Source organism: Callospermophilus lateralis, chromosome 4, assembly GCF_048772815.1.
Source record: "Callospermophilus lateralis isolate mCalLat2 chromosome 4, mCalLat2.hap1, whole genome shotgun sequence".
Taxonomy (NCBI): Eukaryota; Metazoa; Chordata; class Mammalia; order Rodentia; family Sciuridae; genus Callospermophilus; species Callospermophilus lateralis.
Genome location: NC_135308.1, coordinates 96,966,180 through 97,038,268, shown reverse-complemented (window position 1 = coordinate 97,038,268; position 72,089 = coordinate 96,966,180). Strand labels below are relative to the sequence as shown.

The window sequence follows — 72,089 nt, the reverse complement described above, 5'->3', positions numbered from 1 at the left end:
TTCAACTCTTTTTCTTTTCTCTGTGTGTATGTGTTACTGGGGATTGAATCCAGGGGTGTTCTACATCCCTGGCTCTCTCTCTCTCTCTCTCTTTTCTTTTTTTGGTTCTCCTTAGTTGTACATGACAGCAGAATGCATTTCAACTCATCGTACACAAATGGAGTGCAACATTTCATTTCTCTGGTTTCACAAGGTGTAGAGACACACCATTCGCACAATCATACATGTATCTAGGGAAATGATGTCCCTCTCATTCCACCATCTTTCCTAACCCCGTAATACCTCTTCACCCTCCCCTTTGCCCAATCCAAAATTCCTCCATTCTTCCCATGCCCACCCCCATCATAGATCAGCATCCACTAATCATAGAAAACATTCGGCTTTTAGTTTTGGGGCATTGGCTAACTTCACTTAGCATAATATTCTATAACTCCATCCATCTACCTGCAAATGTCATGATTTTAATTCTCTTTTAATGCTGAGTAATATTCCATTGTGTATATATGCCACAGTTTCCTTATCCATTCATCTATTGCATCTAGGTTACTTCCACAGTTTAGCTATGGTGAATTCATCTGCTATAAACATTGGTGTGGCTATATCACTATAGTATGCTGATTTTAAGCCCTGTTCCCCAGCTTTTTGATTTTGAGACAGGGTCTTGCTAAATCACTGAGGCTGGCCTCAAACTCGCAATCCTCCTACTTAGCCTCCCGAGTTGCTGGAATTTCAGGTGTATACCACCACTGTGCCTGGTTGTTTATTCATTTCCTAGGTAACATACTATTCTCTCTATGCTAACATACAGGAGGACCTGGGTTCAATCCCCAGTACCACAAAAATTTTTAAAAAGTTCTCTGTATAACAGCCAGCCATGGCAACACTTTCATTGGGATTATTTTTACCCAAAGTATTGCAGCTATACGGTCAAGGTCGTTGATGACCCTTTTGCAGACATGGCTACCCAGTGTATATCCATAACCCCAACTAGGTGTTAGAAATGTGTGCAATTAGCAAAGCACATTGGTGCTTGCCTATAATCCAAGCAACTTGGGAGTCTGAGACAGGAGGAATGTAGATTTGAGGCCAGCCTCAGCAAGTTAGTGAGACCCTGTTGTTATATTGTGTGCATGTATGAATATGTAACAACAAATCCCATCAATTTATATAACTATAATGCACCAATTTTTAAAATGCAGAGAAAATAAATAAATAAATAGAAATTGGGAGAGGAAAATAAGATTAAAAAGGGCTGAAGGGGCAGTGTAACCCAGTGGTAGAAAGTCTCTGAGTTCAATCTCCAGTACCACAAAACATTTAAAATAGTATGCAATTGTGAAGCATAGGACAGAGCAAGAGTGGGGATGTATAATTGCAAAATGTTGCCTCCAAACCTAAAACCTTGAACTTCCTTTTTTTCTTTTTACTTCAACAGATGAATGGATAAAGAAAATGTGGTATATGTACAGAATGGAATATTACTCAGCCTTAAAGAAGAATGAAATTATGGCATTTGCAGGTAAATGGATGGAGCTGGAGAACATCCTGCTAAGCAAAATAAGCCAATCCCCAAAAAACAAAAGCTGAATTTTTCTCTGATATGCCAATGTTAATTCACAATAAGTGAGGAGGGTGCTAGGGAAGAATAGATGTACATGGGGTTAGACAGAGGGGAGTGAGGGCAGTGGAGGGAATATGGGGTAGGAAAGATAGTAGAATGAATCGGACATTATTACCATATGTGCATATATAATTATGACCAGTGTGATTCTACATCATGTACAACTAGAAGAGTAAGAAGTAGTATTCCATTTATATATGATGTGTCAATGCATTCTACTGTCATGTATCACTAATTAGAATAAACTAAAAAATAAAGAAGAGTGAGGATGGGTAATTGCAAAATGTTGCCTCCAAACCTAAAACCTTGAACTTCCTTTTTTCTTTTTTCCTCATTTCTAGCCAGCCACTGAATCCTGAAGTGTCCTTAATTTGTGTGTGTGTGTGTGTGTGTGTGTGTGTGTGTGTGTGGTTTCAGGGCTTTGTATATCTTTCCTTTCCCTCAGGTGATGGTTAGTTCTACATGTCAGTTAAACTACCCTGTAGTGCCATCTTTAATCAAACTAGGTGTTGATGTGAAGGTATTTTGTAGATATAGTTAACTTCTATACTCTGTTGATCTTTGATAACCAGTTGAAAGTGTAGGAGAGGAAAAAATTTCCTCTGTCTTCTTGGATTCTTAAACACAGAAGCACGCGCACGCACACACACACACACTCAGATTAATGGGAGGGGGAAAACAGTTTATTTACATGCATACACATGAGTGAACTCAGTGGTGACTCAAAGGGATGGTTATGATTTGGGGCTCCCATACCCTCTACTAGGCGGAGGGGATGGAGAGGAAGGTACTTATAGGAAACCAAATGCCCGTGTGGGAAGAGAAATTGGTTTTCAGGAGAACAAACAGGACATAGGAAAGTCTGTGACAGTGTCTGTGCAGGTATGAGTGGCCTTTCTGTTTCCTTCAGGACGGCAGCTCCCCTGGAGAACATTTTCCCCTCTGGGAGTAGAGCTGCCCCCAAGAAGAATTTATGGCAGCCTTAGCTCCAAGAAGTCCTTGTTTTTAGTCAGATAAGGGAAGTTCTGAGAAGGTTTTCTTCCTCCAGCATCTGTTGATTCTCAAAAAATCTTCAGCTTAAAATAATCTTTATGCCAACTCTGAGCTTCAAGTGGGTCCCCAGAAGACTTCTCTGAAGGTACAGAAAGAAAAACCAACTTGAACTCAAACTTGGTTTCTTCTACACTCTCACAGCACTGGCCACTTCTGACACAGATATTTGGGGTTTTCATGAAACATAAAGGAAGCAATCAGTTCTGCAGAGAACTCAGCTGAGTGTCCCCCATTTTATGTATGCATGTATGTATAATATATATATATGTATTTTTTTTTTTTTTTGTGGTGGTTCTTGGGATTAAACCCAGTGTTGTATGCACTCTAGGCAAGTGTTCTACCAGTGAGTCACACCCCTAAACCCTCATCACCTAATTTAATTCAACTCTGCCACGGTCTACCAAAAAATAGTGTCAGATTCCACAGGTTGAGGGCTCAGTCCCCAAGACTGTTCCTCCTTCAGTTGAAGGACCCAGGTTGTTTCAACTGTGCTTCTGACCCAGTGACTACAAATCAGGGTTCCCACAATTCCTCCCTGGGTTCTATTTCGCCATGTGGATGAGAACTCAGGGAAATGTGTTTACCAGTTTATTATGAAGCATGTTAAGGTCAGGCATGTGGTACACTCCTGTAATCCCAACTGTTTAGGAAGCTGAGGCAGGAGGATCAAAGCTCAAGGTCAGCCTCAGCAACTTCATGAGGTCCTAAGCAGCTTAGTGAGACCCAGTCTCAAAATAAAAAAATTAAAAAGGGCTAGGGATGTAGCTCAGTGGAAAAGCACCCCTGGGTTAAATACTCAGTATCAAAAAATTTTAAAAATAAAATTTAAATTTAAAAAAGTTCCAGGCCAGGGGCTGGGGTTGTGGCTCAGCTGTAGAGCGTTCATCTAGCACATGTGAGGCCCTGGGTTCGATCCTTGGCAACACATAAAAATAGATAAATAAAATAAAGTATTGTGTGCAACTACAACTAAAAAAAATATTTAAAGAAAAAAAAAAAGTTCCAGGCCAGTCTCAGCAACTCACCAAGACCTGCAGCAACTTAGCAAGATCCTATCTCAAAAATTTAAAAGGACGGGACGTGTAGCTAGATGCCATGGTGAATACCTGTAATGGCAGTGACTAGGAAGCCTGAGGCAGGAGGATCCCAAATTCAAGGCCAGCCTCAACAATTTAGCAAGGCCCTAAACAACTTAGTGAGACCCTGTCTCAAAATAAAAATAAAAAGGGTTGGGGATATGGCTCAGTGGTAATGCACCCCTGGGTTCAATCCCCAGTACCAGAAAAATAAATAAATTAATTAATAATATAAAGGACAAAAGTTATAGACAAAAAGATGCCTAGGACAAAATTTGTGGGAAGGGGTAAGGTACTTTCATGCCCTCTAGGGGCATACTACCCTTCATTATCTGAAAGTTATCCAAACCTTGTCCTTTTGGGTTTTTATGGAGATTCACCACATCACATGGCTGAAATATGGACAACAGTATTGAAATATGATTAGACAAAAGAAATTTGACCTAATGCTAACAGACTAGGCAGGAAAACCCAGCCAGGCCTGTCTGTTCAGATTCTTCAACATTCCTTCCTTGTAGCTACATAGCAGGACCCTTTGTGAAATGGGGTCTTATCTTCTACTATCAGACAGAGTAGGTCAGAGAATTTCTTTCTGACCAACTTCAAGGTAGGAGAATAGTAAGAGATTCTATGACCTGCCTTGGGGAGGAAAAGGAGCAGGTGAAGGGAGGGCAGGAGGGCAGAGAGCCATACTTTGCTTTCTTTTTTTTTTTTTAAAAAAAGAGAGATAATTTTTTAATATTTATTTTTTAGTTTTTGGTGGACACAACATTTGTTTGTATGTGGTGCTGAGGATCGAACCCGCGCTGCTGCTTGAGCCACACCCCCCAGGCCCCCATACTTTGCTTTCTAAGGCCTAAAACACCCTGATAATCTAATCACTTTTGTAATAACGAGGGTGTTATAGTTTGGATCTTAAATGTTCCAAACACATGGGTTAAAAATGTGATCCCCAGTGCATCAGTGTTCAGAGTTGGGTCCTTTGGGAAGAGACTGGATGGCTCATGAGGGCTCTGACTTCATGAATACATCTATTGATTGATCCTTAATGGGCTATTGGGAGGTGGAGGAAACTTGAGGGTGGCACCTCACTAGAGGAAGTAGGTCATGGGGTGCACATATGAAGGTTATCAGCCCCTTCCCCTTTTCCTTTCTTTTTTTGACCTGAGCACCATCAAAGCTCCATCAAAGTGACAGGTCCAAGTGACCTAGGACTGGAACCTCTGACACTATGAACCAAAATAAATCTTTTCTCCTTTACATTGATTTGCTCAGATATCTTGTCACAGCAACAGGAAGCTGACTAATACAAAGAAGTGTGGAAGTAATGAGCCAAGAACTGTAAGAGAAAACCAAAAAGTATACATCATAATATCACTTTCTTTTTTTTTTTTTTTTTTTGTACTGGAGTACTGGGGATTGAGCCCAGGGCCACTGAGCCACATCCCCAGCCCTTTTTTTGTATTTTATTTAGATACAAGATCTTGCTGAATTGCTTAGGGCCTCATTAAGTTGCTGAGGCTGGCTCTGAACTCATGATCCTATGGACTCAGCCTCCCAAGTTGCTGGGATTACAGGCTTTCACCACTGTGCCCGCTATATCACAAATTTAAGAGCAAAAACTGAGGTTTCCTGGAGAAGTGATTCTGCTATAAGCCTGCAGGGTCAACTCCTAAGTTCTGAACTTCGAGCCTACTGGCCCACCCTATAAATTTTGACTTGTCTGCCTCTACAAGTGACAAAGCCAATGCCTTAAATCTTTTTTTTTTTTTTTAATACCTTCATTTTATTTATTTATTTTTCGGTGGTGCTGAGGATTGAACCCAGGGCTGCACACATGCGAGTCGAACACTCTGCCGCTGAGCCACAACCCCAGTCCTAAATCTTTTATTATACGTGTATAATCTTAGCTGCATGCACTCGTGCACACCTATAACCCAGCAACTAGGGAGACTGGGGCAGGAGGATGACAGCTCAAGGCCAGCCTCTGCAACTTAGTAAGGCCCTGTCTCAAAATAAAGAGCAAAAAGGATTGGAGACATAGCTCGTGGTAAAGTGCCCCTGGGTTCAATCCCCAGTACAAAAAAAAAAAAAAAATGTTTACTCTCTCTATATGTATAATCTCCTATTGGTTCTGAAAATCAAACAAACAAATACAAAACAACAACAACAACAAAACCTGAAAGAAGCCAGAAATGGGGCTGGGGATGTGGGTCAGTGGTTAAGCCCTTCTGGGTTTAATCCCAGATACCCAAAAAAAGAAAAAAAAAAAAAGAAGAAGAAGAAGCAGCAGCGGCAGCAGCCAGATGTGATGGTACATACCTGCTGTAATCCCAGTGACTCTAGAGGTTGAGACAGGAGAATCACAATTTGAAAATGGCTGGAGGTGTAGCTCAGTGGTAGAATAAAATGCCCTGGGTTTGATACTCAGTACCGCAAAAAAAGCCCCTGAAGATACAACTTGTCCATGATCTCATCATTTTTCATTTGTGCTATCAATAACTTAATTGACCTTTCTCTTTTAAGTATTTTCTGTTCCACAAAATTTTACAGATCAACAATAAATTTATCTTCTTGTAGTTATTTCCCCAGAACTTGCAGGACATAGCCCAGCGCATCAAGGGAGTGTATGCCCTCAGCAGGTTGGCTGGTTCCCAGTGCAACCTCCTTTTCCACAACTGTCTTTGTTCTCACAGTCTGCTCTCCTAGCTCCTACAGGAAATAGGAAGCATTGACATCTTTTCCTAACTGGATTTCACTTTTCTTTCTTTCTCTTTTTGGGGGGGCAGGGATACCGGGGATTGAACTCAGGGGCACTGGACCATTCAGCCACATTCCCAGCTGTATTTTATTTAGAGACGAGGTCATTGAGTAGCTTAGAACCTTGCTTTTGCTGAAGCTGGCTTTGAACTCGCAGTCCTCCTGCCTCAGCCTCCCAAGCTGCTGTGATTCCAGGCATGTGCCATTGCACCTGGCCCTATCTGAATTGCTTATTACCCCATTTTCTCATCCACTTATTCTTGGTTGTCCATGCCCTTCCTTTCCTCCAAAGTCCAGTTTTTCTGACAGTTTTTCTATTTCTGCCTACATTAAGTCCTTATTGCTGCTGTAACAAATTACCAACTATTTAGTGGCTTAAAACAACACATAGTTATTCTCTTACAGTTCAGGAGATCAAAAGTCCAAATTTAACTTCATTGGACTAACACAGATGTGTCATCAGGACAAGTGGGTGAGGCCACAGGGGCATGTGCTTAGTCCTAGATTCTCAGGAGACTGAAGCAGGGGTCTAGTTCCTGCAACATGGCAAGACTGGAAGCTCTGCAGGAGAATCTGTCACCTTGCCTTTTTAAGCTTCTGGTGGCCTCCTGAGCTCCTTGGTTTGCAGACTTGTCCCCCACCTTCAAAGCACATCACTGGCATCTTTATCCTGTTGTGGTCACACAGTCTTCTCTTTGTCCTCCTTTCCTTTTGTAAGAACACCTGTGATGACATTTAGGACATTCATCTCCCCATCTCAAAACTCTAGATTTAATCACCATGTCTGCAAATTGCAAATTACTTTTTTTTTTTTGGCACCAGGGATTGAACTCAGGGGCACTCAACCACTGAGCCACATCCCCAGCCCTATTTTGTATTTTATTTAGAGACAGGGTCTCCCTGAGTTGCCTAGCGCCTTGCTGTTGCTGAGGCTGGCTTTGAACTCAGGATCCTCCTGTCTCAGCCTCCTGAGTCCCTGGGATTATAGGAGTATGCCACTGTGCCCAGATGCAAAGTACTTTTTGTCATATAAGGTGACATGATATTCAGAAGTCCTGAGCTTTAGTATATCCTTGGAAGCCATCGTCAGCCTGCCACATTGCCCCATTTTTCTTTCTTCCTCAATTCCAACCAGTATGATGATTGTTTAAACCAATTCTTCTAATATCCTCCATTACTTTTCATCCACATTCCCTCTCCCCCTTATCCAGTAATATATTGTTTCTGGAATTCCTGAGTCTTACCAGGAGGAAAAAATTGACAGCTACAGATTATCACTGCTTCAAATTTACATTGTTGGATCTCAGCTGACCATAAATCCCCCTTCAATAACCCTTTCATTTATCCTTTGCTAGAACTCTCTCGAGTTCTTACCAGCAAAGTTCCCTTACCATTCTCAATCCACACAAGCCCTCAATGCTCACTCTTACACAGGTTATCTTTCTTCTATTTAATTGAGAAAAGCAGGCCATCAAGCAACATATATAAGCTCCTTCTACCCTAACAATGAATGTGGTTCCATTTTCCACTCTGATTTTGTTACTCAGCCTTATGTTGGCTGTGTACATTCCTAGAAGTCTCTGAGGATGAAATATCCTTCCACTACTCAAGACCAACTCCTCCATCCACCTTACTCCTGATCCCACTTGATCTTGTATAAATGTTTATGCCCCCCTAAAATTCATATGTGGAAATTTTTTTTTTGAAAAATTTTGGGGGAGATTCTGGGAATTTAATCCAAGGGTGCTTAACCATTGAGACATATCCCCAGCCCTTTTTCATTTTATTTTGAGACAGGATCTCACTAAGTTGCTTAGGGCCAGGCTAAATTGCTGAGGCTGGCCTCGAACTCCTACTGAGTCTCTGGGATTCCAGATGTATGCCATCATGCCTAGCCATTTATTGAAATCTTGACCCCCAAGATGATGGCATTAAGAAGTAGGGCCAATCATGATGGCAAATACCTGTAATCCTAGCTACTGGAAAGCCTGAAGCAGGAGGATTGCAAGTTCAAGGCTAGTCTCAGCAATATAGTGAGACCCTGTCTAAAAAAAAAAAAGGCACCCCTAGGTCAAAAAAAGAAAAGAAATGGGCTCTTGCCAGGCATGGTGGCAAAGGCCTATAAACCCAGGGACTCAGGAGGCTGAGGCAGGGGGGCTGGGGACATAGTTCAGTTGGTAGAGCGCTTGCCTCACATGAACAAGGCCCTGGGTTTGATCCCTAGCACCAAAAAACAAAACAAACAACCAACATAAGGCTGAGTCAGACAATCACCTCCTTTGGGGAGGTGAGTAGTTCACTAAGGAAGAACTCTATGAAGGAGGTTAGTGCCCTCAGGGGGGAAAAAATCTGTGAGGCAGAAGGATCACAAATTCCAGGCCAACCTAAGCAACTTAAGAAGGCCCAGACAACTTTGAAAGAACCTGTCTTAAAAAAAAAAAAAAAAAAAGGCCTGAGGATATAGCTCAATGGTAAAGCACCCCTGGTTTCAATCCCTAGTACCAGAGGAGAGCTAACATGTGAGAGCACAATGAGAAGTCTGCAGTCTACACTCTAGAAGAGGACCCTGACCCAAGACCCAGCCTTGGTGCACTCTGATTGTCTTACTCAGCTTTATGTTTCCAGGACAACCTGATACAGATGATTTTAAAGGTGGGAAAGACTTACTTTAGCTCACAGTTTTAGAAGTTCCAGTCCATGGTCACTGGCTCCAATTGCTTTGGTCCTGAGGTGAGACAGAACATCATGGCAGAAGGTTAAGGCAAAGGAAAGTTGCTCAGCTTATGGCAGCAGAAAGGGAAGAGAGTGTCACAGAGAGAACATGCACAAGCACAGTCAGAAGGGGTCCAGAGAGGAGGTACAGCCTTCCAGAGCGCATGCTCAGTAACCTACTTCCTCCTCCAGGCCTTACCTCCTACAGTTCTCACCATCTCCCGTGAGAAACTGATGTGACTCCATTTTTGAGAAACCAGCCTCTACCTCAGAGCAAAGCCTGTCCAAGGAAGCAGGGGTGACCCTTGTCCTTGGAAAAACCCACAAAGCACTTCTAGGCAGATAGCCACCCTGCTGAGTTGTTTGTCTGTAAATAACAGGAGAGATCTGCAATGCCAGTGTCCCTGACTCAGTCAGGCTAGGTGAGGACCCATAGCAACCCCAGTAACCTCCAATCAGCACGAGACAGGGAAAATACGTGGGATGCCAGATGACCTCCCAGTAGTTTATGGTGGTTGATAACATGTTGGGAAACCATGTAGTTCAGCATGTACTCCCCTCATGGCTTAAACCAATCAGTTCTAACAAATCCCCCTCTTGAACTAACCAATCATTTTTAAATGCGTCAACCCCTTGAACTAACAAATAATCCTTTCCAGATTCTTTCCTGCCACTTGATACGCTAATCATGTTTTAGAGTTGTTTTATGATTTTCCCGTGGTGTGTGATGATTTGCTAAGAGATGCTATGATGTATGTGAAGTCCCTGCCTTCCCCCAGAGTGTATAAAACTGCTGCAAACCCTGGGCTTGAGGCCTCCCAGCATCACCAGTTGCTGTATGAGCAGAGGACCAAGCTAGCTCACAATAAATGCCTCTTTGCTGCCTACATCAATTTTGGTCTCTGGTGGTCTTTTGGGGGTCTCGAACTCGAGCATATCACCAGTAATGCCATGAGGTATAAATTCCCTCAGTGGATTAATCCATTGATAGATTACTAATCTGATCCTTTCTGTCTCTGCTTTCTGGCTACATGAGTTGAGCAGCCTCTGACAGGCCCTACTGCCATGATGTTCTGCCTTGCCTTAGTCCCAAAGCAATGGAACCAGTGGATGATGTCTGAAACTTCTGAAATTGTGTGCCAAAATAAGTCTTTCCTCCTTTAAGTTGTTTTTTCAGGTGTTTTGATGACAGTGACAACAAGCTGACTAACACACTGATCTTGGATTTACCAGCCTCCAGAACTACTCTGTGAGCAGTTCTGTTTATAAAACACTCCATATTTTATGATATTTTGTTAAAGCAGCACAACAGACTAAGACACCATGCATATGGTTTTCTCTGAGAACCTGCTTTATCAGTCATACTCTTTGTCTCTAATTTCTTCCTTTTACCTGACTCTTTTCTTTCAACAGATTTATAGGAGTGCTTACCATGCAGCATAAAATGCAACCCTGTGTCCAAGCCTATGAACATGCTCAAGTCATGAACACACCAAAACCTAACAAACAAAACTTCCCTTGACCTTTCATCCCTAGAAAATAGGTCTATTTTCTCTTACTTCCTTCTCCAAATCAGATCTTATCACTTTCTTCCCTAAACCTATTCATTTCCTAGTTTTCTCAATCTCAGTTCATGTGACCATTATCCAATTTAGAAACACAGAATTTTTTTTTTTTTTCTTAAGGATTGAACCCAGGGGCATTCAGGATCTCACTGAGTTTCTGAGACTGGCTTTCAAATTATAATCCTGCCTTGGTCTCCTGTATCACTGGGATTAAAAGCATGTGATACTATATCCAGCATGCATGGACATATTCTAGACCTCTTGTCTTCTTCATTTACTCAATAATAGAATCCTTGGGCCAGGGTTGTGGTTCAGTGGTAGAATGCTTGCCTGGCATACATGAGGCAGTGGTTCAATCCCTGGCACCACATAAAAATAAAACAAATAAAATAAAGGTATTGTGTTCATCTACAACTAAAAAAAAAAAAAAATTAGAATCCTTGTTCTGTTCTTAAAATTTTTCTTCAGAGTACCAAAGAATTGACCATTCATGGGCTCTGTCTTACCTTTAAAACTATTAATAATATGCTGATGAGATATACAAAATAATTTCTATCACCAACAAAAAATTTCTTTGTGGAAAGAATAAATACTTTGTGTTTTAAATGTTAAAAAAAAAAATTTTTTTTTTTTTTTTCTCATTGGGCATAGTGGCACACACCTCTAATTCCAGCAGCTTGGGAGGCTGAGGCAGGAGGATAGCAGGTCAAAGCCTTAGCAACTTGGCCAAGCCCTGAGCAACGTCACCCTGTCTCAAAATAAAATATATAAAAGGGCTTGGGGATGCCGGGGATGTGGCTCAGTGATAGAGCGCTTGCCTACCATGCCTGAGGCACTGGGTTCAATCCCCAGCACCACATAAAAAAAAATAAACAAATAAAATGAAGGTATTGTGTCCATCTACAACTAAAAAAATATATTAAAAAAGGGGGGAGGGTTTGGGTTGTAGCTCAGTGGTTAAGTGTCCCTGGATTCAATTCCCAGTAACAAAAAAAAAAAGAAAAGAAAAAGAATCTCAATTTTGCTCTCTTTATCCTTATATTTCGTTATAGCCCTTAAGAAAATTTTGTCTATTTTTTTTTAAGAGAGAGTGAGAGAGAGAGCGAGAGAGAGAATTTTAATATTTATTTTTTAGTTATCGGCGGACACAACATCTTTATTTTGTATGTGGTGCTGAGGATCGAACCCTGGCCGCACGCATGCCAGGCGAGCTCGCTACCGCTTGAGCCACATCCCCAGCCCAGAATATTTTGTCTATAGAAATATAATTAAAGTGATCTGTTTGTTCAAGTCTTAGATACCTTTCCTTCTACCCGCATCTCCAACCCCTTGCTGGGGATACATCCCAGGGCTTTGTGCATGCTAAGCTCATGCTTTTCCATTGAGCCTCAGTCTTTTTTCTTTGTTTTCTCTCTCTCTCTCTCTCTGGTATGGAGACTGAACTCAGGGGCACTTAATGACTGAGTCACATCTCCAGCCCTTTCTGTTTTTTGTTTTGAGACAGAGTCTGGCTAATTTGCTTAAATTTGCTAAAGTTCCAGTTCTTCATTAACACAAATCCAATCATACATTTAACACTGTAATAATTCTACATGTTCCTTGAACAAGGTATATATATTTTTTTCAATTATGGGCTCCTCCACCCCCATATTCGGGATGAACCCAGAGGTACTCTACAACTGAGCTATATCCTCATTCTTTTTTATTTTTTGAGACAGGGTCTCCCTAAATTGCTCAAGCTAGTCTCTGATTTATGATCCTCCTGCCTGCTGAGTAGCTAGGATTATAGCATGTGCCACTGTGCCCAGCCACTTATGGGCTTTTGCTTATGCTGTTCTTACAGTCTGAAAAATCCTGCCCATGTTTGTTCCCCTGACAACCTCATTTTTATCATCCTTCCAGATGCACTCATGCACTACTTTCTCCAAACCTCCGAATTCCAGACTGGTGTGAATGTGTAGACTCTATGTTCCCTCTGCTCCCTTAGTACCTTGTACATACTTAATCGTGTTATGCTGAAATAATTGTTTTGGAATTTTTGGCAGTTTTTTGGCAGTTTGGGGATTAAACCCAGAGCCTCATATGTGTTAAGCAAGTGCTTGGCTACTGAGCATACCCACAACCCTGCAATCAATCATCTGTTCACTTGCCTGGATTCTCTACAGGCTCCTTAGGGCACAGACCCACTGAGCTCATATCGATATAAAAGTGAGTATACTTCACGTGATACAGAGCTTGTATTATTCAAGGTATTTTACTATTTACTTTTTGTATAACTGTTAAGTCTCCCTCATGACTGGAAGCTAATAATGTGCATCTTTATCAAATAGCAGAGTGTATGCACAAAAATATAATTAGTTATCATTATTGTGAACATTATGAGAAAGAACTCAAGCTTATACTCTACCACTTGTGAGTCAATCATACCAACTTTTTGTAATTGTGATGGATGGCAGAACCAGGTCTGGTGGTAAAATGAAATTATAAGAACTATCCTGAAAAACTGGTGGTTAGTTCCCTTCCCCTTCTTATCAGCCCTTCTTCAGGAACCTTGTTAACCATGGGCCCCTACATTTTGGATTGTAAATAACTACCTCTAGGAATCTAACTACTCCCCTTTGAAGTGTAAACACCCCTTTGAGGCTTGGAACTCAAGGCCTGTGAGAAGAGCCAGTTTTCCCCCTTACAACACTCTGCTTCTGTACTCAAGCTTCTGTAGAAACCCCAATGCACAGCCTTCTATCCGGTAGACCAGAAATTTTATGCATCAGGTAGCCTATAAATGTTGTGAGAAACTGGAGATAGGGCTCAGAATTTGATCTCCTCCGGGTCCTCCAATGTAAAGACAAAAGTTTGAGTTCTCCCACTGAAGTGCCATTGCCCTTTCTTAACCAGTCTGATTCCTGCAACATAATCAGAACAGTTCATTTCAAGTCAAATCTATGTAACTATAAGGAAATTTCCAAGGAGATGCTCCCCAGGAGACTCAATAAAAACTTTTAATTGATTATAAGGTTTCTTATCATTGAATATTTGCTGCTAATCTTCACAAGGATGCATTTTCTCAAGTGTTAAATGCGTCTTCAAATTGTCACCCAGGCCTTTCCCAAGGGGGTGTTCCCAAAGCAACAGTGTTCAAAGAATCATCTAGGCCAAATGTGTCAAGTGGAAAGTCAGGGTTTGACTAGCTTTCTCATTCACCAGCTGCACCTCTCCACCTCCAACTCAGGTGGAGCTCCTGAGGAGAACTTCAACAAATAATTTTGACAGGATCTGGCTGGGAAATGCAGGGGTCCAGGGATTGGGTTGAATTCCTGAACTGCTGTTTATTCTCTTTCAAGAACAAAGTACTGTGACTGAAACAACTCTTCATATCCAGGAGGAACACGAACAGAAATTGTTCCTCATCTCAGAGACTCCCATTGTGAGTCAGCACACCTATTGCCTGGAATGTCTGGGCTGCCTGGGGCTGAGATTTTCCCCTCCCCTCTTCCCAGGGTTGGCTCAGCTGGCCTGAGGTGATGTGCTGGGAGACAGGTGCTCTCTTGTCCCTTCCCAAACCAACTACTCTCTCATTCATCTCATCAAGTGGTACTTGAAGGCCAGAATATTCTAGACAGTCTGATCTACTTAGAATGTGCTGCCCGGTGTGGTCATATGGGCCAACAGCTCATATTGTCCAGGGGCTGCTGGAGTGAAAGTGTCATGGGAGAGGAGATGTCTCCAAAGAAGCCTCCAAGGAGTTCCCTAAGAGAAGAGGGAACCCAACTCAGGACCAGTGGGGCTCTTGGAATATGTGATAGAAAAGAATTTCAGCATGTGCTACTCAGATGCACAGACAGAGGTTTATTTAAGAAAGTAGATACATATTCAAGGGAAAATGGGGGCACCTTCAAGTGAATTGTGGGGAAGAAAGCAAGGAAAATGTGTTCAGGGAAAACCTGGGCTATCTTCAGAGAGAGGCGCAGCAAACTGTTGGTGTAAGGGCAGTTGCTAGGAGGACTAGAGGTACCTGCCAAGAGTGAAGGCTGGGTGGCTCCTGCATTGCCACCTTTCCTGGGTCTTTTCTGCATTTCTTTTCTTTTTTTTTTTTTTTTTTGGTACTGGGGATTGAATTCAGGGGCTCTTGACCACTGAGCCACATCCCCAGCCGGATTTTGTATTTTATTTAGAGACAGGATGTCACTGAGTTGCTTAGCGCCTCGCTTTTGCTGAAGCTGAACTCATGATCCTCCTGTCTCAGCCTCCTGAGCTGCTGGGATTACAGGCATGTGCCACCACTGCCTGGCTTGTTTTCTACATTTCAATGGTCATGGGCTCTTCCTTTGAGATTCAGCATCTCTCCGTTCATTCCCAAATTCCTATCTCAAAAGGACTCTGTAGAGAAATGTGAATGAGAGAAAAACAACCTGAGATTTTTCCACCTTTCTGAGGAAGGGGTGGGACCTGATTATAAGATTAGGTCTTTAGCAGGACTAAGACAATAGCCTGGTTCACTGATGTTTAAAATAAATATCAGTATTTCTCCCCATCCTAATAATACCTCCACAGACAGGAGGAGTTCTCTGATACTGGGACTCCATGTGCAAAAGTACCTGGCAATTTACCCCCACGTGACAGGGAAAAGTAGAGTGATCTAGTGGGCAGTTCATTCCCAAATTAAAAAATAAGCAAACCTAAGAGATGAAGCAGGAGAGGTTTGAGGATAGCTGTTCAGAGTCTGGGCTCAAAGTCTAAGAGAACTAATGGTAGTAAGCAAGCTGTATGCACAGCTCTTCTCAGGGTCTCAGGACAAAGAGGGGAGAGTAGTATGGGGGTGGAGTAGGATCTTTGAGATTTCTTATACTGATGTTTAATATAAAAGATGAGAAAAGTAAAGCATCAGCTAATCTTATGCACATGCACACACACAAATTTTTGTTGTTATTGTAAAACTATTTTGCTAAGAGCCAGAGTTCTCACAAAAAATGGTTCCCTGGATAGACAATACCTCAGGAAGAAACATCATACTTTATGGTGTATATGTGGTCAGTCCAGTTCAACCACATTCCTTCCATGGTCCCTTAAGCCCCCTTCCCCATCCCAGATCAATTCATTCTTTTTCAAAGCTACCGCCTGATCTTAGTACTCTCTGGCTATCTTACAAGTTTGGAGAAGTCTGGGAGAACCAAGGCAAGTTATTTATTCTTCTGTGTATCATTAACATTTTCAAGCAGTTGTGATCTAGATAAAATCAGGGAGTCCTTCAAAAGAAAAGAAAGAGAAGAGCCATACAGAAGGGAAGCTTCCAGACTAACAACATGACCTGATAAACCTGTTCTTATTCCTGGTGCTTCTATGTTAACATCTCAGGTGTGTCTGCATATACCTTCATATCACCCTTTTAAAAAAAAAAAATCTATAATTTTGATGTACTTATTTTTAAATGGTGCATTATAATTATACACAATAGTGGAATTCATCATAATTGTATCTGCATATAACATAATTTGATCAATCTCATTCCCCATTTGTGTCACCTTTTACCCTTTTAGTCCACCCCACTGTTAGTTCCCTAAGCTTAAGCCACCTCATCATCATAGGGTCTCCCTCACCCAAACACTTGGACTTTTCTTCAAGGAAAGACAGTTCTGATTCCACATTTGGATTTACAAAAATCATTAATGAATATGAGTCATTTAACAATAGGTGTTAGGCATCTGCTTTTTGCAAAGCAATTCTTAGATGAAACAGGCAGTTCTTCACTCTGTGTGTGCATCAGAATATGCAGGTTTAAAATATACAGATACCTGGGTACCAATTGGAGAATTTCTGATTCCTTTGGTCTGTGACATGAAAGGGTTTTTAAAAGTTCACAAGTGATTTTTTTGTGCCCTCCAAAGATCAAAACTATTCCAGTCAACTCTTACTCTCATAGAGAAACACTAGCTATACACAAATAACGGAAATATAAAGTAGAAAATAATATGTACCTTTGGGGCTGGGGATGTGGCTCAAGTGGTAATGCGTTCGCCTGGCATCCACGGGGCACTGGGTTCCTCAGCATCACATAAAAAAAATAAAATAACGATGTTGTGTCCACCGAAAAACTAAAAAATATATATATACATATATATGTATATATGTATATATATATATATATATTTTTTTAATTCTCTCTCTCTCTCAAAAAAAAAAAAAAAGAAAGAAAGAGAAAAGAAAATAATATGTACCTTGAAAGGTGCTGACAAGGTTACAAAGAGTTGAAAGGAGCAGTATACAGTGGCATGCATCTGTAATTCCAGCTACTTGGCAGGATGGTGGCTGAGGCAGGAGGATCACAGGTTCCAGGCCAGCCTGGGCAATTGAGCAAAACCTATCTTGTGGCTCAAGTGGTAGCACGCTCACCTGGCAGCACCACATAAGAATAAAATAATGATATTATGTCTGCCTAAATAAATAGAAAAAGAAAAAGGTCTGAGGATTTAGTTCAGTGTTAGAATACTTGGTTAGAATACTTGGCTGGCATGTGCAAGGTCCTGGGTTCAATCCCCAGTCCTGAAACAAACAAACAAAAAGAGTTGAGAGGAGGAAAATATGACTGTTTAAGAGATTAGGGCCAAAGTCCATGGAGTGAAGTGGAATGAATTCTGAATGAACCAGGTCAAAAGTAGTTTCTTATCTCACCTCCTCCACTAAACAATGACACAGGAGACCCTGAATAGGCTTCACAACTGCAAAGGCACATTTTTTCATATGTAAATAACAAAGCTTAGCCATCAAAGGATTACTGTGAAGATTTTAAACAACAAAATGAGATAGAGCACGTGGAAGCATATAGAATAATGCTGGTTGCAGAGTTAACAATCAATAAACTATAATTTCATCTGAACTTGAGCTGGCATTTGAGTCAGGCTTTGAATGATGGAGAGGATTTAAACATTCAGAGAAGAAAGGGAAAGTAATTCTGGATAGAGGGAAGAAAGAAGAGCTTTTATGTGCTCCTTGATTTTATATCCATTTTTATAAGCAGGTACTATGCATATGAGCAGGTATTTATAAGGTACTTTGGAAGCTTTAAAGTTAAATGAGATGAGGATCTTGGATTCAAGAAACTAACAGTTACCTCAGTACTTCCTTTGCTAAACTAATAAGGACAATTCTTTTTTTCTTCTTAAATACAGGGGTACTCCATAACTGAGCTATATCCCAGTTGTTTGAATTTCCCAGGCCGGCCTCAAAACTGCAATCCTCCAGTCTCTGCCTCCTGAGCCAAAGGGATTAGTGGCGTTCACCGATAGGACACTTTTTTTGGGGGGGAGGGTACTGTGGATTGAACTCAGCACCACGCAACCACATCCCTATTTTGTATTTTATTTAGAGACAGAGTCTCACTGAGTTGCTTAATGCCTTACCATTGCTGAGGCTGGCTTTGAACTCGTGATCCTCCTGTCTCAGTTTCCCCAGCCACTGGGATTACAGGCATGCAAAACCGGCTCCAACTGGACACTTTTTAAAAAGTAGTGTTTGGGCTGGGGATGTGGCTCAAGTGGTAGCGCGCTCGCCTGGCATGCGTGTGGTCCGGGTTCGATCCTCAGCACCACATACAAACAAAGATGTTGTGTCTGCCGATAACTAAAAAATAAATATTAAAATAAAAAAATAATAAAAAGTAGTATTGCTTATATTTCTAATATGCTACATGTGGATTCACCCAACCCCGATACTGGGGATTGAACTCAGGGCCTCACACATGCTATAATGCTATGCAAGTGTTCTACCATTGAGCTGCATCCCCAGCATACATGTATCTCAATAGCTGTTTTTCTACTTTAAAATCCTTTATATTAAGATGGGTACAGTGGCTCACATCTGTAATCCCAGCAGCTCAGAAGATTGAGGCAGGAGGATTTCCAAACCAGCCTCAGCAATGGTGAGGCGCTAAGCAACTCAGTGAGACCCTGTCTCTAAATAAAATACAAAATAGGGCTGGGGATGTGGCTCAGGGCTTGAGTGCCCTTGAGTTCAATCTCTGGTACCAAAAAAGAAAAAACAAATTATATATATATATATATATATATATACACACACACACACACACACACACACATACACACACACATATACATATATATGTAAATATACATAGTATTATAAATATAATTGATGCTCATGAAAGTTCAAAGAAGACAAATTGCTATAGTCTGGCTGAGCAAAATAACCGGGAGGTGACAAGCAACTTGAAGGGTGAAGCGGGAACTGCTTTATTGCAGGGGAACTCAGCCGGAACTGAGCAGGAACTCAAGGTAGCGGGAACCCAAGGTAGCGGGAACCCAAGGTAGCAGGAACCGCTTTATTGCGGAACAGCAAAGGTATATATACCTAACTGATTACTCAGCATCATCTAGATACAGCAGTCAGCCAATAAGGAATCCCCACCATCTTAATGGCTCCGTGGCGTTGCCTCACAAACCACTCCTCCTAGCAAACTGCCAGGCACCATCTTGACTTGATTTGCGGTCCCCAACAGCAAATTATAAAATAAATGCCACTACTCCCACTTTATTTCTCATTGCTATCCTCAGAAGTAACTGATTACCACTGTGGTATGTCTTCTTTTTGTAATCACTTTTTACATATGTGCCAACAGATGACATATATATATATATATATATATTTTTTTTTTTTTTTTATTTTTATTTTTTTTTTGGTACTGGAGATTGAACCTTGGGGTGCTTAACCACTGAGCCACATCCCCAACCCTTTTTTATATTTTATTTTGAGACAGGGTCTCACTAAATTGCTTAGGGGCTTGCTAAATTACTGAGAGTGGCCTCAAACTTGTACTCCTCCTGCCTTAGTCTCCCAAGTCATTGGAATTATAGGCATGCACCTATAAACCATGCCCAGTTTATGTAATCAATTTTTATGGACCTAATGTATTGTTAATATCTTTCTCTGTTAGTATATATAAAGCAAACCCATTCTTTGTAACAATAACACTGAAGTCTATTTTGTGGATAAACCATTATTTATTTAACCAGTTCCATATTTATGGGCATTTAAGTTGTTTCTATTTTTAACTTCTATTACAACTTATGCTACAATGATATACATGTATCTCTTTCTCCTTGTAGAAGTATATCTTAAGGGGAATTCTCAGAAGTGAAAGAGTTTTAAATTTTGATAATGTTAAATTACTGTCTTAAAGGAACAAATAATTTATACTCCCAATAATAAAATATGAGTTTCTCTTTTTCTAAATGGTAACCAACCAGAAATATTATGTAACACATTTATAAATGACCAAATCTAAACTGGGTGCAGTGGCATAGGCCTGTAATTACAACTATTTGGGAGGCAGGGAGATTCCAATGTCAAAGCAGAATGGGCAATGTAAGGAGACCCTGTCTCAAAAAAATAAAAGGGCTTGGGTGTAACTCAGTAGGCCCTAGGTTCAATCCTAGTACTGAAAACAGAAAAAGTTCTTAATTCAATTTACATTTAACCATATGAGTAAAGTTATTACAAAGTTTATAAACAAATAATCTTATAAAATTCAGAATATTTATATATGTTTATTTCTATTTACACTCTTTGGGGTGAATTAACTTTCTTTCTTTCTTTCTTTTTTTTTAAGAGAGAGAGAGAGAATCTTTAACATTTATTTTTTTTGGTTCTGGGTGGACACAACATCTTTGTTTGTATGTGGTGCTGAGGCTCGAATCCGAGCCGCACGCATGCCAGGTGAGCGCGCTACCACTTGAGCCACATCCCCAGCCCCGTGAATTAACTTTTCTTTCTTTGTACTGGGAGATCAAACTCAGTGCCTCACACACATGCAAGCAAGTGCGCTGTACCACAAGTGTATACCTCCAGCTCAAACTAACTTTTTTAAATTTTTTTTTATTTTTTAATTTTTATTTTTTTTTAAGAGAGAGTGAGAGAGGGAGAGAGAATTTTAGTATTTATTTTTTAGTTATCGGCGGACACAACATCTTTGTTTGTATGTGGTGCTGAGGATCGAACCCGGGCCGCACGCATGCCAGGCGAGCGCGCTACCGCTTGAGCCACATCCCCAGCCCCTCAAACTAACTTTTTTTGTACTTTACTGATGTTAAGAATTAATCCAAAGAAAAATGTGTTATATGTATACAATGGAGTTTTATTCAGCCATAAAGAAAAATGAAATTATGTCATTTGCAGGAAAATGGATAGAATTTGAGAGCATTATGTTAAGTGAAATAAACTGAACTCAGAAGGTCAAAGGTTCTGTTTCCTCTCATTTGAGGACTGAGCTTTATCCCTAGCCCTTTTTATTTTTTATTTAGAGACAGGATCTCCCTAAATTGTAACTTGTGATCCTCCTGCCTCAGGCTCCTGAGTTGCTAGGATTATAGGCATGCTCCATCATGCCCAGTTTAATTTAATTGTTTGTTGTTGTTGTTGTGTGGTACTGTGGCTTGAACCCATTTATTTAATATAAATTTAATTTATATTTAATTAATTAATTAATTTTTGGTAGTGGGAATTGAACTACTCAGGGAACTTTACCACTGGAGTATATCCCCAGCCTTTTTAAAATTAATTTTTATGGGACTGGGGTTGTGGCTCAGTAGTAGCAGGCTCGCCTAGCACATGGGAAGCCCTGAGTTCAATCCTCAGCGCCACATAAAAATAAATAAATAAATAAAATAAAGGTATTGTGTCCAACTGCAACTAAAAAGTAAATGTTTAAAATTGAAAAAAATAATTTTTATGTTGTTATTTGTGTGTGTGTGTGTGTGTGTTATTGTGTTATTATTGGGGATTGATCCCAGAGGAACTTAAGCACTGAACCACTTCGATAGCCCTTTTTATTTTATATTTAAAGACAGAGTCTCACCGAGTTGGCTTAGGGCCTTGCTAAATTGGGAGGTGGCCTTGAACTTGAGATCTTCCTATCTCAACCTCATGCATAGCTAGGATTATAGACCGGTGCCAGCATACCCAGTTCTTTTTTCTTTTCTTTCTTTCTATCTTTTTTTTTTTTTTTTCTTTTCAAGATGGGTTAGAGATGCTGTTAAGACATCTATGTTTCTCAGGCAGGTTTCAAACTCCTGGATTCAAGTGATCACTCTGCCTTACATCCCAAGCTCTGGGGCTATATAGGCATGAGCCACCTTGACTAGCTGAATTTTAAATTTTATTCTTTTCTTTTCTTTTTAATGCCAAGGTGGGATTCCAACATAGGACCTCATGCAAGTTAGGCAAGTGCTGTACTACCGAATATTTCATCTTTTAATTGCAGTATTCCTGCCAGGGCAAGGTGGCTGCACGCCTGTAGATTCTCCTACTAGAGAGGATGAATTGGGAGGACCACTTGAGTCCAGGAGTTCAAGATTAGCCTGGCCGCTCAGTGGGTGTCCTATGCCGGTAATCCCAGCCACTTGACTCAGGAAGCTGAGGCAAGAGGATCACAAGTTCAAACCAGCCTCAGCAATTTAGCAAGGCCCTAAGCAATTTAGGGAGTCTCTGTAGCAAAATTAAAATAAAAGGGCCTGAGCATCTGGCTCAGTGTTTAAGTATCTACTTAGTGGTTAATCACCCCTGGGTGCTGTCCCCTGGTGCCAAAACATAGCATGGGTAACAGAGGGAGACCCTCCCACCTCCACCACCCCATATAACCCTTCCTCAAAAAAATTTGTATTAGGGGCTGGGGATGTGGCTCAAGCGATAGCACGCTCGCCTGGCATGCATGCGGCCCAGGTTCGATCCTCAGCACCACATACAAACAAAGATGTTGTGTCCGCCGAGAACTAAAAAATAAATATTAAAAAGTTCTCTCTCTTTCTCCCTCCCCCACTCTCTCTCTCTCCCACTCTCTCTTTAAAAAAAAAAAAAATTTGTATTAGAAGGTACAGCATTCTTTTAAAATAATATTTATGATTCACAAAAAAATAAAGAAAAGTTTATAAGTTTTCTTTTTTACATCAATTATAATAAAAGATAACAGATTAACAGAAATATATTTTGTGTTTATTTAGTTTTCCACATCAGGAATTTGAACAAAAATAATTATTTAAAATGCAAAATTTATTCTAGTAGGACTAGCAACAGTTCTAGATTTGAAGACATTGTGGAATGTAATTAATATATTTTTAAAGTTTTTTTAGTTGCAAATGAATCTTTCATTTTATTTATATATGGTGCTGAGAATCAAACCCAGGGCCTCACACATGCCAGGCAAGTGCTCTACCACAACTCCAGGTTTGTTTTTTTTTTTTTTTTTTTGAGACAGGGTCTGGATAAATTGCCCAGGTGGACCTTGAACTTTTGATCCTTCTGCCTTATCCTCCTGAATAGCTGGGATTACAGGCTTATGCCACCATGTCTGGCAGGAATGTAATATTTTAAAAGGTTTCTTTCTTTCTTTCTTTCTCCCCCTCTCTCTCTCTCTCTCTTTCTCTCTCTTTCTTTCTTCTTTCCAGATACAGTTTTAAAGACCTTAGACTCCCTGATTATCTTCCACAAAATCTTATATTGTATATTATTATTAGTAGTATTATTACTATTACTATATTGTATATTACTATTATTATTATTTGTGGTGTGGTGCTGAGGATTGAACCCAGGGTAGAGTACATGCAAGGCAAGCACTCTACCAACTGAGTTATATCCCCAGCCCTTATATTGTATATTATTATTATTTTTTTTTAAGATTTTTTTTTTTTAGAGAGAGAGAGAATTATTTTAATATTTATTTTCTAGTTTTCGTCGGACACAACATCTTTGTTTGTATGTGGTGCTGAGGAGCGAACCCGGGCCGCTCACATGCCAGGTGAGCACGCTACTGCTTGAGCCACATCCCCAGCCCTATATTGTATATTATTAATGTAAGTATGGGTTATAGATTTTATTATTGTAGTTCAGTAGAGTTTTGGTTCTCACCAAATTGTTTGAGTATTAACAAGCTTCTCTATTTTCAGCACAACCTAAAATATGTTTCCTAGCCCTATTCCTGTAAGAAAAACTTAAGATATGTTCAAATACTAAACCTTGCCTGCTAGGAAGACAGTATGCAATATGCTTCTCTCTAAAGATACCATCTTTTCCAGCCATTGCCAGGAATGCAATATGTTCACTCACTGACTGTTTCATCTGCTTTAATTTGTATTCCCATCTTTGCAACATCAATGCACCACTAAATTGACAATACTAATTGGTATACCAGTATGTCTAGATATACTACATAATTAACAGTGTAATCAGAAACCTTGAAATGAACAACTTTTATTTGCTGATCCAAGCTCTAAAATTGCTTTCATTTATTTATTTGTTTTTGGTATGGTACTGGGGATTAAACCCAAGGACCTTATACTACAGAGCTACAGAGGTAGCTCTACCACTCAGCCCTTTTTATTTCTTATTTTGAGACAGTGTCTCACTAAATTGCCCAGGTTGGGCTCAAATTTGTAATCCTTTTGCTTCAATCTCCCAGATTGCTGGCATTATAGGTACGCAGCACTGTATCCAGTGACTGCATTCTATTTTTAAAAATTAATGTACTTTGTTTCAAATTCTTCTTTTTAATATTTTTTAGTTGTTGATGGATCTTTATTTTATTTGCTTATTTATATGGTGCTAGGAATCAAACCCAGTGCCTCACACGTATGAGGCAAGCACTCTACCGCTGAGCTACATAGAACTCCAGGTCCTTATTCAAATTCTTTAAAATATTTTTTAGTTTTAGGTGCACACAATATCTTTTTTTAAAAACATTCTTTTAGTTGTTGATAGATCTTTATTTTATTTATTTATAGTCAGTAATGAGAATCGAACCCAGTCCCTCACACATGCCAGGCAAGTGCACTACTGCTGAGCCACAGCCCTAGTCCATGGACACAATATCTTTAGTTTATTTTTATATGGTGCTGAGGATCAAACCCAGTACCTCATTCATGGTAGGCGAGCACTCCACCACTGAGCTACAATCCAGCCCTAATTCAAATTCTTTATTTTTTTAATTAAATGCCAACAAAATATTAAGTTATTCTATAGTCCTAGATATTTTATTCCCAAAGCTCTTAGAAATGGCAATGCAGCTGGTTTCTTTGACTTTCTCTTTGTGTGTCTGCTTGCATACTTGTTCATCTGTTGATTGTATAACATGCTTGCCAGGGCTGGGGATGCGGCTCAAGCGGTAGCGCACTCGCCTGGCATGCGTGCGGCCCGGGTTCGATCCTCAGCACTACATGCAGACAAAGATGTTGTGTCCGCCGATAACTAAAAAATAAATATTAAAAACTTTCTCTCTCTCTCTCTCCCTCCCTCTCTCACACACACACAAAAATAACATGCTTGCCTTCAGTAACAACCTGAGATAGAACAGGGGTTATTCCAGGAAGTAAACACTATAGGACTGGAGGAACAATACCCCCAGCACCACCACCCCCAACCCCCCAACCCCTCCCTGTACCTGGGATTGAACTCAGGGAAACTTTACCACTGAACCACATCCCCAGCCTTATTTAATATTTTATTTAGAGACAGGGTCTCACTGAGTTGCTTAGCACCTCACTGTTGCTGAGACTGGCTTTGAACTTGAGATCCTCCTGCCTCAGCCTCCTGAGCCCCCAGGATTATAGGTGTGCATCACCACGCCCAGCCTGCTGGTACTTTTTTATTTGTCATTGTTTATATAATTATATTTGTGTGTTACTTGGACTACCTGCCTTTCGCATTCCATATTATTCTTATATTGCTCTCATTTTATTGTGGGAGCCTGGAACATAGTTTATATTCAGTATCTGTTGAATGGATAAATGAAGGAATTCCATGCTCAAATCCCATCCTCTTCAAAAAGATATTTATAACCTCTCATGCTACAATGATAAATCACTGTCCTGAGCTTAAGGCACTTATTGTTTGTACCACTCACTTATCCCATGTGTAAGATCCTTGCTTAGCATCTGAACAGCCATCTTAAGTGACAGCCGCAATCTTAAGAAAAAATTTTGCTTTTTGGCGCCTAAAGGCCTTTCTGAGAAAGGCTTCCCACTCCCTTATACCAACCCCACCCTTAGCTGCCCACATTAGGACCCACCTGGCTCTAATCCCTGAGCCTCCCTCATAAAAGTCTCAAACCTCAAGCCTGTGTTGACTCTCTCCTATAGAGAGATGGCCTTATTTGTCAGCTCTTTCAAATAAACTCTTGTGTGTATCTCTGCCTGGTCTCCATTTTTTCATTTCTTGCTCGCCTGTCTCCTGGTTCCTCGATTTCCTTTCACCATGCAATTACAGATTCATAGGTTTGACAAGAGTTCAAAGGCTAGTTAACTAGTTAACTTCTTCTTCACTGAGCCACATCCCCAGCCCTATTTTGTATTTTATTTAGAGACTGGGTCTCACTGAGTTGCATAGCACCTTGCTATTGCTGAGGCTGGTTTTGAACTCCCCATCCTCTTGTCTCAGCTCCAGAGCCGCTGGAATTGCAGGTGTGAGCAACTGTGCCCAGCCTTATTTCATTTTTTTGCAAGGGTTGGGGATCAAATCTTAGGACCTCACACCTGCTAGGCAAATGCTCTACCACTGATCACATCTCCAGCTACATTTGTATTGTAAATAATGCAATTAATCCAATGGAATTCTTTCTTTTTGTGGGGGGGGGGCGATGGGGTGGGGAGGTGGGGGTGGAAATACCAGGAATTGAACTCAGGGGTGGTACTTAACCAGAAGCCACATCCCTAGCCCTTTTCATTTTTTTTTTTTTTTTTTAGAGAGAGAGAGAGAGAAAGAGAGAGAGAGAAAGAGAAAGAGAGAGAGAGAAATTTTTTTAATATTTATTTTTTAGTCTCGGCGTACACAACATCTTTGTTTGTATGTGGTGCTGAGGTTCGAACCCGGGCCGCACGCATGCCAGGCGAGCGAGCTACAGCTTGAGCCACATCCCCAGCCCTCATTTTTTCTTTTGGGATAGGATCCTGCTAAGTTACCTAGGGCCTCACTAAATTGCTGAGGCTTCCCTTAAACTTGTGATCCTCCTGCCTCAGCCTCACAAATCTCTGGGATTATGGGATTGTACCACCATGCCTGGCTTGAATGTTTTCCTTCCTTTCTTCCTTCTTTCCTTCCCTCCCTCCCTCCCTCCCTCCCTCTTTTTATGGATATAATACCTTTATTTTATTTGTTTTTGTTTGTTTTTTTAAAGAGAGAGGGAGAGAGAGAGAATTTTTTAATATTTATTTTTTAGTTATCGGTGGACACAATATCTTTGTTTTTTTGTATGTGGTGCTGAGGATCGAACCCGGGCCGCACGCATGCCAGGCGAGCGCGCTACCGCTTGAGCCACATCCCCAGCCCCTGTTTTATATGTTTTTGCTTTAATGTGGTGCCAAGAATCAAACCCAGTGCCTCACACATGCTAGGCAAGTGCTCTACCACTGAGCCACAACCCCCACTCTTAAATGGAATTCTTGAAGGATGTTGATCTTGGTTTTGTGTAGTGAATATCATTAGTGATGGGGAGTTGTCTTCTGAGTATATCTTGAACCATTCTTGGAATATTTGTATATTTAGAAAAATTTTGGGCTGGGGATGTGGCTCAAGTGGTAGCGTGTTCGCCTGGCATGTGTGCAACCCAGGTTCGAGCCTCAGCACCACATAAAAACAAAGATGTTGTGTCCGCCGAAAAACTAAAAAAATAAATATTAAAATTCTCTCTCTTTAAAAAAAAAAAAAAAAATTCTCCTAAGTTTAGCAACATACTTGTATCTACCTACTCTCCCTCCCTCTTCCCTTCCTTCCTTCCTTCCTTCCTTCCCTCCTCCCTCCCTTTCTCCCTTCTTTCCTTCTTACCTTCCTTCTTTAAGGATTGAACCCAGGAGTGCTTTACCACTGAGGAAAATCCCTAACCCTTTTTCTTTTTATTTTGAGACAGGATCTCACTAAATGCTGAGACTGGCCTTGTACTTGGGATACTCCTGCCTCAGCCTCTTGAGTTATTGGAATTACAGGTGTGGGACACATGGCTCTTATGATTTTCAAGACCAATTTGTTCCAAAGTATAAAACAAGAAGAAATAAAGAGTCCATTTGCTCTTCTAGTGATAGTTCTTCACATAGCTATCTTGCTCAGTCAAAATACAGCTCCCCTTCCCCACCCTCACCCCACCCCCAGTAGTTAATTGGTAGAGCACTTGCCTAGCATGCATTAGACCACTGGATCAATTCTCACAATAAAACAATCCCCTTTTGTTATTGCTTTTATAATATTATTCCCATCACCGTCATTATCCTAATTTACTCTGCTATAAATTCATTCTAGTTTTCCAGGGTCCTTAAATTAATTTTTATATTGATAATTTTACTTCTTTTTACTTTTTTATACCTTTATTTTATTTATTTATTTTTATGTAGAGGTACGCTCTACCACTGAGCCACAATCTCAGCCCTGGGATGTGTTCTTTGAGAGAGAGAGAGAGAGAGAGAGAGAGAGAGAGAGAATTTAGTTTTCGACGGACACAACATCTTTGTTTGTATGTGGTGCTGAGGATTGAACCCGGGCGGCACGCATGCCAGGCAAGCACATTACCTATTGCTTGAGCCACATCCCCAGCCCAATATTGATAATTTTACTTCTTAAAAGTATGCTATTCAGGCCTGGGGCTGTAGCTCAGAGGCAGAGTGCTTACCTAGCTTGTGTAAGGCACTGGGTTCAATCCTCAGCACCACATAAAAATAAACAAATAAAATAAAAGGCATTTTGTCCATCTACAAACTACAAAAAGTTTTTTTAAAAATATGCTATTCATTCAGCAAGGTGCCCACATCTACAATCAAAACAACTGGGAGCCTGAGGCAGGAGGATTCCAAGTTCAAGGTCAGCCTGGGCAATTTAGTGAGGCCCTGTTTCAAAATAAAAAAATATATAGGGCTGGGGATATACCTCAGTTGGTAGAGTACTTGCCTCACATGCACAAGGCCCTGGGTTCAATCCTCAGCACCACAAAAAAAAAAAAAAAAAAAAAAACAAGGCCTGTTGTGTAAAGTGTCAATGTGTTACTGGGTTCAATACATATTACCAAAAAAAGAAAAAAGATGGTGATATAAAACTTAAAATCTCTATGAATTCAGAGAATACTCTTTGTAATAATATTTTAATAGTCCTTTAAATTTAGAAATTTGAAAAAAAGTTAATTTCTACTGAGAAATAGATACTTTTTTTTTTGTACTGAGGATTGAACTCAGGAGCCCTGGAGCCATAGTTCCAACCCTATTTTGTATTTTATTTAGAGACAGTGTCTCCCTGAGTTGCTTAGCACCTTGCCATTGCTGAGGCTGACTTTGAACTTGAGATCCTCCTATCTCAGGCTTCACACCACCACACCAGGCTCAAGGAGAGAGAAATAGATACCTTTAACTGGCAGCAGTTGTTGGAGGATTGGGGTAACTTTGATGGAATAACCAATTCTGTAATTTGCAATGTAAAATTTACTGATTTTCTCTTACCACTCACTATTTGAAGGTCAAAGAGATTTAAATTAAAAAAAAAGAGAGAGAGAGATTTAGGGGCTGGGGTTGTGGCTCAGCGGTAGAGTGCTCACCTAGCACCCAGGAGAGACCCTGGGTTCGATTCTCAGCACCACATTAAAAAATAATAATAATAATTAATTAATGATATTGTATCTAACTACAACTAAAAATAAATATCTTAAAAAAAGAGATTTAAATAAATAAGTAACAAAACACTTGTTATGATGTGAGGAATAAAGTTCTTGGTTTAGTCTTTTCTTTTTTTTTAAACTGGGAATTGAACTCAGGAATGCTTTACTGCTGAGTTATGCCCTAGTCTGTTTAATTTCTTTTTTTTTCTTCCTCCCTCCCTACCTCCCTTCCTTTCTATCTTTCTTTTTGCTAAAGAACCCAGAGGGACTTTACCATTGAGCCACTTCCCCAGCTCTTTTTATTTTTATTTTTTTCTTGATTAAATTATTTATTTATTCTAATTTGTTATACATGATAGCAAAATGCAGTTCATTTCATATTACACATTTAGAGCACAATTTTTCAAGTCACTGGTTGCACATAAAGTGTTTTCACACCATTGTGTCTTCATACATGTACTTAGGGTAATGATGTCTAACTCAATTCACTATCATTTTGTACCCTTTCCCCTCATCCATTCCCTTTGCCCTATTTAAAGTTCCTCCATTCCTTCCATGCTCCCTCCATCGCCATTATGAGTCAGCATCCTCATATCAAAGAAAACATTTGGCATTTGATTTTTGGGGATTGGCTTATTTCACTTAGCATTATATTCTCCAACTCCATTCATTTACCTGCAAGTGCCATGATTTTATTCTCTTCTAATGCTGAGTAATATTCCATTGTGTATATACCAAAGTTTCCCTATCCATTTATCTACTGAAGGGCATCTAGGTTGGTTCCACAATTTATTGTTCTGCTATAAACATTGATGTGGCTGTAGCCCTATAGTATGCTGTTTTTAAGTCCTTGGGGTATAAACCAAGGAGAGGGATAGCTGGGTCAAATAGTGGCTCCATTTCAAGTTTTCCAAGGAATCTCCCTCCATACTGTTTTCCAGATTGGCTGCACCAATTTGCATTCCCACAAGAAATGTATGGAGTGTGCCTTTTCCCCCACATCCTCACCAACACTTGTTGTTGTTTGTATTCTTTTTTTTTTTTTTTTTTTTTTAGGGTTTCTTTTCTCTTTTTTTGAGAGCGAGAGAGAGAGAATATTTTAATATTTATTTTTCAGTTATCGGTGGACACAATATCTTTGTTTGTACGCGGTGCTGAGGATCGAACCCAGACCACACGCATGCCAGGTGAGCACACTACCACTTGAGCCACATCCCCAGTCCCCGTTGTTTGTATTCTTGATAGGTACCATTCTGACTGGAGTTAGATGAAATCTTAGAGTAGTTTTGATTTGGACTTCTCTAATTTCTAGAGATGTTGAACATTTTTTCATATGTTTGTTGATTGAGTGTATATTCTCTTCTGAGAAGTATCTGTTCATTTCCTTGGCCCATTTATTGTTTTTTTTTTTTTTTTTTTTGTGTGTGTGTGTGTGTGTGTTAAGGTTTTTGTTTGTTTGTTTGTTTTTGTGGTGCTGGGGATCAAACCCAGGACCTTGCCCATGCAAGGTAAACACTCCACCAACTGAGCTACATCTCAAGCCACTGGTGTTAAGGTTTTTGAGTGCCTTTTTATTTTTAATTAATTATTATTATTATTTTTTTGCTGCTGGGGATTAGAACTCAGGGCCTTGTGCATGTGAGGCAAGCACTCTATCAACTGAGCTATATCCCCAGTCCCTTATTTTTTATTTTGAGACAGGTCTCACTAAATTTCTTAGGGCCTCCACAAGTTGCGGAGGCTTCCCTTGAACTTCCAAATTCTTCTGTTTTAGCCTCCTGAGTTGCTGGGATTATAGGCATGCACACCACCTCCCCAATTTATATAACCAATTTTTATACATTTAATGTATTGCTAATATCTTTCTATGTTAGTATATATAAAGCAAACTCATTCTTTCGAGGAAGGTTTGTAAACATTTTTCTAAATCAGCAAAATGTAACAAGGGCTTAGGCAAAATCATATACATAATCAGAGTTCAAACCTGGGCATGTCACTCATCTCTGAGAGGAGAGTGTCACCCACATTTCCTCCTTTTTTAAAATTTTTAAAAAATTTTTTATTATAGATGGACACAATATCTTTATTTTGTTTATTTACTTTTATGTGGTGCCAAGGATGGAACCCAGTGTTTCCATATGCAAGTCAAGTGTGCTGCTACTAAGCCATAAGCTCAGCCCCACATTTCCTTTTGAATGTGAATTTCTTTGCTATCCATAAATAAATGTTTACCTGTGCCTTGCTTATTGATGCATTCTGCGATTCTATCCATGACTAAGTTTCCAAATTGATGTCCCCCTCATTTAGGACCTCCTCAGACCTTCACTGGTGATACTTTTTTTTTTTCCAGGGGCTGGGCATATAGCTCAGTAGAGTGCTTGCCTCACATGCACAAAGCCCTGGTTCAATCCCTAGCATCACACACACACACACACACACACACACACACACAACAACAACCAAACAAAAAACCCCAAAAATCTACACTTCTACTCTTCTTATTTTTATTTTGAGATAGGATCTTGCTGAGTTGCTCAGGCTGGCCTTGAACTTAGGATCCTTTTACTCCCAAAGAGCTAGAATCACAGGTATGTGCTACTGGGCTTACCCAGTGATACTTCTGATGAGAACACCATAGGCCTTCTATTTATTTGTTTATTTACTTATTTTTTTTATTTATTTAGGCAATACTAGGGATTGAACCCAAGGGTGCTCTACCACTGAGCTACATCTACAGTTCTTTTTATTTTTATTTTAAGTCAGGATCTCACTAAGTTGTGAGGCTGGTCTTGAACTTGTGATCCTCCTGCCCCAGCTTTGAGTTGCTGGGATTACATGTATGTGCCGCCATGCCCAGCTTTAGCCTTCATTTAAAAACAATCCATAGTTTGAATTGTCATTATAAATATTATTATTGTTGTCATTAAAAAATATTATTAAGGGGCTGGGGATGTGGCTCAAGCGATAGCGCGCTCACCTGGCATGCGTGCGGCCCGGGTTCCATCCTCATTTGATCCTCAGCACCACATACGAACAAAGATGTTGTGTCTGCAGATAACTAAAAAATAAATATTAAAATTCTTTAAAAAAAATAAAATAAAAAAATAAAAAATATTATTAAATTGCTGATAATATCCTTAATTACCAAGCAAAAATTGTCTTTTTCAATCGTTTGTGTATGATTTATCTTTCAATCCAAGAATATTATCAGAAATTCTAAAGTTGCTGAAAAGAATTAAATGTCAGGGCTCAGCAGTAAGGTACAGTGCTCCCCTAGCATGTGCAAGGCGCTGGGTTCAATCCTTAGCACTACATAAAAATAAACAAAATAAAGGTTAAAAAAAAAGAATTTAATGTCAAAACAAGGCAATACATTCTAGAGAAGGAAAGGTAGCAAATAAAATAGAATTATAGTTGGGCTGGGGATGTGGCTCAAGCGGTAGCGCGCTCGCCTGGCATGCATGCGGCCCGGGTTCGATCCTCAGCACCACATACAAAGATGTTGTGTCCGCCGATAACTAAAAAGTAAATATTAAAATTCTCTCTCTTTCTCTCTGTCTCTCCCTCCCTCTCTCACTCTCTCTTTTAAAAATAAATAAATAAATAAATAAAGTGCAGCTACAATTGAGACATATTGAACCTTCAAAAAAAAAAAAATAGGATTATAGAGAAATAAATTAGAAGAGTTGAGGGAGCCTGAGCCCCAGTTATGAAATGGTTATACTATCTGGAACATAGCTATGATAATTAAATATTTGCTAAATGAATGCAAATGTTCAAGCACTAAGGATATTCTACAGCAAGAGACTACATTATAATAAAAATGCTTGGCTTAACCAGAATCCAGTTAATTAGCTCTTTTCAATTTCAAAAATTTTGAGAACTTATATGAATTCAACATAGCACTACAGTCATTAAAAAGATTCAGACATTTTCCTAGCATGTTGTAATTCAATATCCTATAATCTAAATATATATATTATAAATTACTTATTTTTTTTCTATTCACTTGGACTGTTTACGTATTAGTATCTGAAAGTAGTCCATAAGTGAGCTATTGGCCCTGGATAGGGACAGCAATAACAACATGTTCCAGCAACAAAATGAACAAAAGAAACTTTGGAATGCACCTGGTTGCTTGTTCAAAAATAGCAGGTGATTGTTTTTTATTTTTTTTTAAAAAGACTCTGAGGAATTCAAAATTGTCTTAAGAATTTTTGTTGCTACCCTTACTATAAAAATTACCCTGATTACTTCTTGACCTCTACTTTGAAATCAGAGGAAGTCTTGCCATCTGTTATTAATTCTATAGCTTTGGAACTTCTAGGTTTTCTTTCTTTTCTTTTTTAAATATATATTTTTTTAGTTCTAGATGGACACAACATCTTTATTTTATTTTTATGTGGTGCTGAGGATCAAATGCAGTGCCTCCAACATAAGAGGGGAGCACTCTACCACTGAGCCACAACCCTAGCCCTCTAGGTTTTCTTTCTTTTTTTTTTTTGATGGTGCTGGGGATTGAACCCAGGGCTTTGTGTATGTGAGGCAAGCATTCTACCAATTGAGCTATATCCCCAGCCTCCTCTAGGTTTTCTTAAACGGTATATTCTAAATATGGTGATTCCTGCATTGCTTGATTGCTTGCACACTCAAAGCACACTCAAGCTCATTCCATCCCTGGATTACTACAAACATACATATATATATATATATATATATATATATATATATATATATATATATATATATATATATTTTTTTTTTTTTTTTTTTCCTTTTTTGTAGAGCTGGGAATCAAACTCAGGGGCCTGTGCATGCTAAGTAAATGTTCTACCACAGAACCACAACTCTACTTCTACAAATACACATACATAGACACATACAGATACACATGTAAATGCATTACATAATTTTCAAGAGAAAGGGCATTTAAGGTACTTGTTTTTTGGGGGGGAGAGTACTAAAGATTGAACTCAGGAGCATTTAACTGATGCACCACATCCTCTTTTTACTTTTTATTTTAAGACAGGATCTTGCTAAATTTGTTAAGGCCTCTCTAAATTGCTTGGACCTGGCATCCTCCTGCCTCAGCCTCCCAAATTACAGGCCTGAGCCACCATACCTGGCTTAGGGAACATTTTTCTATTTTATATATAGATGTCTCTCTGTTTAGCAATAATTGAAGTTTAAAAAATATTATGATACTTTCAATTTTTCTACTTTAAGAGGCAGTTAATTAAAATTATTTTTGGAGGATCTGTCACTAACCAGATAAGTATTGGAGACAACTCAGAACAGCGTTTAAAGTTCTTTTAAAAAATTAGAGGGTAGGAGCTGGGGATGTGGCTCAAGTGGTAGCATGCTCGCCTGGAATGCATGCGGCCCGGGTTCGATCCTCAGCACCACATACAAACAAAGATGTTGTGTCTGCGGAGAACTAAAAAAATAAATAAATATTAAAATTCTCTCTCTCTCTCCCTCTCTGTCTCTTTCACTCTCTCTTTAAAAAAAAAAAAATTAGAGGGTAATGGGCTAGGGTGTACCTCAATGGCAGAGTACTTGCTTAGCATATCATGTTCCAGCCTTGGGGTCCATCCCAGTGCCTGAAAACAGAAAAAAAAAAAAAAAAAAGGCTTTTACCACTGTGGCTCAGCCCTTTTTATTTTTAAAATTTATTTATTTATTTTTTAGAAAGAGTGAGAGACAGAGAGAGAATTTTTTTTTTTTTTAAATATTTATCTTTTAGTTTTCAGCAGACACAACATCTTTGTTTGTATGTGGTGCTGAGGATCGAACCCGGGCCGCACACGTGCCAGGCGAGTGCGGTACCGCTTGAGCCACATCCCCAGTCCCACATTTTTAAAATTTAGACAGAGTCTCACTAAGTTGCTTAGGGCCTCTCTAAGTTGCTGAGGTTGGCCTTGAACTTGTGATCCTCCTGCCTCAGCCTTGCTGAGGCATGCACCACCATGCCCGACCAGAAATAGTTTTTATTTTATTTTTTTTATTTTAATTTTTTGGTACCAGGGATTGGACCCAGGAGTGCTTAACCACTGAGTAACACCAAACACCCCAGACATTTTTATATTTTATTTAGAGTCAGGGTCTTGCCAAGTTGCTGAGTCTGGCTTTGAACTCCTGGTCCTTCTGCCTCAGCCTCCAGATCCAAGGGCTTACAGGTGTGTGCCACTGCACAGTTAAAAACTGTTTACAGTTTTTAAACCTATTTAAAATTTTTATTACCACAAGAACTGAGATGGCATTGAATAAGAATGTCAATGGTCAGTCTTATTCAAACACAGGAACCACACCTGGAGGCAACTAGTAGACATATGAATGAGCACCATCAGGGCCTATTTCAAATGTAAAAGACCTTGGGGCTTACCAGTAAGGACACCCAGCAGCCAGCTCCTTTGTCCCCAAGGTGGAAAACGGAAGGTGGGGGTGAACCAACTGGAAGTTATAGGAAGTCAATAGCCTTGATACTTTTTCAATGCCTGTTTGACATACATTTTGCTCCGTGCTCTACCCAGAACCAAACATGAACTCCCAAGATGGCATACCAAAATGGTTTTTCTGCTATCAGGCCTCCTTCTGCATGGCAGGATTTCTATCTTTGCTTCAATAAATCCTGCTCTGTTTACTCTTCTGTGATAGACTATAGGTTTTATTCTTCAAAGTTTGTGAGAAAAGAACCCAGAGGAAATTAGTGAAGCAAAGAATCTAGTCTCAAAAACTCCAGTGTCAGCATCATATCAATCAAAGTTGGTCACTATAATCTCCAAACTCATTTTAGGTCACATAAATAATACAAGCTAACAGATTGCTTCACTGGAGCCACAGTGAACTCATTTTAGGTCAAACACAATTGTAAAGATGTTTTAACTTGAGATAATTCCGTAATAAAAGTTTACTTTTCCAGTGCTGGGGATGGAACCCAAGGTCTGGCACATGCTAGGCAGGTGTTGTATACTGAGCTATATACCCTGCCCAACCTTTTTAAATTTAAAAATGTACATTGATTTATTGTTTCACAAGCAATTATCCAGTATTCAGAATCTTCTGTGCTCTATCTTAGACACTGGGATACAAAAATGGGTAAGATAAAATCCTGCTCTTGAGCTGGGGATATAACTCAATAATGGAAGAGCACTTTCCTAACTTATGCAGGACCCTCGGTTCCATCCCCAGGGCCGGCACACACACACACAAACACACACACACACAAAAAAAATCACAGACACACACAACACACACACACACAAAATACTGGTAATATATTTACCCAGGCTTGGTGGTGCAAGTCTGGAGGCTAAGGCAGAAGGATTGCAAATTCCAGATATAGTTCAGCCATAGAGTGTCTTGGGTTAAATCCTCAGTACCACAGGAAAGAAAACAAAAACAGACAAATAAACAAACAAAAACCTTAGTTGAGGACTTCAGAAGTGGGTTTGTAATGTAGGTTCAATGAACTGGCTGTTGAATTAAATTAGCGTTTCAGAAGTATCTATTTAAATTCTTATTGTTGACACTACAGTGAAAGCAGTGAAACTTGTCAGCAGATGATAAAGTTTTATGGTTGATTTTCACACTTTCGTAGCTTGGGACCAATATCAAGTTTCTGGAAAAAACATCCTCTTTCCCCACCCTCCCATTACCATTTAACCAGACTGCCTGTCTTTGGAGTTACATGTGTCCTTGGAATAAAGAGGTATCACAATCTTTTACTTTTTTCATTTTCCATCTGAGAAGTTACTTCAGCCTCCCTCCCCCCAACATCCCCCCATTCCCCCATCCCCGCGTCTAAAATAGTTTAGGTTGTTAGATTATTATACGTTCCACAGGGAAAAGCCTGCATTTCACTGTTTTTTCAATTCCCAAGACCACCAGTTAGTGGTATTATTTCTGGGTGACTGGAACACCTTTTACAAGCAGCTGGAGGAGGTATGCGTGTCCCTAGATTACTGGCTTTCCACCGACTAGTCTTTTAAGAAAGCGGCACTGTTCCCACGGAAATTAACAACCATTCAATTCTGAGAGGCCTGAAATCTCACTGCTAAAGTGGAAAAAAAAAAAAACAAAAAACAAAAAACAAAAAAAACCCTGGATTGTTATAGGTTGGGTTACCCTGTGAGAAGGGCAAGCGGGAGTTGGTGGATAGACAGGATGTCAAAATTGGACTTCATTAAACGACTCATTCAAACTACGAAAACTAAATCTTTGCTGACGTAGAGGAGGATTAAAAGATAAAAACTCAATTTAAAACAAAATTCAGCAAACATGGGGTTAGTCTAACTTCAGTCCGGTGCTTACAAGACCACCTTCTCGGTCACCTCACGCCAGAGCCTGGGCACAGGTGTGAGGATTTTGCAAAGCAGTTTTAAAACTATTTTTCAACGCCAAGTCGTGATCCCTAAGAACTTTGGGAGTGCAAAGCACGTCACGCAGCCTAGTTTTCTCCCCCTGTTGCTAACCTTTCCGCTTTTCCATCCTGCCACTCCCCCTTCGCAGTCGCCTCCAGCCAGGAGGCGTTTGTTTATGTGACGTCCGCCGTAGTAAGCCGTCCCCGCCCTCGTTTCCCTCAGGCCGCCTCGTTTCCCGCGCCGCAGTACTTCTCCCCTTAAAAGGACAATAGAGGCCCCGGGAGCGCGCGCGGCTGCCCGGCCTTCTCCCCTCCCAGTCCGCGACGCGCGCGCGCCCGTATGCAAATAAGTTCGATTCAAGAGAATTTTGTACCGGGAGCCGCGCGTGCGCAGAGGGAAAGAGGAATCTACACCTTCCCGTCCGGCGGTAGCAACTGCAGAACTGCAGGAGACAATCTTTCTAGACAAGGCAGTTGAGGAGGGAGCGCTTGGAGGGGGTTGGCCTGGTGTGCACTCCGCACCTCGGGGACGCTATTGCGCGTGGATCGGCAGTTTTGGGAAGGTGAGTGACTCTAATCATTTACTCTGGTGCAAAACTGTCTCACAAGGCTTTGATTTCAGAGTGTTTTTTTTTTCCCTCTTTCACCTCACCCACCTCCCCCCAGCCCTTACACACACACACACACGCACACACAAACACAGGAAGTTTTGTCTTGGAGATGGCATTGCTGGGAGCGCTGTTTTTGTGATTTTCAGACCCCGGGGTCTTTTGTGTGTACATGTTTAACGTGTACTTAATAATTGGGGAGGGTATTTGAGGTAAACCGAAAGTCGGGGGCCGGGGGAAGTGAGTGGATCCTGGAAATGACTGAGGAGTCGCGGAGTTGAGGGATCCACGTTGAAGGTGACAATGACTTTTCGCAGCCGCAGTGTTCCTAGCGAAAGGGAACCCGGTGGCTGGAAGGCCCGCGAGGAAAATGACTTGCTGGCAGTCGCGGGGCGGCCCGGGGTCGTGCGTCCGCGTTGGGCGCGAGCCCGAGGAGGGTCGGGCGCCGTGGTGAAACCTCGTTCTGTAGTTTGATCGCAGCCCCCTGCGCGTGTTTTGATAGGGTGGACAATAAACGCCATCGCTCGAAAACTAAGTTGCCATCTCCTTTCCGAGCTGGCGGCGCTAGGGGGTTTAAATCGGCCTTCGGTGGTCAGCGCCGGGTTTCTCGGGAGCGCACGCGGCGTGGCGTTGTTTGCCGAACTCCGGGGGGATGCGGATGCGACAATGAGAGTAACACGCGGTCGCTTAAAAACAGCCTGGCTTCCACACGCCTGCTGTCCGCGGACCGCGCCCAACAGCCGCTGGTGGCCGAGGTGTCTTTGCAGCCCGAAGTTTTGCTCCCCATTTATTCACCTGTAGCGTAGGTGTGGGCGCTACGCGAGGGCTTCCCATTCGGAGGGTGACCGCCCGCGGTTTAAGATGGCCAGTTAAGCTAAGTTCCTGGGGGATGGAGGCAGTGGCGTTGTCTGCGCTGCGGGAGCGAGCGAACTCCGGAGGGCACCGCTTTTTGTGCTCAACATGACAGACCACGTGCTTCGGGCAGCAATCCTGCTCCGGGTCTGAATGTCCAGCTCCTTGTGAGCTGTGGGATGCGGTCGCTGTCGGGCAGGTCCGGCCGGCAGGACAATGTGATTCGCTGATGATGGCGTCCTGCCAGTTTAAAAAGCAGAGTGAAAGTCGCCAACTCTCAGCCTGTGCGGGGCGGGCAATCCGGGCGTTTCTCATCAAGGACACTGCAAAACTTTGATTAAATGGGCTCGTTGCCGAGGGGAGGACGGGGCTCCGGACCCTCGGGACGCGGGTCGGGACCCTTCCCGGAGGTGCTCGTCAAGTGTCTCGCCCTGGAGAAACACTCCGACATCCTTGATGCTGCACGTAGGCAGCGCCGGGCTGGACAGAAAACAAAGAGCTGCATGTGCCCGTGCGGGCCCCGCGGCGCTCGGGGCGACGGCCGGGCGGAGGGCCATGCGGGCCAGGGGCCCCGAAGTTTGGGCGAGTGTCGGGAGGGGCTTTTGTCCCTCAGGCCCTCGTGGGGAAACTTTGGCGGCGCGACTTGTGCTAGGTGCCATGCTGGTGCGCAGGGAGGCGGCGTGCTTCCCTGCCCCAGGCGCGCGGGTGAGGCGACCGAGTCGGGCCCCCAGCGCTTCAGTCCAGGCTCCGGGGGCCGCGGCCGGCGAGGGTCGGGGAGAGCTAGACTCGGACTTCTCGGGCCGTTACTGGTGGCCCGGGAGTCTGTGTCTGGGAGGTCTGTGGATTCGCCTTTGAAGTCGAACTGTTGCCATGTTTGAATTACGTCAGGGCAAAGCCATGAGGAGGAACAAGCCCCGGCAGCGCGGCGTGCGGGAGGCGCGGCCTGCGGGAGGCGCCAGGCGGGCCGGGCGGGCGCGGGGGCCCGTTGTTCCCACTCAGGTGAGGGAGGCGGCTGCGGGGGATGCGGTTCACCTCCCGCTGCCCTCGCCCTGGCGAGCCGCCCTTCACAGGAACTTTCTTTCTTCCCGACCCGTGATGTCTTATTTACCAACAAATCCACCAGGGAGCATTTCTATTTGCCGCCTGGTGTCTCTCTCCGCGGTCGCCGCGTGCCGAGGGGACGCGCAGTTTGGGAGGCGGGGGGGGGGGCGAGACCCCGGGAGAGCACGCGGGGGGCATTTTGCAGCTTTCGGGGAAACGGGTGAGTGCCGCTAGCTCCTCCTCCACGCGAGCGTCCTCGCACGTCCAGGGGGCCCAACCCGGACGACATCCGAAAAGCCCCGTGGGGAAGTTTCGGGGCTCCTGGTTGCCCTGCTGAGGGAAGCCAGGTCTGTGGGCGAATCGTGCTTGCCCGCAGGCTTTGTGTGCTTTGGTGTGGGAGGGGGAAACCGGGAAGGGCAGGTTTGTTTTGGTTGGGGTGGGTTTCTTGGGGTGGGAAGGTGGTGCGGAGTTTGTGCTGGTAACTATGACCCCAGTCAGTTTCTTTGTTTTTATTTTCTCCTTGTAACCTTCCATTACTGCAGGCACTCAGAAGAGGAGGAATTACTGTTTAGCCAAACAGGGACCCTGTTACAGTTTTATCCCAGCATTGGTTTTCCCTTGCTGACGTTGTCCCAAGGAAGTTTAAAGACAACTTTTTTCTTTTTCTTTTAATAATTAAAATGAATTTGACCTTATCATTAAAAGTACACTGAAAGCACCTGCTTTGGAATTGCTAGTTTGCCAGACTTGAAAAGTCCTTTAATAATTGATGTTGCAGAACCGAACACATTTAGTTGCCCAGCCTTAAGTCTGGGAGTTTCTGATGAAGTTCCGGAGCAAAGGCTAATGGCATTTTATGCGATGATTTTTGGGAGAGGGAATCTTTTTTGGCCTAGGTGTGTGCGACTCAAGTATTCAAATGCATTGTCTTAGCATGACCTTGAGGAAGCAAACGTTAAGGGGGTTGAGCCTTTCAGAGATATTATAAGAGGCTGGTGAGGAAACTGCTCCGGAAGATGACACTGGTAATGGCTAGCTAGCTTGACCCTTCTAGTTTCTCCCTAGTTCCTGTGAACTGGGGTTGACCTTCTGGTTACAACCCCTCCTTGGTGTTTTTTTGTTTTTTTTTTTTTGGGTATGTGGCTCCAGGCATAGCTCAAAAAACTATACTGGTTTGACACATGGATGCTTCTTTGGTATTTGGGGTTTGCCTGCAGTCTAGACATTCGATAAGCAGCACCATATCTGTTTCTTCTTTTGTGATTTCTACTGTTCTGATCCATTTAAGGGTTAGTTTAGAAATGGTTATGACTGGAAAATAATGTCCTTAAATGTTTTGCACATACACACCAAAAATTCCATAAAAATTGAAAACCAGTTTTTCTTTTCATTGTTTAATGAACACATTCCTCCTAAGTTTTGGATGACCAAATTACAAATACTGAAAGGCAACCAGTATCAGTACATTTCTGAAGTGAATAGAAAGAGCCAGGTCATGAAAATGAAAAACCTTGAACATAGTAAATTTTGGTTTTCCTTCAGGCTATTATTTTTCATGTATTTAAAATGCCTCTGAGGTGTTTTGCACACAGACTGAGATTGTTTTTCTTAGTTCTTCATATCTCAGTTACTGGTAGAATTTCTGTATCCTGGGAAATTTTAAATACCATAGAACTTAATGTTTTCATTCTAATAATCAGATGGTGTATATAATAAAAGATTTGGTTTATCAAGGGGAATTAGGGTGGGAAAGACAGACAGGGACTCCACTACCTTCTGTTGGTATTTTGTGGGAGATTGGAGATGAAAAGTCAGTGGGTAGAATATTCTAGAATCTTGATGGACAACAGGCTCTAAGGCTGCTGTTTCACAGTATTCTTTTTTATTTCTATGTATCTGAAATCTGTATGGTCAAGTTCTTTTGTCCCCTCCACTCCCTGTGCCCCACTGTATTAATTAGGTCTTGGGAAAATATTTGACCCTGAGCTCAGACTCAGGAACATTTCTGTCAGCAACATAATTTGAGTGTGATTTTTTTCCTTGTAAAATAAACTGAAGCTTATTTGAAACCCAAACCAACTTTATAAGGCTGTTATGAGGACAGTTAATTACTTTACCATTGCAGGCACATAGGTTGCTTTAGAGATATGTCATTTTCTATTAACTTCAGAGATGGTAGGAATATAATTGAGAAGAAAGGGAACATGTTTTTTACAGCATACTTGGGTTAGTGGTTCAGAAGTTTCTGGATCTGAGATCCTACAGCCTAGTTTCCAAAGCTGTGATCATCCATCTCAGAGTTACTTTGTGGTCCAGTTTTCTCATCTGTGAAATGGCAGTCGAACCTATCTCATGGAGTTGTAAATTATTAAGCAAGTGATATGGTTAATAAATACTGGCTGCTCTTATCCTCACAACATTGGTAAGCAGACATTTTACATAAGATAAAACTGAGACCTTTGTCAATTACCTTGCCCAGAGAAACATTCAGTAAATGTTGAATGGAAAGAGTGAATGTTTGACCCCTTCCCCCACTTTCAGAAACCGGTTCTGGGAAGACACTGCCTTCAACTCCTGGTTGCCTTTCCAATTCTGATTCAACCATTTTACATCAGAAAGCCCTCTCTAGACCTAGAAAAGGCCACTTTTCTTTCTTGCTGATTTCCCTTGTCCACAGGAATGTCCTGTATTTTTGACATTTAGTTTTGATTCTGTGGGGATTTTTATTGTCTTGGTTCTCCAGTGTTTCTTTTAATTGTATATGTAACTAAAATTTTTTGTACTATGGAAATAATCTGGAAATCTAGTCCAAAAGACAGGTTCTTGTTTTCAATGTAAGGAGGTTTTCTTCTTGCACCAGTGATATTAAAGTTCTAGGTATATTTGCTATTATATATTCAAGTATGAAAGTTGCAACTAGGCTAAATTAATTCACTTCTAATGTTGTATTTAGTTGTTTTCACCTACTGTAATTTGGTTAATGTTAGTTTATGCTGAGTTGTAGTAGTTCTCATTTTCCCCCACATTAGGCTGCTAATCTCCCCACACTCCCATTAGAAATAAGCATGAAATCTTTTTCCTACCAGTTTTGAAAATTGTTTACCATTCATTCTTCTCTTCAGTAATTCATTCAATTTACATTTCCTGGAAATCTTTTTATTTTTTTATTTTTTAGTTTTTGGCAGACACATCTTTTGTTTGTAGGTGGTGCTGAGGATTCACTTATGAGGTCCTAACAGGAGACCAAGCACCAAGATGAAGGACAAACAGGCAGTAGGGATGGAGAGGAGGATATGAGAAGGGAAGAAGCAGATCTCTAAAGGATCTCATGGGTCTCTTGATGGGGGGATCCTGGAGAGAATGAGAAGGAAGAGACTGGTTGACTTCAGATTTGTGTGTGTGTAACTGGGTAGTAACCAAGACAGGTAAACACAGGAAGAAAAGATTTAGAAGAGTAAGTTATGTAACCAACTTAAAAGGGCATATAAGGATTAAAATTGACCAATTGGCTCTATTGAGCTACAGCAAAAATAAGAGGTTGGAGCAGGACATGGATATTGGGAAATTACCATTAAGGGTGTTGGTAACTTCCAGAGAGTGGATGCCCCAAACACAAAGCAAAATGACATCTGAAATGTTAGAGGACAGAAAAGGGGAAGATCCATGTATCAAAAGAACTGTCAGATCTGAGTGTAAAGTACCACTTCTTGTTGTTAGATATTCAAGAGTTAGAATTTATCACTAAAATAGATGAGGAAGCAGAAGGGTCAGAAAAGTTAGGGAAATTTACTGAGGTTTGGGTTAGATCAGGTCTGTGTTTACTATAACCCCTTTTTTTCTTTTTTCTTGTCCTGGGGATTGAACCCAGGGCCTACTGAGCTAACCCCTGGCACTTCACTTTTTTATTTTGAGGTGGGGTCTTTCTGTGTTACCCAGGCTGGCCTCAAATTTGAGATTCTTCTGCCTCAGGCTTTTGAGTAGCTGGGATTACAGGTACATACCACCATGGATGGCCCACATCCCTTTTCTTAACATTTTTATCAAGCCTGAAAATGAAAAACATCTTCATAAGAAAGGACTATGGGCCTATTATAATGACTGTAAAGTCTTCTTAAAAAGATCAAGTTCCTCTTTTCCTGCAGGCCTAGACTTAAAACCTTAAAATAGGGAAAACTTGGGGCTGGGGATGTGGCTCAAGCGGTAGCGCGCTTGCCTGTCATGCCTGCGGCCCGGGTTCAATCCTCAGCACCACATACAAACAAAGATGTTGTGTCCGCTGATAACTAAAAAATAAATATTAAAAATTCTCTCTCTCTCTCTCTCTCTCTCTCTCTCTCTCTCCCCCCCCCCCTCCCTCCCTCTCTCACTCTCTCTTTAAAAAAAAATAGGGAAAACTTTCATTTAATTTGTTGGATATATCCTGGTAAAGACAGAAGTTACATTTCTGTAATGTGCAAGTCTTAAATTCAAGGGAAAAAACTGTGAACACAAGTACTTGTATTTTCTTATACTTATTTCACAGAAGCATCCTTGGAAAGTAGAAGTGAGATTTTTTTATCCTAATATACAAAGAGGCAAATAAAATTAAAAGTTACTTCCTATTAAGTTGTAAAGACAGAACCCAAATAGACATCAAGTTGACTAATAGTACTTTTTTCATTGCTCACTGTAGTTAACATTTTGTAACTGATAATCATCCCTTAAAAGCAAATAAAGACTCTCCAACCCCTTCAACTTCCTTATCCTCTGGAATCACTCTTAATGTAGAATTGGGATAACTAGTATTTTTTTATACTATCTAAAGTCTGGATTTGTGATTTTTATTTTCAATCTGTGCTGCTTTAGCTGAAGGCTTGTTTTTAGTTTGGACCCCTTTCCTGTAGGATACAAGTTTTAGGCTCCTCAGCCAATTATGAATCCTGTAGACAGCCACAGTTATAAATGTTTTTCCATATTTTATAAGAGAACAGGGTATGTGTATGTGTAAAAGCTGTTGGCAAGCAAGTGGGGGTCCAACACCCCTTTTTAATTTCTTCCAGGCAGATTTGAATTTTATCTCTTAAGTGATTAAATTCAGAACCTTTAAAGCTGGGACATTATGCTGGTATCTGGAAGCAGGTAAGAGGAAATAATAATGTTTTATTGTTCCATGGCTTCCTTAAGCGCTGATGAAATATGTTTCATTGTTGGTGAATACTATAACCAAGTGGCCCAGCAGTGGGAGAATACAAAGCGCTTAGTCCTGTTGACCCTTTGTGAAGAGTGTTGCTCTAGTTACACTGTTAGTGTTTACTGGATCCTGTATTTACAGATGATTAAAGATAGTATACGATTGACTAAAATGGTGGCATTACCCATTACAGCAACTCTAGTATCCCACAGCATGTGATCAACAGGGTTTTTTTTTTTTTAATGCTTATTTTTCTTCCTTTCCCATCATCCTGTCATTTAAAGCTTGGCTCTAAAAGAAATGCATCTCTTTCACTTCAAAGTTGTCTTTGGTTGCTTGGTTCCTTTTGTCTTTGTTCATTGCTGCTTCCTTCCCATTTTACAAATCTTTTGCTTGTCTCCTCTGGGCAGTTTCCTTCCCATTCTGCTGTTGTCTATTCTGATTTCACTAGTCCATTCTGTAATCTGTCCGTGTAATGTATTTTCTAACATGTATCTCTCCATCTGTAGATCTTTGAGGAAGTTTATTTAAGCCCTCTGGGCTTCTTTCAGTTTCCTCTTTTAGTTAAATGAAGGTGTGTGATGATAACCAGAGTTATGGGGGAGTGATGCTCTTGATTTAAAAAAGATAGCTGTATAGAAGGGAGCAAAGTGAAAGTAAGCTGCCTTCATTCATGCTTGCACTTTTCAGAGGCAACTACTGTTTACTATTAAGTTCTCACTTTTCAAACATTCTGTGGTTGTTATATAGAACAAGATATTTTGGACATAAGGAATGAAACAGTTTTTTATAGTATTAGTCTGATAATCTATGGACATTAGGTCATTTCAAATGTTTGTGTGTGTGTTTTTTTAGGTCTAGGTTGTTGATTTTTAGAAAGAAAACATGATGACTAGAAGCTATAAGGTTTTAGTTTATTGTAATCTAAGAATATTTTCACTTGGGAGGTTGGTTGCTTTCTTAATTTGTGCCTATCAGAATTTCAGTTCCCAAGATGGCATGGACAAGTTGTGAAATTACCTTTTGATTTACCACCTTTGGCTACTTCTCTTAGTTTTCTTCCATATAGTCCATCCAGGGGAATTTTTGAGTTTTGAAAGGTATGTTTGAATGTAAAACAGTCAGAAGTACAACTCTAGAAAGTGGAATTGAGAAGTTACTCTATTGGAGAAACTATTGGTATCCTTTAAATCCATAAACAATCAATTAAGGTGAGTCTAACAAATGTTACATTTATAATAAGAACCCTCTCCATTTACCTAAGTATTAAGTTAACAAGCTTGTAAGATTAAAAAGGTAAAAAATACTGGACAGAAGTAATTTCTTCAACTTTTCACCCAATTCCATGCTAAAAAGGATATTAAAATTGAAATTTGCATTTCAATATTAGTATTTGGTATTAATATTTTTAAAAGGTCATTTTCAACATTATCAGAAAACTTAAATGGTCTTCCTACAATATTGACTTACAGTAGAGATTCTTTTTTCATACTATTTATGTTATACACAGTGAATTTAAGTGTGTTAAATTAGGTAAAATATTAGACATCATCTCATCATCTTTGGCTTCACAGTCTCATTCAAATTGACCCTTTACATCTTTGATATATATATAGGGTGCTCTTATTCTTTTCTTTTTTTTCTTTTTAATATTTATTTTTTAGATGCAGATGGACACAACACAATGCCTTTATTTTTATGTGGTGCGGAGGATTGAACCTTGGTCCCGCTCTACCACTGAGCCACAATCCCAGCCCCTTTTATCCTTTTCTTGACCCATCAAAACCAACATTACATTCCCCATGTTTTCATTGAGATGATCATTAGATTTATATGAAACTCAACAGTAGGTAGAAAAGTCCCCAACAGATGTTTAGAATTACTTTTTGTATTTTGAAATGTCACTTTTTGGTCTCTTTGATATTTTGTTTGTATAGTTAGTTATTTCTTACCACTTTTGCTGATTTAGTTGAAATTTGGGAGGTTCACTTAAATTGACAGAACTAAAATTTTAGGGTAGCCGATTTGTTTTTAACTGTTACAGTAATTCTAAAAATTTGAGTGCTTAGTCAATAGTAGCTAAGGAAATATGTCAATGAATGTACTTTGTCAAATATTTATCAAAGGTAAAGTGTTATACAAATGACAGCTTTTAAAATAATTTATATTTGTGGTGCTGGGGACTGAACCGAGGATGCTTTACCACTGAACGACAGTCCCTAGTCTCTTTATTTTTGAGGCAGGGTCTCATTAAAGGTCTCAGGCAGTTCTTGAACCTGTGATCCTCACAAGTAGCTGGAAATTATGCATTTGTGCCACTGCATTTGGCAAATGACAGCAAATTAAGAAAAGTTTAGTCATGAGGCCCTAAGCAACTTACCTAGACCCTGTCTCAAAAAATGAAAAGGACTACAGATGTGGCTTTATAGTTGAGCACCCCTGGGTTCAATCCCTGGTTAAAATTCTTTAAAAAGCCACATTTATTGAGTATTCTCTGATACTAGTGCTATCATAGATGCTGAGGTTATGAAGATGATAAAGACAGGAGAATTCCCAACTCATTTAAGTGTATCTTTAAGAAAGAGGCTTATAATAAATTCACATGCCATAAACTTCACCTCGTAATGTATACAATTTGGTGGCCTTTAGTATATTGACCAAGTTCTGCAGTCATCATTGCTATTTAACTTTGGAAGACAAATTTTTATAATATTTTAAGTCCTCCCTTATTTTGGGGTTTATCACAAAGCTTCTGTTCTCCCTAAATGCACCCTTAAAGGTAAGATTGTGTAGAGTCTGCCTTCCACTGTAATTGTTCATCAGTTAGGAAGTGGATGGTATTTGCCTCCATCTATTAAAACAGCTGAAAGGTGTGATGCTTTAACCCAGAATAGATTTAAAAGGTGCAAAGAATTTAATAGCTAACTTGTTATTTGAACAAATAAGATAGATTGTTCTGGAGGAATTATTTAATATTTCACAAGTGTAGGACTAGGAAAGAGTTTGAGAGAACTATCATACCATTTCAAATAACAAATGACATTTAAAATCAAATTATGCCACACCAGCTCTCTACTTTCTCAAAAATATTCAGAAACTTGGTTTCAGAAGCCATTTTATGTCCTTACTTTTACTCCAGAAATTTGGTAAGGATGTTTTTGGTAGGGGTGTTTGTTTGGGGATTTAACTCAAGGCTGCATGTTAAGCAAGCACTCTACCAACTAAGCTTTATCTCCAGCCTCTAGCTAGCCCTTTTTATTTTGAGACAGGGCTTTGCTGTTACATAGCCTTGAACTTGCAATTCTCCTCTCTCACCCTGGAGTCTCTGGGATTACAGATAGATATGTCTTACCATGCCCAGTTTGTTTTAAAACATGAGTGAGTATTGACTTAAATTTTTTTTCCGGTTAACATTAGGGCTCCCCAAACCTGAAGAATGGTTAAACACCAACTACTGCTTACCTGGGTTGCTGTAAACAAAGCCCAGAATGAAACCCCTGTGTATTTGCTGCAGATTCCCAGGTGCCTCTATAGTGCAGAAATAAGCTCAGAAAAAACCTTAATAGCTTTATTAAGTAGTCATCCTTTAAAAGGTTCATGTGCCTCAGTGGTAGATTGCCTGCCTCAGTGAGAGTACCTGCCTCTCACGTGTGAGGCATTGGGTTCCATCCTCAACACCACATTAAAAAAAAATAAAAATAAAGGTATTATGTTCATCTACAATTAAAAAATATATTTTAAAAAAGTAAAAAAAAGAATGTTCTTGTGAACTTGGATGTTGTATCAGAACAAGTGTCTGCCATCCCACTCCATTTCTCACTGACTGGAGAATGGTGAAGCCTAGGGTTTAGATTCCCCTCGTGTTCAGGCAGAATATTTTTTTTGGCAGTTGGGGGTACCTAGGATTGAACCCAGGAGCCCTTAACCACTGATCCACATTCCCCAGTGCTTGCATTTGTCTATCTGTCTGTCTGTCTATTTATTTTTTAGTTGTAGTTGGACATAATATCTTTATTTATTTTTATGTGGTGCTGAGGGTTGAACCCAGGATCTCAGACGTACTAGGCGAGCGCTCTACTGCTAAGCCACAACCCCAACCGCCCCCCAGCTCTTTTTATTTTTAATTTTGACAGGGTCTTGCTAAGTTGTTTAGGGATTCTGTCAGAAAAGTTTCATTAGGACAAAAGTAAGGTCATAGAGCTATGTAAAGAGGAATTATGAATCCTAAGGTATCAAGCTGTTTCCTGATGTTTAGGAAGAATATTCCTCAAATGAAGAATGAAATGTCTTGCCAGGGACTAGTGATTAAGTTTGGTCCCCACCAACAAAAAATCACTTAAGATGAACACTTGATTCACATTAGCTGTTGGTTAAAAAGAAAGCTAACATTCTGTTAACATTCTGTTAGCTTTTCTTTCTTTCTTTTTTTTTTAATATTTATTTATTTATTTTTAGTTTTTTTTTTTTGGCAGACACAACATCTTTGTTTGTATGTGGTGCTGAGGATCGAACCTGGGCCGCACGCATGCCAGGCCAGCGCGCTCCGCTTGAGCCACATCCCCAGCCCTCTGTTAGCTTTTCAGTGTGATAACTGGGACAAGCTCTGGCTTCTTGGCCAAATCCAGCTTTAATGAAGGCAGTTAAAACTTAGAGATGATTTGAGTGCTGCATAGTTTTGCTCTCATGTTTATTTGGGAGGTAAAGAAAGAGATTGTGAGGGTGGGGATTGGGGAATCTGATTGGGGAATCTATCTGTTATAATAGGATTTGTGTATTAATGGAATGAATTGCTCATTTTTTTGCTGTATGCACTTCCTTTGTCCTTGCTGGGGAGAGAGGCTGAAGTTTCCTAGAGCTATTGATGATTGTAAGAGGAACTGTGGACTTTTGACCTCAGAGGCAGGGTGTTAGGGGAGTTTGGAGATCACAGGATGTTTCTAGGACAGAATCTGTATTACAGTTTACTTTAAAATAGGAATATACAAATTAAAACATTAACTTCTACTTTCCTGTTCTATAGTCCTGTCATTTGATATTGCTTTTTCCTTTTCTTTCTTTTTTTAATATTACTTTTTCCAAAGCAACACATGACCATTTTTGGGGGAGGACCTTTTCTTTTTCAGTTCTCATGTAGGTTCCTTTGTTAGATTGAAAAAGATATATGCCCCCAACTTTTTCTTACTATGTAGAGGGTACTTTCTTTTTTATTAAAAAAAAAAAAATCCCCAAGCTTTGAACTAAAATGATTATGATAAGAATATTATGCTATCTTGTTTTAACAATTCTTTTTTTTTTAAGAGAGAGAAAGAAAGAGAAAGAGAATTTTTAAATATTTTTTAGTTTTTTCGGTGGACACAGCATCTTTGTTTGTATGTGGTGCTGAGGATCGAACCCAGGCCACATGCATGTCTGGCGAGCGTGCTATCACTTGAGCCATATCCCCAGTCCTTTTAACAATTCTTATAGGTAACTTAGTTTAGGCTTAATCATTGAAATGCATAAGTGGTCTTCTGTTTTGCCTCATCCCACTCTTTTGGCTGCATCTTCACCAATAAAACATCAAAAAGGAACATGTGGTTAACAATAAATCTGTTTAAAAGGGAAGTTTCAGCTTTTAGCTAATTATTTTCTAATAAAAGTCTTTTAAGCTATTTTTAAAAACATTGTAAAACCAGCTGACCATGGTGGCTCACACCTGTAATCCCAGCAGCTCAAGAAGCTGAGGCAGGAGGATCACAAATTGGAAGTCAGCCTGGGCATCTTGGATGCTATCTTAAAATAAAAAAAAAGAAAAGAACGGGTACCTAGCTCAGTGGTAAACCATCCCTAGATTCAGTGTCCAGTACCCTCCCCACCAAAACAAAACAGAAAGAATGGATGGTATTCTGTGGTTATACCTCCTAGAACTATGATAATTATCTGTTCATGCTTTATATGATGCTTTTGTGATCATCATTTGGACCCTTGCACATACCCTAACATAACCTCTGTACTTGCCCATTGGGGTTTAGTTTCTATATTCATTACCTTTTCATCACTTTTCTTAGTCTAGGTGTGCTGGTTTGGTTTGGATATTCCAAATTCTAAGATATACATTTTTGTATCCTGGCCTAGAGATGTTTTCATCCTTCCTTGATATTGAGATTATTTTGACCAGGAGAATTATATTTTATTTCATTCTGTATTTCTTGAACATTTGCTTCTCACTATTCACTGCTCTAGCACAAAGCCAAAAACTTTATGAGGAGCAGAGCAATGGTCAGGCAATATGAGCTCATTGTTAATTTGAATTAATGATTAATAGAATTATTATTTTTTTCAGTACTGGTGATTGTACCCAAGGCCTTGCACATGCTAGACAAGTGCTCTACCTCTGAACTACACCCCCAGCATGGATTTTTTAAATTATTTATAAATTCTAAGCTTAGATTTCTGTGACGCTTTCATTTTTCCTTTCAGCAGTTATAATTCAGGGCCAACATTGACTGCTTAGAACTTCCCATTTATTATAGAAGAAAACCCCCCTAATTTCCCATAGAGCAAAGTGATGTGGGTTGATGCATAGTGTGCTACTTTAGTTTGAAGTAGTGGTCATGGTAAATGCACAAAATTTCCCCAGAGGGAAATCCCATTAATTACAAAGGTGCAGAATACTAAAGGTGAATCTTAAATTTTAGGATGCATCCTTGATTGTGATTTTTGTCATTTTGTAGGATTTGTGGTGGCTTTTTTTTTTTTTATGCTTTCCTTTTCCATTTTTGGAATGAGTATTGGCTAGGCTAGGAGGTAGAAGCCTCCCAAACGGACTATTGTGTGGTTTTATACACTTGCCATGGTAGTGCCAAAAATGGTGATAGATGCAGAAGTGTTTTCCCAGAGCAGGCCTCTTCACCTTGGTCATGAAACACCCAAGTTGCTTGGGGGTGGGATGGAACAGAAAAAAATCTTAATGTTTTCTTTTTCCTTTTTTGGTACTAGGGATTGAACCCAGGGAGTTTGACCACAGAGCCATATCCCCAGGTCCTCCACTTCTTTTTTTTTTTTTTTTTAAATAGGGTCTCTCTCTCTTTTTTTTTTAAAGAGAGAGATGATAGAGAGAGAGAATTTTTCAATATTTATTTATTTTTTAGTTCTCGGCGGACACAACATCTTTGTTTGTATGTGGTGCTGAGGATCGAACCCGGGCCGCACGCATGCCAGGCGAGCACACTACCGCTTGAGCCACATCCCCAGCCCCAGAAATAGGGTCTCTCTAAGTTGCTAAGGGTCTCCTTGCTAAATTGTTGAAGCTAGCTTTGAACTCAGGATCCTTCTGCCTCAGCCTCCCAAATCAGTGGGATTATAGGTTTGCACCACCATGTCTGTCTTAACGTTTTCTTCTTATATCTCTCAACAAAGCTGTGTCAATTCCCTTGACTTTACAGGCTTTTGCCCAGAAGAAAAGATGTTTGGTTTTCATAAGCCAAAGATGTACCGAAGTATAGAAGGTTGCTGTATTTGCAGAGCAAAGTCCTCCAGTTCTCGATTCACTGATAGTAAACGTTATGAAAAGGACTTCCAGAGCTGTTTTGGGTAAGATCAGTTGATGTTTGTACCATTTTAAATAATTCAGATAATTTATATTCTAATCTAGGCTATTTAAGGTTCCTCCTCTTAAAATAAATGAAACAATACAGACAGCCTAATTTTTTTTTTCATATTACTAGGATCTAACAACCAAATTGTGAGCCCCTTATAGTTCTAATTAGACAAACCCTTTTGTTATCTTCATGATATAAAGATATTTTTAAAGATTATCTTTATTCTCTTATTAATAGTGGTTCTTAGTATTTCATACTGTAATCTAACTTAACAGAGGAAGATGATGATAAAATTTTCTGCCCTGAAACCTGCTTAGGGTATGTATGGTTTTGTTTCATAATTATATTCCTCATTTATGGCAATAAACCTTTGCTTAATAAGATGAAACTATTTTTTAAAAAAATATTTTTTTAGTTCTAGATGGACACAGTACCTTTATTTGTTTCTATTTTTATGTGGTGCCTGGGATGGAACCCAGTGCCTCACACATGCTAGGCAAGTGCTCTACCACTGAGCCACAACCCTGGCCCCAATAAGATGAAACTTATTCTCCAACAAACACTGGATAAAAGTGTTTGTTATATTTCAATTTTTTAAAAAAAATATTTTTTAGTTGTAGATGGGCACAAGACGTTTATTTATTTTTATGTGGTGCCGAGGATTGAACTCAGCATCTCACACATGGAAGGCACGCGCTCTATACCATTGAGCCACAACCCCAGCTCCTTTTATTTCAATTTTTGAGACATGGTCTCTACAAGTTGCTGAGGCTGACCTTGAATTCGTGATTCTCTCATCTCCGAGTTGCTGGGGTTACAGATGTGTGCCACTGTACCTGGCTTAAAATGTTTAATGTTGAACCATTTCCCATGCAGGAAGAATACAATAAATGAAAAGTTCCTTAGAGATACAGCATAAAAATATTTGACAACTAGTCCTATAGATTTTTCTCCCTATACAGATTAAAAAATCACTTTAAAAATTACAATACATCTTTTTTTTGTTGTGAAATTGGAGCTTCATGATACATTATTTTACTTAAAATGTGGCATTTTATTGCTTAATGTAACATCTACATATTTCAAGAATGACAACATTGCTTAAAACCATGGTGATCAGGCTCTCTTCTAGATCGTAAGTCTTATTATTTCGTTTTAAAAATATTTAAAATTGTTACTGATTTATTTCTTCTTATTTTAAAATTACCAAATTCAGTATGTAGACTTGATTTATTGCCTCTATAGAAATTAATTATATTTCTGAAATATGTCCCTGAAACAAAGGGACTAGGCAATCTACAATGATTAGAAATTGCATCTATAAGTCATAAATGAATTTTTTTTTTCCAGGAGAAACGTATTTGTGTGTATCCTTTAAACTAAAGAGACTAATACAGGTTTTATTGTTTATCATCAGGTTGCATGAGACTCGTTCAGGAGACATCTGTAATGCCTGTGTTCTGCTTGTGAAAAGATGGAAGAAGTTACCAGCAGGTTCAAAAAAAAACTGGAATCATGTTAGTTCATCTGTTATCAGTTATATCTCTATTATATTTAAAGTAACATAAATTTCTAATTTAGGAAGTAATATGCCTAGGATGGCAAAGTTTGAAGAATAAAAAATAACACTACTTGCTGCTCAGATATATAATCATTTACCATGTTGATATGTTTAGAACAGAATAGCCAGGTGTGGCATTTCATAAGGCAGTATCCAATTCACAGTGCATATTTACATATTTTAAGGCTTAACCCAGTACCCAGAGTTAGACATGGATTTTTTCTTCTAACTCTTAGAATAACATGTTTATTTGAATTTAGGTTGGTACTAATAAGCATATAGGTTTTAGAATAAAACCTGGGGTTTGGATCTTTTACCACTTACAGTAGTTGTGGACTTTAGGCAGAAAGGGTAAAACATAATAGTTATCACACATAGCTAATGTGAGAACAATGAGATGGTATATAAAATAAAGCATATAATAATCAGTTAGATTGAAGTTGTTATTAATCTATTTAAATCTAGTTGTTCAAACTGGAAATTTTAGCCCTTTTATTTTCCCATGTCACTAGAACTTTTTTTTTTGAGTGTGGTGCTGGGGATTGAACCCAGGGCCTTGTGCATGCGAGGCACATGTTATTACTCAAATATCTACCAACTGAGCTATATCCCCAACCCAATTTTTAAGTTTTTGATAAATTAGAACAACACAGTTAAATTTGTTTGGAGCCGCAGGGTCTGGCATACCCCAGGCAAGTGCTTTTTACTGTTGAGGTCCCCCTCAGCCCCAAGTCTTACTTGTGATCTCTTTTCAGTTCCAGGAAATTTCCACAAAGTATTGTTTTTAAGTAGACAAGCATTTTTTCTTTATCTTTTCCTCTATTATCCTTAGTCTGTCTTTTGATGACAATGTTAAATTATTGTGATAGATTTTTTTTGGATCTGTTAACCTTACTAACTATGAATTTTTCTTAAATAGTTCATCTGGAGAAGATTAAAATTCTGATTTTGAAGATGGCAACCTTTTTTTTGTGTGGGCGGGTACTAGGGATTGAACTCAGGGGGGACTTGACCATTGACCATTGAGTCCCCAGCGCTGTATTTTATTTTATTTAGAGATAGGGTCTCACTGAGCTGCTTAGTGCCTCGCTAAATTGCCGAGGCTGTCTTTGAACTCTTGATCCTCCTGCCTCCACCCTCCCGAGCCCCTGGGATTATAGGTGTGTGCCACTGTGCACCACTCTTTTTTTTTCTTTAAAACTTTGGTTTTTAAACTTTTTAAGTTGTAGATGGACATAATATATTTAGTATTTTTTAAGTGATGGCTAGGGATCGAATCCAGTGCCTTATGTTTGCTACACAAGTGGTCTACCACTGAGCCACAACTGCAGCCAGACAACCTTCCTTTTTACATACATATCTGCAAGTAGTAAATGTGAATGAACACACAAGAAATAGGACCATAGTAGAACCATCGTGGATAGATCAATGGCCAGGCTAGATAGGGGAGCATGTATTGCCTTTGCATAACTGACCTCAGGGATTCAACTATATAGTGAAAAGAACATGAAGAACAGATTTGAAGATCTTCATTTCAGTCTTGTCTCCTCTCTGATCACCTTGATTATTTATTAGCTTAATGGAAAAAGGCAAAATACATAATTTTCTTATTACCTTGATTTTCTTCAGACTAAAATTAGAGTAGCAAAAAGAGCCCCCTTACTGCTTTGTGGTAGAATTAGAAATAAATGAAAGCTGTTTACATTGTTATACATCATCCTGTAGAATTGATTCTTGAGTCTTCTTCACCTAGTTGGGTCATCTAGTAATGATTAACCCATAACATAAATCTATTAAATATTTTTTTCCCACAGACCCTGTGATTATTAAAAAAAAAAAAAAAGAATTTAAAAACAAACACCCAATAGATAAATAGTATTCTTTATATTGTGTGATGATTAAAGATTCTCATGAATCCTCAGAAACATTTTGTAAAACTCTGGTTCTCAAATAGGCATGGGTCTGAACCAAAGGGATACATATGACTCTTCAATGGTATTAAATATTCAGTGTTTTCTTCCAGGTGGTAGATGCAAGGGCAGGACCTAGTCTAAAGACTACTTTGAAACCAAAGAAAGTAAAAACTCTATCTGGAAACAGGATAAAAAGCAACCAGATCAGTAAACTGCAGAAGGAATTTAAACGTCACAGTAAGTTTGATACTTGAACATTGGTACTGAGAATAATTTTTCAGTTTTTATTTTTTTGTTGGGGGTGGTATATCGTATGTGTGGACAATTTTTCCCCATATTTCTTAACTGACTTGGTAGAGATCTTAATTTTATTTCTATGAAATTTTAGATTTTGATCTTAAAAATACTTTACTGAGCCACTTCAGATTGTACTACTTTGATGTCTCTATAAATATCTTAGTTTTCTAGAAGGTGCATTTCTATTTTATGTATTTGATTTTTATGCAAAAGGAAATTGAATTTAGGAGGTATGCAAAAAATATATACCATATTTTACTGTATAATTATTGTAGGTTTCCTGGTGGTACCAGGGATTGAACTCAGGGTCACTCAAAACCACTGAGCCACATCCCCAGCCCCGTTTTGTATTTTATTTAGAGATAGTGTCTCACTGAGTTGTTTAGTGCCTCGCTTTTGCTGAGGCTGGCTTTGAACTCATAATCATCCTGCCTCAGCCTCCTAAGCCACTGGGATTTTTTTTTTTTTTTTTTTTTTTTTTTAGGAGAGAGTGAGAGAGAGAATTTTTTAATATTTATTTTTTAGTTTTTGGCAGACACAACTTTTTGTTTTGGCAGACACAACTGTTTGTATGTGGTGCTGAGGATTGAACCCTGGCCGCAAGCATGCCAGGCAAGCACGCTACCTCTTGAGCCACATCCCCAGCCCGGGCCACTGGGATTATAGGTGTGTGCCACTGGCCTGTCTTGTTGCAGATTTTATGCCAATTTTTTTTTTTAGAACAGTAGAGTGTGGGGGGCTTTTATTTGTAGCTCAGTGGTATAGAGTGCTTGCCTAGCATGTGTGAGGCACTGGGTTTGATCCCTAGCACCACATCAGCAAATTAAATAAACAAAATAAAGGTATTGTGTCCATCTACAACTTAAAAAAATTAAAAAAAAAACAAACCAGTGGAGTGTGACTATTATGTGCAGCTGCTGTTATTGCTTAAATATCATTTATTATTGAACTTCTTTAGTGCAAGAGAAGGATGCTTGGAATGCTTGTGAATATACATTAAAACTGAGTAGTCCAAATCAACAAAGATCATTTCTTTGACAGTTTATTGAGCATTTTTCTGGTCTGAAAAACTAAAAACATTAGTTCATCAGGATTTGTGCATTATAGTTGAAATATTACACTTGAGAAAATTTGCAAAATATGGACTTAAAAAAATCTGTGTCCAAAGATTCTGCCACTGTATTATTGGGTTTGTTATCTGATGGTGCTGTCCTCAGTGACACTTGTTTAGTACTGCAGCACTTATGAGCTTGTACAGACAATTCTAGGTTTGGCTTGCAGTGTCCACAAGGACAAATGTGCATCCATATGCCACTGGTGAATACTTTGCTGCTCTGTTTAATCTTTTAAGTGGCATGAAGAACAGGATTAATTATACCATGTGATGATTATGCAACAAAAGGTTATAAACCAATTTTTTGACTGAAAAATCAGAGTGCAACAATTAGGCAGTAAAATATAGTAAGCCAGGCAAGGTACACAAACCTTGTTCCCTCCTGGAAAATATCTGTTACTCACAAAATAACTGCTATTTGGGATATTGAGGCAAAAAGATCACAAGTTCAAGGCCAGCCTGGGCAATTTAGTGAAATGCTGTCTCAAAATTAAAAGGATTGGGGGTGTGGATCAGTGATAGTGGGTCCCTGGGTTCAATCCCCAGTACTGCCTTAAAAAAAAAAAAAAAAAAGATATGTAAATAATTAGTGGACAATCTGAGAGCAAAGCCTGGATTCCTAGAAAGTAATTTTAGAAATTATGACCCACAAATTGAGTAATGCCTGTCTCCAGACTTTTAGATTGAAAGTCACCTGTGTTGTGTGTGAGATTACTATGAGTATCACATCTGAGGGATGGTATTGTGGTGGCATAACTGAAAGACAGTTAAGTTTAAACTAGGAAAAGTAGGGAGTGAGGGAGAACTAATTTTTTTAAAATTTTTAATATTTATTTTTTAGTTTTCAGCAGACACAACATCTTTGTTTGTATGTGGTGCTGAGGATCGAACCTGGGCCGCACGCATGCCAGGCAAGCGCGCTACTGCTTGAGCCACATCCCCAGCCCGAGGGAGAACTAATTTTTGACCACTTTTGTACACTTTACATCTCTATCTCTATTATTTCCATTTTATTAGGATAGGAAGCACAGAGAGGCTATTTCTTGATCCAGGTCAGTTAGTAAGTGATTGAGATGAGTTTGACTTACAGGTTTGTCTTAACTTCAAAGTCCTGTGCTCCAAAGGGCAACTGTTTTTCCCTGGTATCATAACAAGTGCTTCAGTACTTGATCTTTCCAAATCATTCTTAGTAGAGAGTGTTATACACAGTCTTCCTTTAGTTACTCTAATGATATATTTAATTTATGGTAGCTATTTTAATATATTAATAGTAAAACATTTAAGAAACATAACAGTATGTCTGTGTATGTATTTTAATTATGTGTGTTCCTTTTTTTTTTTAACCAATTGTCGTCTACCTTCCAAAAAAAGAAGGTTTAATGTTGTTACCCTCCATTCTGACTAGATGTTTTAATGAATATTTTGGAAATTGTAATATTCTTCTATCTCTTGAAGGCAGAGGAATTGATTATTCACATGTATATTCTTAGCTTTTTTCCTTTAGTAGTAGACAAAGTAATATTACTTTGATCTTACCTAAGGAAATATGTCCATTGCACCTTAAAGAGTTTTAAGATAAAATTGGACTGTGTAGTAGTTGGAAACTGAATGTAAATCCCTTTGATAAATAAGGTGTGTGAATATTCACAACTCAAACTGAAATAGGTTTTTCTTAGGTATATTGTGAATTACTAGATCCTGTATACATCATAACAAGTTTGGAGACAGTACATAGTGTATAGTCTGTATACTCCCTTTAAAAAAAAAAAAGTACTGGGGATTGAACCCAGAGGCACTTCGACTGAGTACGTCTCTAGCCCTTTTTAAAGACAGGATCCCACAACTTTCAGTCCTCCTGCCTCAAACTTTCAGTCCTCCTGCCTCAACTTCCTGAGTCTCCGCGATTACAGGTGTGTGCCACCATGCCCAGAAAAACATTGTTTTTCTGGCATTGGACCTAGAGCTTAAAGATTTGGGCATTTTGGCCTATATCTGTAATCCTATAATTTGGGATGCTGAAGTAGGAGGATTGCAAGTTTGAGGCCAGCCTCAGTAATTTAGTGAGACCCTTTAAATTTAAAGCAATTTAGTGAGACCCTTTCTCAAAATAAAAATAAAATTAAAAAAAAAGGGCTGGGAGCAGCTTAAAAGGCTGAGGTAGGAGGATCATAAAAATGGCAAATAACTGGATATTCAAATGGTTTGAAGATGTTAAGCACTTCCTAGGACAGTGAGCTTTCCACAGTAGTGTAGAGCTGACTACTAAGGTTAATTATGTGGAAAGTTTTTTTTTAAATATTTTAGATGTGGTTAGACACAATACCTTTATTTTAAATCTTTTCTTTTTTTAATATTCTTTTAGTTGTAGATGGATACAACATCTTTATTTTTATGTGGTGCAGAGGATCGAATCCAGGGCCTCACACCTACAAGGCAGGCACTCTACCACTGAGCCCCAGCCCCAGCCCACCTTTATTTTTATTTATTTTTGTGTGGTGCTGATGATCGAACCCAGGGACTTGCTAGGCTGGTGCTCAAGAACTGAGCCACAACCCCAGCCCCATATTTGGAAAGTTTTTATTCTCCTGTACTTATTCCTTTGAAGCCTTCTGTCTTTAAGGATTTTGTTATTTTTTTTTTTATGACCTTGAACGTTATTTACACTGGAAATAAATTAATGTATTTTAAACACTCATGGTACTTTTTAGATACATAATCTTATGCTATTTTATGTAAATGCTTATTAATACAAACTTGTGAGCTCTTTAGTATCCTTTATTCTTTTTCACTCATGTAGCATATAACAGGGTTTTGTACTTAATAAATGCTTAATAAATATTTGATTGGTTTTCTGAATTATGGAATTATTCTGTTCATTTGTCTGGGAGCAGGGAGTTTTTAGTTTAAAGGTTCCATTAAATTCCACTCTTTATTATGATATTGGCTGTGATATAGCAGAACTGTAGCCTTTTGTCATAGTGAGTATCAAACAAAAGATTTGTTTTCTGGCATGTTTATGTGACGACTTCTGAGGGCAAAAATATTGGTCAGGTTTAAATTGCCTTTATTCCATAGTAAATCAGGATCTATTGGTTTTCCCTAATAGGTAAAGTGTTTTTCTGTAGCTGATTTCTTTCTTCCTTCTTTTTTTTTTTTTCCTCTTTCTTTTCCTTTCTCCTATTCTTCCAGGACTTACAGTAGGGTTTTTTTTTTGTTTGTTTATTGTTGTTGTTATTGTTATAGTCTCAGAGCATCATTTGTTTTCACTGTGTTCAGATTTGGTAATTTCTGTTCTTTCTTCTGTTAACTGTTTAGGTTTCTTTGTCCTCTCTGTTGTTGAGCCTGTTTACTGAGCCTGTCTCTTGCCACTTTGCACAAGGGATTGAGCCCAGAGGAATTCTGTCTGAGCCACACCCCCAAACATTTTTTATGTTGATACAGGGTCACTTTAAGTTGCTGAGGCTTTCTTGACCTTGAGATCCTCCTGCCTCAGCCTCCACAGTACTAGGGTTATAGGTATGTGCCATTGGCCTGGCTTATGTTTTCATTTGTTTTAAACATTTTCATGATTGCTTATTGAAGTGTTTTTTCTTATGGCTGCTTTAAAATATTCATTAGAAGCCAGGTGCAGAGGTGCATGACTGTAATCCCAGCGGCTGGGGAGGCTGAGGCAGAAGGATCATGAGTTCAAACCCAGTCTCAGCAAAGTCAAGGCTACTAAGCAAGCCAGTGAGATCCTGTCTCAAAATATGAAATAGGGTGGGGATGTGGTTCCAGTGACCCTGAGTTCAATCCCTGCCTCCCGCCCCAGAGGGGTGGGAATCTACATCAGATAATTCTAACATCTATCTTTTTGGCATATGTTTTCATTTGGTTGGAATCTTTGTGGGTTTTGGTATGATGTGAGTTTTGTTATTGCTACTTTTTTTAGAAGTCAGATCCCTAAATCACCATTGACAGGTGAGGGCAAGGATTCCTTGTTATTAGTGTGGGGAAGTGAAGCAGGATTTGTAGGACTTTCACATGGTAAGGTAGCTTTTTTCTTAGTGAAAGTCCTGGCTCTTCACTGGGCTTCCTCTGGCACCTGGTGGAGATATTGGTGCCTCAAAGCAATTTAATGAAGGTGGAAATCTAGGTTCCTTGCTTACTCTTTGCTTGGAGTGGTGGGCAGTGGCCACCAGTGTGCTGCTGGAGATAATCATTATTGTCTAATAAAAGAAAACTGTCTTAATTGCGTTTTTCCTGGTCCTTTGACTAGAGAGAGCTGGCTTTTATTGAACCCTGTGTTTTTTTTGGCGTGGGGGGCGGTCAGGGAGTCATCTATGCACTTTGTTGTTTTTGGTTTGCTGAAGCTTCACTTCCAAATTTGAGGTGAAAAGAAAATCCAGTAAAAGTAGGTAATTCATGACTGTGTCATTCATTCCTTGGGCCCCAAGCTGCATATATGGTCATCACCTTTCAGAGTTTTAGGTTAGTTTTATATGTAATGCACAGGTTTTTAGTTCTATAAGCAGGAGGAACAGAGAAAAATATATGCATTCCATCTTCTTGGAAGCAGACATTCTCTTAAAAATTATTGCAGTGCAAACATCTTTAAATATCAGTAGTGTAAAAAATAAGTCTTTTTTTTACCTTCTTTTTGCCAATTTATTCAATCTTAAGTCTCCGTTATGTCCCTGATTTAGAATTTCTTGATTGTATGATAGTGTGAAAACAATATGCATTTAATAAAAGCAATACTTCAGATTTTGAATTTGAATTTTTTCTCAAGCTAGCTATGTATACAGTATGATTCCCTTAAAATGCTAGGCAGCCACAGCAAACAGTAGCTGTCAAGCGGGAAACAGCTATGTTTAGTAGGCTAAGGTGTATTGAATATGTTTTTTTAAAAATATTTATTTTTTAGTTTTAGGTGGACACAATATCTTTATTTTACATTTATGTGGTGCTGAGAATCGAACCCAGGGTCTCATGCATGCTAGGCAAGCACTCTACCACTGAGCCACAATCCTAGCCCCTTGAACACATTTTTTTAAAAAATATTTTTTTAGTTATAGATGAACACAATATATATGTGGTGCTGAGGATCGAACATAGTACCTCACATGTGCAAGGCAAGCACTGTACCCTGGAGCTACAGCCCCACCCCAATCACATTTTGTATTTAGCATTTCTTACAGTGGGCCTATTTGTAATTAACACAATTTGAAGTTGAACAGCATTACTAGTTGCATTTACATGTAATGAAATTAACTGTTTTTTCTCTTTATTGCAGATTCTGATGCTCATAGTACCACCTCAAGTGCCTCCCCAGCTCAATCTCCTTGTTACAGTAACCAGTCAGATGATGGCTCAGATACAGAAATGGCTTCTGGCTCTAATAGAACACCAGTTTTTTCCTTTTTAGATCTTACTTACTGGAAAAGGTAAATGCAACAGAAAATCTCTTTTCTTTTTTCTTTTTAATATTTTTTTTTTTTTTAGTTTTCGGCAGACACAACATCTTTGTATGTGGTGCTGAGGATCGAACCTGGGCCGCACTCATGCCAGGCGAGCGCACTACCGCTTGAGCCACATCCCCAGCCCAGAAAAATCTCTTTTCAATCAGCACCCATCTTAATTACAGGAAGCATTTTCCCACTTAAAACTTTTGTCACCAAAAACCCCTCCAAAACCACAGCTGCTAGACATATAATTTTAAAAAGTTCCTTTTTAAAGTCTTTAAAAATGTCATTAATAGGTGGGTAAGTTAATAAAGAATACCCAGGACAAATGCTAAGTGAATGTGTGGCCCTAAAGCCCAAAAAAGAGAAAGTAGAAAGGAATTGTTTTTTTTTAGGATTCAAGAAATAAACAAAAGGCAAGATTTTCATCTGTAGACATTGGGTAGTGAAACTACAGAATACGAAAGACAAAATACAACTGTAGGGAGTGAGAAAACACATTATTTTCAAAGGAACACATTAAGAAGCATGGATAAAAAGGCAAGAAAACAGTAGATTAATATCTTCAGTGGACCAAGAGATAATACTTCTTGATCTAAAATTATATATAGCAAAGATATCTTTTGTGAAAAAGCCAATGAGACATCCTCCCTTCCCCCAATGCTTTATTTGGTTTATTTAGTTTTATGTGGTGCTGGGGATCAAACCCAGAGCCTCACACATGCTAGGCAAGTGCTCTAATACTGAGCTATAACCCCAGCCCCTCATGAGACATTTTGACTAGGAAAAAAAATTGGAGCTTGCCAGCAAGCTGATCCTCACAGAGGCAGAAGGAAAGAGATTCCACATTGAGATTCTGGGAGGAAAGAAGGATAAATACATTAATAAACATCTAGGTAAATTTGAACACTTTAGAAGGACAGTAGTTGTAATAGTGAAGAAAAAATAAAGCATGATAATTATAGCATTTTAACTTGAAGTGATAGAGCTGGTAGGAAGTGTCTAAATGTTCTTTGCCTTTTGATAATAAGACTGAATAACTTTAGAATTTGATAAATTGTGTAATCACTAAAAGAATAAAAAAGTATAAGACCTCCAAAGAAAAATGGAGGAGGCGGGAATTATAGAATAAGAGTAGTTCCCTACCCAAAAGTTTGCAAAACGGAAACGACATAAATCACAAGTGGTACAAAAAGTATAATAGAAATATAGTAGAATAGGGCTGGGATATATCATTGTTACAACTTAAAAAATATTTATAACTGAACAAAAACTAAATAACACCATAAAACAAGATGTGCACAATGAAACTAAAAATGCAGATGGAGAAGTGTTTATTGTTTTTCATGTGTATTTTTTGGTTGTAGTTGGACACAATACCTTTGTTTTATTTATTTATTTTTATGTAGTTCTGAGGATTCAACCCAGGACATTGCACACGCCAGATGAGCATTTTACCGCTGAGCCACAACCTCAGCCCCATATTGTCTTTGATTGCTAAAAAAGGAAGACTTGGGCTGGGGTTGTGGCTCAGTTGTAGAGTGCTCCCTTAGCACATGAGAGGCTCTGGGTTCGATCCTCGGCACCACATTAAAAAAAAAAAAAATGAAACAAAAGTATTGTGTCCAACTATAATTAAAAATAATTTTTTTTGAAAGGAAGACTTAAAAATGAAGAACCTGATATGTATCTAACAAAAGCCAATACAACTATATATATAATAATTGGGAATCCCAAAGATGAGAGTAGAAGATTGGAGATGTAGCTCAGTGGTACAGCACTTGCCTAGTGTGTGTGAAGTCATGAATTTGATCCCCAGCATTGGAGGGTGGAAGGGGGAAGACAAGAAATAAATAGGATAGAAAGGTGATGTACAGAGGAGAGAATTAGTAGGTTTTCAAAAAGGTTCTTATGAAAAAAATTAACTGGAGATGAAGTGCATTAAGAAAAAGAACATACATAAGCAGTTTTAGGGAAGAAAAAAAGAGGCTTAGATGAAGTAGAAATTTAAAAGATTAAAATTAATTATGAACAATTTTGCCAGTAAATTAAACTTTTGTAATGTGGACACATTACTAGAAAAATCTAACCAAGTCTGTCTCAAGAAAGACTTGAATTTTCTTTTAATAAACGTTGATTCAGTGGTCAAGTCTCCTCCCAAGCCGATAGCGGTAACACATGTCTATGATCCCATTGGCTTGGGAGGCCAAGGCAGGAAGAGCACAAGTTTAAATCAGCCTCGGCAACTTACTGTGATACTGCCCCCCCCATCCCCCTCCCAAAAAAAGCGGTAGGTGGGGGTTTGCTGGGATGTGGCTCAGTGAATAAGTGTTCCTAAGTTCAATTAAGACAGAGGGAGAGACTTCCCTCAAAGAAATCCTGGGCCTTGAGTGGCAAGTTCTACTAAACACTCAAATGATTGTAATCTTGTACTGACTTTTCCAGTCTGTGGATATGGGTAGAAGAAAGCATAAGCCTCAAACTTTTATAAAGCCAATATAACTTTGATACCACAAATTACCAGACTACATATATTTTGGGGATATAAAAGAAAATCAACAAATATAACTTACATTAACAGTTTCTGAATGAGGGAGGGTGTCATTTTAGCGGCACAGAGAAGGTTTTGACAAATGCAAACATTTCTTTTAAATTAAAACAAAACATAAAACAGGCATAGAAGAGAACTCAGTTACCTGGATAATGGGTATATTAAAAAAAATACAGCCAACATCATACTTAATTGTGATAAAATGAAAGCATTTTCTCTTTAGATTAGGAATAAATCAAGGAATGTTTACTGTCACAGGAGGTTAGCAAATTCAGTAGCTATGGATGATGTGATTGTTGGTTAGTGGTAGTAACAGTAGTAGCAGCAGTAGTAAACACTTGGAACAGTGCTTTTTTTTTTTTTTTTTTTTAAAGAGAGAGGAGAGAGAGAGAATTTTTTTAATATTTATTTTTTAGTTATTGGCAGACACAACATCTTTGTATGTGGTGCTGAGGATCGAACCCAGGCCACACGCATGCCAGGCGAGCGCGCTACCACTTGAGCCACATCCCCAGCCCAATCAAACAGAATTTAAGCCAAGGCAATTTTGTGTTAGAATATCATTAGAAAATATTTTTTAAAACCTAGTAGTAAATAAATAAATAAAACCTAGCGGGAAATATAGAACCTTTTATGTAGAAAATATCTAAAAATCACATACATTATTGAATAACATTTTATTTTATTTTTTAAAAATTTTTTTTAGTTGGTGATAGATCTTTATTATTTATATGTGGTGCTGAGAATCGAACCCATTGCCTCACACATGCCAGCAAATGTGGTACCGCCGAGCTCCAGCCCCAGCCCCTGAATAACATTTTAAATAACTAACGAGGGGGGCTGGAAATGTGGCTCAAGCGGTAGTGCACTCACCTGGCATGCGTGCGGCCCGGGTTCGATCCTCAGCACTACATACAGACAAAGATGTTGTGTCCGCCAAATACTAAAAAATAAATATTAAAATTCTCTCTCTCCCTCTTTCTCACTCTTTCTTTAAAAAAAAAAAAAAAAAACTAACGAGGCATACCACATTCATGGTTATAGTAAAACTGAGAGGATGTGCTTTTCTAGCCTGCATGAGTCCCTGGGTTCAATTTCTAGTAGAAGGAAGGAAGGAAGGAAGAGGATATCTAATACATCTGCCAAAGGATTAGTATGTTGAATACATAAACAACTCCTGTGAAAGGAAGTATAAGACAACAGCAAACTGGGCACAGGGCTGAGGATGTGGCTCAAGTGGTAGCGCGCTCGTCTGGCATGCATGCGGCCCGGGTTCGATCCTCAGCACCACATACATATAAACAAAGATGTTGTGTCTGCCGAAAACTAAAAAGTAAATATTAAAAAAATTTTCTCTCTCTCTCTCTCTCCCTCCCTCCCTCCCTCCCTCCCCCTCCATCTCTCACTCTCTCTCAAAAAAAAAAAAAGGAAAAAAAAAATAAAACTGGGCACAGGACTTGGTATTACACAAATGAAATAGCTCATTAAATGAAAACATTAAAAAATTTGATAATCAAGGAAATATAGATTAAAGTTGCATTTTCTACCCATTGTTAAAAATAGAATAAAATCTGTTATCAAATGTTGAAGAAGAATTGAAATGTTGGTTAGGGTATAAATAGTTCTAACCACATTGATTAATAAATTGGCATTTTTGAGTAAAGGTGAAGATAATCCCATTACTATATCCTAGCAACATGACCTAGAAAACTTTAGGCAATATACCCTGGCAAGTACAGCAGTGTTTGTAATAGCAAAGAGTGGATAAATAAAACTTGTATATTCACATGTTGGAATATTATACCTAAATTATTTTAAATAAAGTCCCCTAACTATATGTGAATCTCAGTTACTCAATGTTGAGCTAAAACTTGGAGAATACATTGTGTGGGTGGGTGGGGGTTGTTTTTGTGGTATTGGGGATTGAACCCAGGGATTTTATATTATTGAGTTACGCTGAATTTTCTATCCTTTTCTCTGTCTCTCAAGTCATTGAGGGTTATTGGCATGTGCCACTATACCTGGCATGTCATGTGTTTTTATGATGAGTTGTTGAGCGATATGTTCAAAGATGCAAACAGATAGCAAAACCATGAAGTGTAAATAAAAAAGGGAATAATAAACTACAAATTAAGGCAGCAGAGAATAAAATGGGAGTTAGGTAGGACTGGAAAATATCATACAGGTGAATTCATAGGAATTGATGTAACATTCTTGTAATATGTGATGCACTGATTTTTGTTGTCTTTAAAAAATTTTTAAAAATTTATTGGTATTAGAGATTGAACCCAGCAGTATTTAGCAGCTGAGCCACATATTCAGCCATTTTAATTTTTTATTTTGAGACAAGGTCTTGCTTAGTTGCTTAGGACCTTGTTCAGTTACTAGGCTGTCCTTGAACTTGGGATCCTCCTGCCTTAGCCTCCTGAGCACCTGGGATTACAGGCAGGCACCGCCACACCCTGCAGTTGTCCTTTTTGGATGCCTTTATGTATATTTGATAATGCATATATATGGTTTTTTAGTGTTTAACTGAAATAAAACCACAAGCTCTATCAGCTTGTTTGGGTTGGATGGTTTTCTTCAAGAATTAGTGATACTTGTCTGGGGATGTGGCTCAAGTGGTAGCGTGCTCGCCTGGCATGCGTGCGACCTGGGTTAGATCCTCAACACCACATACAAATAAAGTTGTTGTGTCTGCCAAAAAAAAAAAAAAAAATTAAATTCATTCTCTCTTAAAAAAAAAAAAAGAATTAGTGATACCTTGGTGCAGTAGTGTATGTCTATAATCCAAGAGACTCAGGAGGCTAAAACTTAGTGAGACCCTGTCTCAAAAAATATATATTAAAAAGACGGGATGTGGCTCAGTGGCTGAGAAGCCCTGTGTTCTATTCCTGCCACCCCATCCCACACCAAAAATGTTGATATTTGGAGGAAACAGTTAACAACTTTAATAGCAGTTGCTATCTTTCAGAATGACTTCTTCCTTCATACTTGAGAAAAATTTTCATTGTGGAATTTAAAGAGACTTGAGTAATTCCCATTCTTTAGCTATTGGGGTAACTCTAGGAGCCCTTTCATTGGGAATGTGAGAAGATTATCAAAGTACAGCCTTTTGGTCATGTTGGGCTGGTTATTACATGAGGAGTAGAGTTTTTTGTGTGCTTTTGGTATTCTCTTCTGCTTTATTAATATATTTCTCCATTTTTTCTTTCAGACAGAAAATTTGTTGTGGGATTATCTATAAAGGCCGTTTTGGAGAAGTCCTCATTGACACACATCTGTTCAAGCCTTGCTGCAGCAATAAGAAGACAGCTGCAGAGAAGCCAGAGGAGCAGGGGCCCGAACCTCTGCCCATCTCCACTCAGGAGTGGTGACTGAGTTTTATGTAGAAGGGGAACAAAAATGATTTAAATTTTGAAAAGACCACAAAGCAACAAACTGACCTTACTATTTTTAACTTGGATACCTGCTATTCTGCCAAAAGACAATTTTCTAGAATAGTTTTGAATGGGTTATTTTTTCCTCCAGTCCCATAAACTTTGAAGCCAGTGTCTAGCTTACTAAAAGAAAAAAGAAGTGTACATAATATTTAAGATGCTGAGTATTTCATAGGAAAGCTGAATGCTGCTGTAAAGTGCTCTTTAAGTCTTTTTTTTTTTTTTAATAATCCCCTTCTAATGAATTAAATTAGGGGAATTTCAGGGGACACAGATGGGATTTGTTGTATGATAAACCATATGTAGTTTTTAGTCTTTCTATATTGAGAAGCAGTGGTTGGGGCATTTTTTAAAGATGGCTGGCTACACTTGTTTTCCCTCATGTTAGTAGATTTGTCGTAACTCAATAACATGTCTTGCCCCCTAGAGGTAGTTGTTAATAATTTTGATATAATTGAGTCTCTCCAACTTTCTGATGAATCAAACCTGTACTACTGATGATTAAGCAGGACAGACTGAGCTTTTTGGTGCAAATACCTTGACGGAGGAAGTAATTTCTAATTATATATAGAGAAGCTTGACTGTATGTGTTGCATCCTGTGTCACCTTCCTTCATATTAATATTTGTTAAAGATTTTAATTTATGTGAAACTTTTCAAGCAGAATGAAATCTCCTCTTGGAGAAGAGGTGAGTAGGTGGGATAGATGAGATCTTATATGAATAGTACCAAAGCATTACCACACCGTGGAAAACACACTCTTAAAAATGTTAAACTATGTGCAAGTCTTCAGGATGGCACAAAACAAAGGTTAATGCTTCTTGGGCACGTTGCTTTTCGGGCTTGCCTGAGTGTGTAAATAATTGACTTTATTTGTGTTACATGACTGGTGACTTCATTGAAATCTTCACGATTCAGTTTTAGCTCTGGATTACTTCAGTTGACCTTTGTGAAGGTTCTATCTGCATAGAGTAGGTGTTTGACTTGTTTTAACCTGTTGGGGTTTTTGGTTTTTTTTTTTTCACTATTTAAAAGTAAAATTTACTAAGAAGAAAGGTGGGTTCATACTAAGGGGGTTAGTGTTGGTTTGACTTCTTTTATAGTCAGGCTTTGTGAACATTGAGATAATGCTGAAACTGGAGCTTTTAATTCTAAAATCCTTATTAAAAGCCTCTTATTGAACCCAAACCAAAGTATTCTTATTGCTTCTTTTCTAAAAATTCAGGAAAAAAATAGCACCAGTTCAAACTTTCCATACATGAGGGAGGAATATTTGCCTGCCTTGTAATAACATGACTCAGTGCTTATTTTTAAAACTGGATTATAAAAATTGGATAGCATCACAGTAAGGAGTGAGCCACTTTTTATGGGTACCTATAGTTTTATAGTTCTTAATCTAAACTTATATTTCTTCCTTTTGAGAAAATACCTACATGCTACAAGCCACCATATGCACAGACTACACAGTGATTTGGGTCAGCTCTCCCATAGCCTTTGAGGTGTATTACAAGAGTCCAGCCATTATCATTCTCCTGAGTTATTTTGAAATGGTTTTTTTTTTTTTTTGTACATTTTGGCTGCAGTATTGGTGGTAGAATATACTGTAATATGGATCATCTCTACTTCTGTATTTATTTATTTATTACTAGACCTCAACCACAGTCTTCTTTTTCCCCTTCCACCTTTCTTTGCCTGTAGGATGTACTGTATGTAGTCATGCACTTTGTATTAATATATTAGAAATCTACAGATCTGTTTTGTACTTTTTATACTGTTGGATACTTATAATCAAAACTTTTACTAGGTTATTGAATAAATTTAGTCTTATTAGAAAATAAAAGGAGATGTTTTGTGGCTTTGTGTTAAAGGTCTTTGGTCAGAATAATGTTTTTGTTCTGCACAGGTATTCCAGAATTATGAGGAATCCTAAGAGGTATAATCCACATCAATTCTCAGATTGTTTTATTTTCTGGGGAAGATTGATTTTATAGGCCAAACTTTTTGTAGTATTGTTGAAGTTTAATGTGTGGATGTGTGTAGGGATTGAACCTAGGGCCTCCCTCATACATGCTAGACAAGCACTCTACCACTGAGCCCCCTGCTTCCAAGCCCTATTGAAAAGTTTAAATTTTTCTTAAAAATTATTCAGATGATTTTGCTGGCACCTATTGTAGTTACTTTGAAGTTATGGAGTTAACTTCAAATAGTAGAAAGGTGACGGTATCTGTATTATCAATTGCTGTATAACAATTATCACAAACTTAGCGACTTAAAGCAAAATTTGTGCTAGGTGCTATCACATCTGTGTGTAATTCCAGCAACTCAGGAGGTTGAGGCAGGAAGAGTGTAGTTTAAGGACAGCCTCAGAAGGTCCCTGGTAATGTTAAAACTGAACACCTCCCACCCCTTCCCAATCTCTGATGGTGACCCCCCTACCCCCGCATACTGGGGGTTGAACCCAGATACTCTACTGAAGTACCAAGTGCATTCTTGACTTTTAGCTACTTCTAAACCATTCCATGCTGTTCACACTGCCCTTGCTACCTCAAAGTTTACTGGTGGCTTCATAGGACATTCCAAAGCCCTCATCTTATTTTTTCAGGCTTTTCACAGCAATTGATGTGATCAGTGGTTTCCCTGTTGAAATAATAATAATAAGTGTTATTATTGCAGTGCTGGGGATTGAACCCAGGACTTTCATCTTGTTTTATCTCCAGCCTTCTTGAGATATTCTTGACTGATAACACT

General features: G+C 39.2%; 1 protein-coding gene across 1 annotated transcript; it reads left to right on the top strand.

The window, feature by feature from the left end:
• Positions 1-38,180: 38,180 nt before the first annotated feature.
• Sinhcaf (SIN3-HDAC complex associated factor) lies at positions 38,181-71,112 on the top strand. Its single transcript, XM_076852745.1, has 6 exons — positions 38,181-38,334; positions 52,867-53,014; positions 54,440-54,539; positions 56,607-56,733; positions 63,183-63,333; positions 69,120-71,112. The coding sequence occupies exons 2-6, from the start codon at positions 52,887-52,889 to the stop codon at positions 69,277-69,279; spliced, it is 666 nt and encodes a 221-aa protein (XP_076708860.1). The 5' UTR covers positions 38,181-38,334; positions 52,867-52,886; the 3' UTR covers positions 69,280-71,112.
• The last annotated feature ends 977 nt before the right edge of the window (positions 71,113-72,089 follow it).

Coding starts and splice junctions, on each gene's coding strand:
- Sinhcaf (XM_076852745.1), top strand. CDS start 52,887: ATGTTTGGTTTTCATAAGCCAAAGATGTACCGAAGTATAGAAGGTTGC. Junction 53,015..54,439: donor GACTTCCAGAGCTGTTTTGG/GTAAGATCAGTT, acceptor GTTTATCATCAG/GTTGCATGAGACTCGTTCAG. Junction 63,334..69,119: donor GATCTTACTTACTGGAAAAG/GTAAATGCAACA, acceptor TTTTTCTTTCAG/ACAGAAAATTTGTTGTGGGA.